Below are 55553 nucleotides of genomic sequence, written 5' to 3'. Positions count from 1 at the left end.
ATTTCAGTCTTATTGTAGGCAGGAATAATTTTTTTTTAAAGAACAGCACATTGCCCTTTATTAAGCCATAGTACAGACTCCTTAAATCCTTGTTGAAATCATTTGTATTATAATGATCTTGGTGATTTTTATTGAGTTCAACGTTTATTGAATTTCATTCACTATTACCATTCTATTTAAAATCTCTCTATGCTCTGCATGATATCTAGGAACTATCTGTTCAGTCCCAATTGGATTACTTGGAAGTGGAAAGCAAAGTGCTCAATTAATGTCATGTGGCCTAAGGAACAGGCTATTCTATGGGAAAAGCAAGTAGTTGTGCAACACAAGCAATGTTGCTTTTTACCTTTATAAGTACTTTGTAACCAACTTTCTCCATTTTCTGTGAGGGATGATCTAAAGGAAATGGGCTTCTTTTAAAGCCTGGTGCATTTTGGTTGGACATGGGAAAATAACATTTCTTTACCAAAAGACATTTAGCTATAAGTAATTCTCTTTACTATTGAAGAAGGGGGGGGGGCGGTATTCGGGGAACTCTAAACTGAATGCCCATCTGCCCGGAGCTGCTTTTCAGAGCTCTTTGGGAATTACCTAAATCTTCCCAAATCAATACCCCCTATATTAAACTCTAGTTCCTTGCAAGAATGTTATAATTAATTGCAATTAAACCATGGAAGACTATTGTCACAACTGAGTACAAATAAACTTCGGCAGAATTTACTCCAAATTAAGTCAGTGAAAAGAATAAGCATGTGACTTCCTTACTCTATTCTTCAACTGAAACAACTTTTAAGAATATTTTTTCTTATGGCAGTTCAGAAATCTCTGTTCTGCTCTGGTGAGAAGTTGTACCGCTTACACCTTTTGTGAATGTTGTAAAGAAAAAAAAACTAAGCAATGGTTATAAAACACTAACACATTTTAAAGTAGTCTATAGATATTAAGTAACAACCAAATTAATTGTAGAGATTTCAAGAAAGAAAAAAAGTATTCAAAGAGTTGAGTATGGAAGTGAAAGTTTGGCGTAAAGTTGGTTTTGCTATAAAAACAAACTTTTGCATTTACCCATTCTTTAAGTATATAGCACATTTATCTTATAATCAGCATCAGATAATTGAATAATTGCTTGAAAAATATATGAACCAGGGAAAATTAAGTATTTTTCTTAAGAGTTATTATTCATGATATATGAAAATATTTCTATTTTTTGGCTGATAAACAACAGTATTTGCTCAGAAATGTGAAGCCATGTCATGAAAATAAATAAAGTAAAAAAAATCATTCTAACAACAAAAATAATATAACAAATACTCCAAATTGCATTAGCTAACACTAATGAATTTTTCTTATTGTATTTTATACCTTCTTCTCAAAAAGCAGAGGTGTGAAATGCTCTCACAATGCATGATTTATGATTTTCTTCTCTCCCTCTATCAAACTACGTCTATGTCTTGTGCCGCCTGTCACTGGTGATGCTTTCAGAGATGCCTGGCCCTCTGGCATAGCAGACACAACAGTCCTCTGGAGTTTTTTTGTATTACCTGATGCCCTGATACCTTTGGCAGCCCACACCTAGTCAGCAAGATCTCATTTCCTCCAGGAATCCTTGCTGTGAGTGATTGACTTCCAACAGCTCCAGGACTTGCGTCAATTTAAATTTACCTCTTCCCCGGGGGAGCCCACTTACTGTTGTATCTGCTCAGCTTGCTTGTTACTAGTGCCTAATTGGGGCATTTGGGCCAGAGGTAGGGATGGTGCCACAGGCTCCTGTTTGGGAGCTCTGGCCAGTTTCCCAGGCAGCTGCGAGCTCATCATTCTCTCACACCTGCCCTGTTCCTCCTGCCTTATGGAAAAATCTCCAGGGTACACCTATAGTCAAGCCAGTGAAGTTTTTAGAGCCCTTTAGCAACCTCCGTGGCTGATTTGTTTCATGGTCGAATTCTCATGAATGATCTCAGAAGGTAATGCAACAGATGCAGAATGCCAGAGGCTCGGAGCAGAAACCCAATTCAGTGACTTTCTCTCCCTGGATCTGCTCATCAGTTAGGGTTAGACGAGGAGTGGTTTCGCTATCAGAGCAACAGGGCATGATGGAATCCAAACAAGGAGACATAGCTAGTCTACTGTTTATAACTTTAATTGACTATGAGGTGCAGGGCTCAGCTGCATCACAGAGCAAAAACTGGAGAATAGTAACTACTGAAGGCATCCTCTGAGTCCTGCTTCATGGTTCAGGCTGTTTTCCTTTTTATACCTATTGGCTTTTTATTTCTCTAGACATGTTTTACCTCTTGCCCAAATCTTACCCTTACACAGGAAAGTCTTAGTGTTTTCAGTTTTTTTAGGATTTAAAGAAGCTTACATTTAATAAGTAAAAGAAATGATCAGAAACTTGGACAAGCAGAGTAGTTAAGTAGCAGGTGTTACAAGGGAAACATAACCATCTCTACCTTGAGAAAAGTATACCATTCTGCTTGTTCATTGATTAAATGAGGGCTTTTGTTTCTTTTTAGTTTTGCAAAGGCTGTGGAACTTAGGTGCTTCTCCCTAGGTACTAAGTTTCCTGTTGGGGTGAAGGCATTCCGATAATGTCGTTAGCCAGTAGTTATTGGCCATTAAGAAAATTCAGTGTAACTAATGCCTTGGAAACGAACTATTTTAAAAGATCACATCTCAAATGTAAGTGAAAAATCATTTTCTACTTAAAGATACAATATATAAATAGGAATATGATTTTGCATTTCTCAAGATCTCAAACACATATAAATAGGAACTAAAGAAAACAGTGACTCCGGTGGGAAATTATGGGAATTGAAGTAGGTTGCTTCATTGAAAGTTGGCTGTGATAACTCAGCTCCAGCCGACTTGGTCCTAGGATTGCTAATACTTTTTTGTTGCCAAATAAAGACAAAAATTGAGATTTTCTTTCAATTTTGAAATATGAACATAGAATTTATTATTTAAAAATATTTTGGTGGCTTATCAGATGGGTCAGTCATTATTCATAAACTATATGTTTATGAGTTTTATCTTAAAACCAGATGGGGAAAAGTTGAGTTCAATTATAAAATTATTATTTATTACTAACTTTTTATAGAGAAATATTATAGTGAGTTACTTCAAGTAACACCTTCAATATGCCCTCATTTGTTTTTATGATATTAAAAAATAAAAATTGCTGTAAAAAGCCCTTTTAGGGGAGCTTAGCTCTAGAGCATAATTTTCTTTTTGCCCTTATTAGAGAAAGGGCATTTTATGTCTACTAAACCTTCTCAAATTGCAATTAATTTTTTTCTACTCAGCTTCTTTTGCAACATTCTTCCCATACCATCCCTAGCAAACCTGCCCTGAATGGAGATGAATCTTTCCTTACTCTAGGCAGCTTGGCTCCAAGAAGAGAAAACTGTGGGTAGCTATGCACCATCAGTGTTCATGGACTATAACTCTATCAGAAAAGACTTCCCAATCAATTACTCTGTCTCTCCCCTCCTTCACAATACATTTCTTATTCCTTCTATGAGATCATTATTAACAGACTTTTCACTGGACTAAATCATGGAATTTTAAGCAATTATAATTTTTGGCCTTCTAAGCCATTTCAAATACACTTGAATGCAACTATTTTTGAATTTAGAAATACACTTGGTTTTGGTATATATGCAGGGAAGATAGGAACTGTCAATTCCATTTTAGCTTTTCTTGACACATCTCACATGATGATCAATATTTATCCTAATAAAGTTTAAAATATTTTTAATATGTTTTTATTGATTTTACAGAGAGGAAGGGACAGGGGGAGAGAGATAGAAACATCAATGATGAGAGAGAATCATTGATTTGCTCCTGCATGTCCCCTCCTGGGGATTGAGCTCACAACGCAGGCATGTGCCCTGACTGGGAATCGAACCATGACCCTTTGGTTCATGGGTTGACACTCAACCACTGAGCTATACTGACTGGGCTATCATAATACATTTTTTCATGCCATTTGGGGATGGTTTTCTTTTGTACCCTTATCTACAAATGCACATGCTGTTTACTTACTTCTTATGAACTTCCTTATCTCTACAACAGGAGACTATGACTGCATCGCTAGTAGTTAGTCTGCATATAACCTTTTCTTCCAAAGCATTCTTATTAAAGGAGGTGGGAATATCACCTGTGTAAACATCTTATAGACTAAGAAGAGAAAACACACTTGCAGGGAAAATTCAGCCAAATACTGACTTTTGTGTTTCTACAGTTCTAGTCATTTCCTTTACCTTGACTTCATCAGCATTCTTAGTTTATCTTCTCTTGGCCAAGCTTACAGTATCTATGAGTTGATAGTGTTTATTTTTCAAGACAATTTGAGTTAAATCTTCAGTAATATGTCTTGAGGCAATATATTAAAAGTTTTAGCAGTCACTAAATATACTAGTATTACATCTATTGTATTTTCTTTGTGTGATAATTAAAACTCTTGGCAACAAAATCAACTTCGTGGGAATCATGTCACCTCTTTCTCCATATTGTTTCCTTTTTGCTTGGTTATCTTTGAGGTATTCACAAATAGATCTCCCTATGTCTTTCTGATAGTATAAACTTCCATGATTTACATCACAGTAATGTTTGTGATTATATCCTGGACTCTCAGACGTTTCAGAAAACTCTGTTCCCTTAACCTGCACAGCTCAAATTGACCTCAGCGCATTTCTATATTTAGTGCCACATCATTTTTGAGTTGGAAAACTCATACTGGAAACAATTTTGACTATCAGAACTTGAGCTTAGATACCTCTATACTCATAAATAATAGCACATGATGTATATAAATCTGTGTGAATATACTGTAGCACAGACTAAAATATAACATAGGTGATATAAGAATTTCAACTACAAACTTCACCCGATATGTCTCACTAGAATACATCATTGTAAGAGCTGTCCCTTTGCTCCCTTTCATGGAGGTGACTCCTTTTGAAAACCCTACACACAATCAGCAAGTGACTGTTTGGTCTCTCTGGAGTCCATCTCACCAGCACACGGAGACTTGTCCCCTTTGTTCAACATGGTTTACAATTTCACACATCTTCAACCATTGCTAATCACCACAAAGCTGAAAGGGATAGAAGTACAGTCACATCTGCAGAGCCACAGAAGTTCATTTCAGTGTCTTTCTGTATTCACTCCTGTTTCTCGTCCTGTGTTACCATGTTTCAGCACTGAAATGCCAGATTTTAAATATTTCTCTCTCACATTTTTATTCTTTTCTCGAAGCAAGGAACATGTGAATTTAACTGCTTGAATGCCTAATTTGAAGTGACTTGAAGCGGTAGATATTGACTTGTAAAATGCCTAAAGCCAGAATAGTTTAAAACTTCTTTTTATTATACAACTCGAGTTTCACTTATACCTGAGAGTCTTTCTTAGTGTTTCAAAAAGGTTCTATTCCCCCACCAAATCTTCATTTATTATTTCTGTTTGGTATGTCATCTTCTTAACTTTTAGTGCAAAGAGAATGAGAGCCAAGAACCCAGAGGGTGAACTCCCTTTGTACAGGAGTTTAAGTATCACACCTTCCCACCCTTGCAGTGGGCATGCCTATTCTGGCCAGTGACCTGCTTCCAGGTGTGATTGGCAGGCAAGCCACTTCCCACATCACCCAGACTTTACTGGGCATGTGTCTAAATTGCAGCTTCCCTTTGCTCTGTTTTAGTTATTAATTAATAACCAGGTTATTACAGTGCTACCAACAGGATCTATATTTTTTCTCTGCATATCATTCATGCCTTGTACAAAACCTGACATATTTGGTGCAGGACAAGAACTGTTCAGTGAATGTGACTCAATAAAGTGAATCAATGAAAGAATGAAGCTAGAAGCAAATGCAAAGCCCTTTCCTCATCGTTCTGCCCTTGGACACAGTTATACTCAGTTATCTCCAAAGAGTGGGGTGGTTTCTCTTCATAAAGATTGTTAGTCCTCGCATTTGTCTGTTAACAACAGGCACCAAACCTCAGCCTTACAGGAAGGGTGATGTCCCTCATGCCTAACCCTCACTTTAGGTTTATTTCCTTGCTTGGGCTTGTGTTTCACAGGCCAGTTACAGTGTTTGGAAATTGAGATAACCTAGGCAATACCTGCTTTTGCTAAAAGATATATTACAGTAAAAATGAAAAATACCATTAGATAACATTTTTAAGGCAGGCTTGAACTCGCCATAGTTACAGTGTTTGGAAATTGAGATAACCTAGGCAATAAACCTACTTTTGCTAAAAGATATATCATAGTAAAAATGGAAAATGCCATTAGATAACATTTTTTAAGACAGGCTTGAACTCGCCACTTAATCATTTTGGGGGACCATATGTATGCCCCAAATAACTGATATCACTTTGCTAATAGGTGTATGTCTCTGTCCATCTCTTTTATTATTTTAGTCTCTAATTTCCTTCTGCAGTATCCACAAGTGATGTTACCTGAACATATGGAGTCCCACACTAGAATCAGTGTTTTCAGTTTCTACCATTGTTAATAGCTGATAGAGGTATGTTCATGGAGAACTTCAGTAACAGTGGCCCCATGTTAGCAATGAACCACATGTAAATAATCGAGTGAAGAACTCCCTCACTGGTCTCATGCTCCTGAGGACTTGATGACCTTTCAAGGTTACATCCAGTTCTGCAATTTGATTTCATAAATATTTTCAAATTATGTAGCTGGTAAGCAAAAATCCATAGGAATCTATTTTTATATCACATAGAGCACCTGCGAGGCTCAGTCATGGCTGTCTGTGATGTCCAGCTGTGAGAGCTCTGAGTTTGAAGAGGTGGACAGAATATGCTGCATAGCAAAGTTTTTCATGGGAGGCTCCCGAGTTCTATTTATATGGCACAGTAGGTTGATACAGTGCTGACACAGGCCCGAAGAAGATGAGATTGTCAATCCTTAAGAAATCAGAAACCAGGGCAGTGCACTAAAGCACTGCAAATGGAAACAGGAAGAGTGGGCCTAAGGAGAATTTAGCCTAAAGGCACAAATCACTCTGCCTTTATCCTCTGATTAGACAGAGAATAACAGTGAATTATAACGAGGCTGCTCCAGAATCTTCATTAGTAATAAGAGTTTTCAGAGTTTTAATACTTTATAAACACAAGTAGAGACCTGGGATTTCAAATATACATGATGGGTCAAAAGTAGGTTTACAGTTCATATGGAAAATAATAAAATGGTAAATAATAATGCAAGAATAAACTGTTTCATGTACTCAAAACTGTAGACCTACTTTTGCCCCACCCACTCGGTATGATTTTACTACTGTCTCTTAACATTTTATTAGAGTCAGAGTTTAAATCTTTTACATTAGAAACATCATGATGACCTATGTAAACAAAATAACATTTACAGCTATTTATGAAAGAACAGTGACAGATATTGGATCTTTTAGGGACTAGCCCACAAAAGAGAAGCCTTTCTTGGTAATTTTCTCTGCCTGTCACTATTTTAGAGCCAAATATCATCAACTAACGCATGAAAAACAGGAGGAGAGCAGGAACTCAAACACTATAGAAAGTCTCTGTATATTAATAATTATTGGTAATGGACTGCATACTTATTTCTAAGCTGTTAACCCATTACTTCTGGCTATCATTTTACTTTCCAAATATTTTGTTTTGGAATATTCTCTGGAGGAAATATTACCTTTCTGTTAGGATTTTCAGTTAACACTTACTAGCTATGTGTATGACACATTCTGAGGATGTGTAACTCAAAATGAAATACATCGAGATTCACTTTTTTAAAAAAATCCTTACCTGAGGATATATTTTACTGATTTTAGAGAGAGAGAACAGAAGAGAGAAAGAGAGAAATATCGTTGTGAGAGAGAAGTGATCTGTTGCCTCCTGTATGTGTCCTGCCTGGGATCCAACCTGCAACCCACGTATGTGCCTTGACCGGGAATGGAACCCACAACCTTTTGGTGCATGGGGCATGCTCTAACCAACTGAGCCACCTGACCAGGGTCAGATTCATTTCAGAAACACTTCTGATGATGTCAGTGAGAGTTAATAGGCTTTGGAAAATGGGTGAGTGTTTTTTATAAAGCTAAACATGATTATATAGTTCACAAAGTTGGACAACTATTATCTTGCACTTTGAATTACAATTAGTTCCTTTCATTAAAAAGAATGCTATGAAAAAGGCCCCTTTTCAGTTTGACATAGGGGCTCATGGCAGTTTCTTTTGGGACTTGCAATCCCAGAAATACTATATAATGAGATGTCATCTGCACTTGCCAAGTCACATTATATGATTTAGCTACAGCTATGGGGAAAGGATATGAGTGCCTCCTTTTTCCTAGTGAAGAATTTAACGAAAGTTTCTGTAAACCTGGCCAATCGGGCACACTGTACTCTGGTAATGGAATTTGAGTTACTCAGTGTTCCACATAAAGACAGCATTCAAAATCTTCTTGTCAGGAAACTTTCACGTGGCTGGGAAGAAGGTTCCTTAATGTTGAATGGAAAGGAAATTTTTTCTGACACATTTTGGAAACCAAGTTACAGATGACTGCAACCATAATCTCACTAAAAGAGTTTGCCAGAAGCAGTCTATACTTGACTTAGTTACTCCATGCTTTTCTAGGGATATGGGGAGTTTGACTAAACCTAAACCACTTTGAAATTCTATGCATCATTTCTTCTTTTAGACTTGTTAGATTCTTATGAAAATAATATTTCACTGAGGGAATATAATTCTTCTGCATGTAGAACTTATTAAAAAAAGGGCAAAGGAATTTTCCAATGAAATAAAAACAAAATAGAGTGGATGAAAAGCAGAAGAGTTAGAACTAGAGAACTCCAGGAGTACCTCAAAGCCTCTGTTATGTGTCCTAACACCTACAGGGGAGAATATTCTAACAGGGACTGGTGAGGAGTAAGGACATTTGATTGGACCTTAGTACCAAAGAGGTAAGACATTCTCTGTTCTGGAAGAAAGAGTTAATGGCTAGAGCCCAAGGAAGACATGTCTCTTTTTGGATAAACTCCGCTTTTCATGAAGTCTTCCACGTGGCAATTCAGAATTTAGGTAATCATAAAAATATGTCTAAGTGGTTGATGAATTGATAATTGATTAAAGGCTTACTATTTGAAGAGCTTAAAAACAAACAAACCCAGAAGTATAATTTAAACATATAATTTAATTTAAATTGTGGATAATTCCTTATACAATATTCCCAGGTACAAAAAATGTCTATCAGTAGGATTAGTGCCTAATGTATATACATCTTAATAATTTAAAGTTTCAGATTTTGATTATTGAAACATTACTTTTGAGTAATGAAGAAGTTATTAGTACTTTAAAGCAAATATTTCCAGATCTTTCCTTATTAGGAACATATTTTCTGGCCCTTTTATAATGGGGATGAACATGTGAGTAGTTCTGGCCAATGATTTGTAAGCAAGAGTGATGTGTGTTACTTCTGAGCCAGAATATTTGAAAGGCTGATATAGTTTTCTTTTTATGTTGATCCAGAGTATTCTTTCCTTCTAATATCATATACTTCATATGCTTGGCTCTAGGATATGAATAATGCACAGCAGAATCATGACCACTGAAGATGGACATGATACAGAAATTGGAAATAAACTATCATTTTGAGCCACTGAGATTTTGGAGCTTTTTGATCAATTATTATCTAGCCTATACTTAAATGGGTAAAATAACAGTTTTTAAATTAAAAAAACACACACACACCTTTATAGATGAAGGCACTGTGGTCTAAAATTTGTAAACTATTTAAGAATTTCTATTTTAGGAGAAACCTCAGCCCATCTGGTAGCCTGGTGACTTAATTTTAGTTCTCTTGGATCTTTTATGATAATTTAATTCTTCTTGAGAAAGTTAATTCCAGAATGTTGTTTAGTTCCTAGTCTGAAAGCATCTTTTAGCAGAGATGCTTTCAGAATAGGTTTTAAAATATATATCAAGTAACATTGACAGGGCTTGGTAATAGATTGGATGTAGAGGATGAAGTAGAGGGATGTGTCAAGCGTGTCTCCCAGGATTTGTATTGTGTGCCTGGATTGATAGCAATGTCTTTCACCGAGATATGGGACACTCGCAGAGAACTAGTATTTTGATTGAAGCCTGTAAGTTCACTCTTGGACATGTTTATTTTGAGTCACCTCTGAGATTTCAAAGAGCAGATGTTACAGTGCAAATTAGGTAAGAAAGTCTAGATCTCAAAGGAGAGGTCTGTACTTAGATACACATTTGTGAATGATCTGTATATGGAATAATTTAAGTCATGCATAAAATGTTGGATGGAGAAAGTATGGCATGAGAAAAGGGGATGCTTTAAGGAAGAAATGCTTACAACGTAGATATTGAAGGAGTGATAGAAAAGAGATATAGAAGTAAAAGTCAGGTAAGTATTGCATAATGAAATTCAAGGGAAGAAAGTCTTTTAAGAATTGCTCCATATTGTTGATGGTGTTGACAGTTTAAGTACAATGATACTTTGAGATTTAACAAAACTGAGATCACTGTTGATTTCACTAAGAGCTATTTCATGGAGCATGGAATTAGGACATCATTTTTTTTAATTAGGGTCCTATTTTAAGTAGTTCCTCACCACCCCCCCCCCCCATAACTCTTCATTTCTAGGTACTTTATTGGTTTGTAGCTTTTCTGGCTTTCTAGAAAAAAATTATGTACAAAATGCATTTAATAAGATATGGACATTGCTAAATTAAACTAGCAAAAGCATTGTAGTAGTAAGATAGCATATAGTAAATGGAACACATATATTAATTCATAAGAACTCTGGGATCCTACCTTCATGAACACTTCTCTAAAATCTATATGAACACCCATTTCATTTCATTTAAAGCACTCATTTACAGAATAACATGATCTCTATTTTGCTCATAAATCAAATAATTCTGAAAATAGCAGTTATTTGCATGTTAATTTTCATTCAGTAAATTTATCTGATATTGAAAGATTAAAATACATCCAGTTTTACTAATCAAAAGCTACTTTGAATGAACTGATTACCTAAATAGTGTGTATATATATTAAAACTTAAGTCAAGTGTACAAGGGGTCTAAGAGAATAAATAATGAAGGCAACTCCTTCAATGGGAGCTATACTACATATAGCTCCATTTATGAAGAGAACAGGCAGGAGATCTACCCTAGCTTCATCTATTTGAACAAGAATTTCCCTAGGAACTCACACAGGGCAGTTATACATGTCTAACCCTCCAAATAAGACATCTATAATTAAATCCCACATATGTTATTTCTTCAAACAACTATAACAATAGCTTCTAAAATATAAGACTAAATAGGTATTGTGCTTTGACACTGCCTTCTCTTATTTTGAATTAACACAAATGCCATGCATGAAGTCATTTCATAAAATACTTTTAATCAGTGTCTATGATACTGCATTTAATTTCTTTTATTAATAAATGGAAATAATAACAAATCTTGTCATTGATTAGTATATAAATTAATGTGATTTAAGTTCCATTTTACTAACATAAAAGCTCAAATGAAGAGTAGAACATATTAAATTGAAAAACACTCTGGGTTCACCTTTCATTTATTTCTTAGTGTCTATTTAAAAAAAATTTTATTTGCCAAATATTTACAACAGTGAAGTGATCTAATTCATAGACCCATTTGTTAAATATTTTGATTTGTGCAAGTATCTCTTTCAAATATTGATTTGCTTGTTGCTAATTATCATCATTGAAAAAAAAATTGTGCTTCAAATCCAAATCTAATTTTGCCAAAACAGAATCTATTTTGATTTATGTGGTAGCACATTTTTATTTTAAAATGAGAGAGAAATTTTATCTTAATAGCAACTGGGCATTAACATTCACAACTTAAAATAAATGTACTGGAAAACAATACAGTCAGCCCATATTATCATCACATCAATACAATAATCAGAGGATGTTTAATGGTAGCAATCTAACCAAAGGTTAGAAAACTAATAAATATTTAGGCTAGAGTCGAGGGCTAATTAACATCACATAAACAGAGGTTCAGATATCCAAGCCTCCACATTTATTGTGGGCCTTTTAAAACTTGCAATCCAGTGAGCAGAGTCTTTAAAGAATGAATCAAGATAGATAAATACATAGATTCTAGGTTTGCTGAAAATATTTAAACAAATGGGAATACAGTATATACAAGATTTTCACCTTAAAATATATTTGGAGCTTTTCCTGTATTTTTAAAAATATCTTTTTAGTATTCCATTCTGTAAATATATTTTGCAAGTCATCTGATGATGAATAATTTGCTTGTTTCCAATGTTTTGCTATAAAATATTTGTTACAAAATGCCACAATACACATGCTGTGTGTGTGTGTGTGTGTGTGTGTGTTTTAGAGGCCCAATGCATGAAATTTGTGCAAGGGGCTTGGCCCCTGCCACTGCCATGGCTGCCTCAGCACCCCATCGCTGCAGTGGCTTCAGGCCTCTGCCTCAGCCCCTGCCACTGCCCTCACCCCCAATCCACATGCTCACAGCCCCGCCCACCTGCGCTGGTCTTTGGTCATTACAGCGTTAGGGCCACAGGCCTTTTATAATACAGGGATGTGTGTGTGTGTGTGTGTGTGTGTGTGTGTGTGTGTGTGTGTGTATCTTTATTAATTCAAATATAAAAATACTTTTTAAATTGAAGCTGAGAATAGAATATATACATTTAAAATTTTTCACATTGGCATTTTTGTCTCTATTGAAGTTGTATTAAGTTATATTTCCATCAATAATAAGGTTTCCATTGTCCTACATAATTTTCAACACAACCTTATAAAAACATAGTTATAACTCTGATGAGTGCCATTATATACCTCTACATATGTTAAATATATGTAGTTTTAAGTGAAACTATTCAATATTGTTTATCAATTTTTAGTGGGGTTTTTTGGAGTTATTATTTTCATGGAGCTTTTTGTATATTAAGGAAATTAGCCTTCATCTCTGATATGAGTAAAGTTACTTTTTTCTCAGTTTGTTGTATTTTTAAACAATTCACAAAAGAAGATAGGCCAAGTATTAGAAAGGGATGATGGTTGTGATTATAAATGAGAAAATTGCTGTGGTGACACAGCTCCGGTATCTTCATTGCAGTGATGAGTATAAAAATCTACACAAGTGATAAAATGTCCTAATTATACATTAAAGTACAAATAGGCATGCATGAAAACATTGTAAATCTGAGTAAGGTCAGTAGTCACGTTTATTGTGGTGTTCAAATCAATGTCCTGGTTTTGATAATACACTGTAATTCTGTTGAGAGAAGCTGAGTGATGGGTACATGAGACCTCTCTGGACTATTTCTATAACTTCCTTTGAGTTTATAATTATTTCAAAAATTAAAAATTTATAAAGCTAAGCAAATCTCAAACTATATAAACTAAACTTAATCCTACCTAGATACTTTATAATCAAACTGCTGATAACCAGAGGTAAAAAAAAAATATCAAAAGTTAATGAAAAAAAATGTTTTGAGTGCCTATACCAGATGCTGTATTAGGTGTCTTTACATGTGTCTTCTTACCCTCACAATGAGTGTTATTTCAGGTATCATGATCTCCATTTTTAAGATGAGAGTATTGACTCACAAAGTATAAAAAGCTGGTAAGTAGTAGTGAGGAATTTAAATCCAGTTCTACTATATAGAAGTCCATTTGTTCATTGAAGTCTTTTTGTTTACACACCCAAGCACTTTTAATGCACTTTATTAAGGACATATTATTCATATTGACTACAAGTATATCCCTTATGTTTCAATATAAACTCATAGGAATAATATGTGTCACTTCTTTCTAGGTTATATCATTTCAGCTATTAGAATGAAAGAAATTATCATGTGGCAACTAATTTGCCTCAATAAGGCACATAATGTTACACACAACAGCAAATGGCTCAGGCGAATTGAGGGGGAAAAAACAACACAATAATGTATTGAAGAGTTAGTATGAAGGCTTAGTGTCTTAAGGTCACACTTAAAACAGCCCGATCTTTAAAAAGAGAGGCAAGTCGAGCAGTGGAAAAACCTTAATTTGAGTTGCAGACAAAGGATAACTCACCACCATGACAACCCATAATCTGTTTTGTTTTTTTTTCTGTTTTAATGTTCCAATGTATCAGTACGGATTGATTATGAATAGATGTTTCCCCAGGGTAACTATGTCAGATGATTAAAGGAAGGTAGAGAAGTAATAACTTCATTTAGCTAGTCTGATTTTTCCACATATTTGGCCAGAAAACAGATCCTCTTTCCAAAGGAAGAAATAAAATATACTCAGATGAAACCAACAGCAACTGTAATTCATCTTTTAGCTTTGATGAAGTTGCGGACACACAGGTGCATGTACTCTTATACATGCATTTTCATGGGGAAGGATGGAGCACAAAATGAACAGTTTCAAGATAATCTATGGATATATACAAGTGTCCAAAATGTCATAGTGCAGTTTTAAGCTTTAATAATTTCAGAAGCATACAAGCTATAAATTATAAAGATCATCATTTAAAAGTGGGATTATTTAATGTCCCTTCTCCAGGAGAGTTTTTTGAATTGTAATTCTTTTAATTTTCATTTTTGTATCTGAGCCTTTGAAGGTGGCAGAGGAACAAAAAGTACAATTTACCTTTGATGATGTACAAAGTTAAAAAAGTATAAATGCTTGCAAGTAATTAAACATGCAAATTGCTTTTTTCAAAAGTTAGTAGCTTTTACCTTCTAAAGTTATTAAGCTTAAATGCTCACTATGACATGTTTGGACACCTGTATGTATACATATTAAAGTATCTTGAAAGTATTCATTTTGTGCTCCATCCTTTCCCATGGATATGTATGAATAAGAAGTGTATATGCACCTGTGTGTCCACAAGTTCATGTGAGGTAACATGTGGAGTATAGTTGCTTTTGGTTTTATCTATACAGTACCTTTTTCTTTCTCAATAATAAGTATATCTGTCTTCCAGCCAAATGATTATGCAGGTTGATACATTAGAAGGAGATGTTGGAAAAGGTATATCTTCATTTAAAGAAAAGGATATAGAAAAATATGTAAAATTGTTAACAAAGATCACTTTCATGGAAATGTGAGGGGTGAGTCCAAGGAAGGGGTATTGCAATCTGTACTATAAAAATTCTGTATTGTTTACACTCTTATCCTATATAATAAAGAGGTAATATGTTGACCGTCACGCCCTCGCACAAGAGGGCCACCTCCATGTGGTCACAAGGTGGCCAACACAAGATGGCTGGCAGGGGAGGGCAGTTGGGGCTATCAGGCCAGCAGGGGAGGGCAGTTGTGGAGATCAGGCCAGCAGGGGAGGGCAGTTGGGGTGACCAGGCTGATGGGGGAGGGCAATTTTGAGGGCACCAGGCCTGCCGAGGAGGGCAATTGGGGGTGACCAGGCCAGCAGGGGAGGGCAGTTGGGGGTGACCAGGCTGGCAGGGGAGGGCAGTTTTTGGGGGACCAGGCCAGCAGGGGAGCATTTAGGTGTTGATCAGGCTGGCAGGGGAGTGGTTAGGGGCAATCAGGCAGGCAGGTGAGCAGTTGGGAGCCAGCAGTCCCGGATTGTGAGATGGATGTCCGACTGCCAGTTTAGGTGTGGGATCAGGCCTAAACCGGCAGTCGGACATCCCCCGAGGGGTCCCAGATTGGAGAGGGTGCAGGCTGGGCTGAGGGACAACCCCTCCCCCCAGTGCACAAATTTCATACACCAGGCCTCTAGTGTAAACAATATCAAAGCATGTATTTGTGGGTGGTATATGCAGGTATATAAGTTGGATAGAGGGAAAGGCAGTATCTGGGATGGTGTGGTCTGCCTTCTTGTCCCTCAGGAAAGTGGTGGATGGCATTAAAAGGGGCTGTCTGCTGAGATAGGTGGTAGGGGTGTAGAGATGGTGGTGGTAGATATGAGTATAAAGGTTGGATACTATGTCTGCTTGAAGAGAATGAAGCCTCCTCAGTGGAGTCTAACCTGCTTCACTTTCTGTCTTTTAGAGGCAGAAAAACAGTCTGTTTAGTTGTACAAGGTTATCTTCATGGCAAAATGTTTTCCATCTGGCAGCTACAGGTTGCCTCCTTGGTTCTCTTGTTCATCCTCTTTAAGATCTTTGTGCTTTAGACGAGCCATGGCATTATGGAAAGCATGGCAGCTGAAGCCCTCCCTGACCCCACACTCCACATGCTCCTGAAGGACTTCTAAGCTGGGGAAGACCCGGCAGCAGGCCATGCACCTGAACCCACTGTCTAGGGCCACCAGCCACTCAGGCGTCTTAGCACTGGGATACCTGTCCAGAACTGGAGGCTGTGCTGGACTGTCAGCCTCCTCCCTTTTCTCCTGGGCTCTGCTCTCTAAGTTGTGCTCATGGTCAATTAGGGGTTTGTTCTCAGACACGTGAGTGATGGGGACATTTTCACGGATCTTTTCAATATAGGTCATTTCTTCCATTTTGATCTTTTTTGAGGGAGGCTCCAATCTTTCCTGTGTATGGCATAAGACAGCCACACCCCTTTTTAATTGTACACGTGTATAGTAAATTGTCCTGAGCCTCAGATCTGTCCCTTGCACTAAGGATGTACAAGGCTCGTTATTATTAACCGAATGGGAAGGGATGTGGGTATGTGAAGTGTCAAAGGAATTCTCCTTTTGCTTCAAGTTCTGGGATACATGTATCTCCAGGATTCCTGGAAAAAATATTTCAAACATAAGAAAAGTAGAATATGTGTGTAAGGGCTGTAGGAATTAAGATAGACATGACCTACATGAGCCTGTGAAATAAAAGTACATCTATATATGATATTTCAGAATTCTGTGTGTAGTATGCTTTATCTGATGTATTTACATTGTGTAACAAGGTGGGAATGAGGATATATCATATGCACATTCTTATGGAGTGGTATGTATATTCTGGGACATATCTGGGAATGTTTTTGATTGTGGTAAAAGGGGATGTTGAATGAGGTTGTGTATGTTTGTTATGTGGTATGAGAGCATGTAAACAAGTGCAGGAGTAATACCTGTTCTTACTATGACATTTTGAGCGCGGGGGTATTAGAGGATGTGTGCATGGGTTCTCAGAATATTCCGCTCTATGAAGGTCTGAAGGCTGGTGGCTGAAGTGCCATATGGATTAGAGAGAAAACAGATGGAAGTTCATTTCCTTCAGGGCATGTGGGGTTATCTCTGTGAAGAGATGTGAATTGTTTTTATGAAATTAATGTGTAAATGGGTGAGTCTGGAAAATATTGTGTGAAGGAATGAAGGCAAGAGTGTATCTAGGTAACGCTGCTAGAGAATGGGAAAAAAGATGAGGGGGAAGGCCTGTGTGTATGAGAGAACAGGGGAAAAGAAGGAGAAATGGAACCTTACCTGATATAGAGGACAGATGTGTGAGAGTGTGAGGACCTGAGTTTGTGCTCATCTGAGGGGAAGGTTCTGAGTAAACTCCCATGCACATGTCAGCACTGTCCTCTACCTCAGCCACAGCTGTCCCAGGGCTGCTATGTTGGAAATTTGTGCTGAGCCACCTTGCCCTGTCCTTGAAGGCACACTCCCTGCTTGTCCCTCTGCAGAAGCCTTAGTATTAGTCTTTCTGCCCTGAAGCCCTTTTCTGTTTTTTAGGAGAAAGTAAACTAAGTAGCAAGTAGGCTGAGCAGCTGAGCTTCATCACTTGACCAAGCTCAGATCCCATCTTTGCATATTCCTTACCATCCTCATCAGGGCTGGACTGCTTGGATGAAGAACATAGAAAGCTGGAATATTCGGATGTAAAGGAGTTTACTCCTGCTGCCTGACTACAGGCTGAGGACTCCACAGGTGACTGACGCTGAGGCACATCCTCTTGGGTGTTGTAGGGTCCTGGATAATGGAATAAAAAAGAATATTGAGATGAGGCATTTTCTGGGGTCTGTGCCAATTCAAAACCTACATGTAGAGTGGACCATTATATGTCCGGTATCATTACCACACATGACAATTATTCTCATAGAAATTAAAGTGACTTTCCCATTTAAAATTCCATTTACTCCAAACTATAAGTAAACACTTACTAAATTGTGTGTTTGGTGGATGTTAGTGGAATTGAGTATGTTGCATGTGGTATTTCTGGAGATCTATACAGATTATCAAAAATTGAACCATGACTGAAAGATAGTATGCAGGAACTGAAAAATTGTACAGTAAGGGGATATGTGATGTGAGTTCTTGAAGCATTCAGCACCTATATCTATATATATTGCTATCTATACTGATGTAGATATACAGATAAATATGGAAAATGATAAATTTTTATTTTTTAAGATATTATTCATTATTAGAGGCCTGGTACATGAAATTCATGCACTGGAGGGATGTCCCTCAGCCCAGCCTGCACCCTCTCCAATCTGGGACCCCTCGGGGGATGTCCGACTGCCGGTTTAGGCCTGATCCCCCACCTAAACTGGCAGTCGGACATCCCTCTCACAATCCGGGACTGCTGGCTCCCAACTGCTCACCTGCCTGCCTGCCTGCCTGCTTGCCTGATGGTCCCTAACTGCTTCTGTCTGCCAGCCTGATCACCCCCTAACCTCTCCCCTGCTGGCCTGATTGATGCCTAACTGCTCCCCTGCTGGCCTGATCACCCCCAACTGCCCTCCCCTGCCGGCCTGGTCGCCCCCAACTGCCCTCCCCTGCCAGACTGATTACCCCAGTGGAAGCTGCGCAGAGCAGCAGCCAGGACCCACCCCCTGGTGGGGCTGAGGGAACTCCGGGGAAGCCATGGGGAGCAGCAGCAGGGACCTGCCCCCCGGCAGGGCTGAGGGTACCCCGGCTGTGCGTACCGCCATCTTGTGACGGTTTTATGGTGTGAGGGTTAATTTGCATATTACCTCTTTATTATATAGGATTATTATGTCACTGTCACTATTTCAGAGTTAACCAAGCTCACTGCTTATTATTTAACTTTTTAAGAGTATCATCATGCCTCATGAATGTGTATGGTATATGTACTATTCACATCTGTAGCAGTATGGTATGGTACCTAGTGTTCAAGTTTATAATCTGTTGGTTAAAACTGCATTAAGGTTAAATGCATGATTTATTTGGTGTTTGCAAATCTGAATATGTGGCTGAGGATTGGTATGCGTGCTTTGTGTCTTTGTGTTAGTTTATCACCTATTTATGTGTGTAGATTGCATTTCCAATAAGTATGGACTTGCATTTCCTATAAATGTGGACTTGTGTATGTTATAAATGCTATGTGCTTCAGAGTGGAATGTTGTTACTGAAAATATTATCTTTGAGACTATTGAAATTAGTGCATTTGCAAAATGTGAGGGAATAATTAAATAACAAGAAGATGTGAAAATCAGGGAGTAGAAGAGAAAGCATCTCTGGGCTTTGAAAAAAAATGGCAGAGTACTGAGAAGAGTGTGTAAGATTAGGTGGACAGTAACACATGATTGCATTAAAAAGGAAAAGTGCGAAAGATTGAGTTCTGAAGGGGTTAAGATAGAATATGGTAACTAAGGCCCAGGAGTCTAACTCTTAATCATTCGCCAAACAGAAATTTGTCCATATTGAAAAATACATGTAACAGATTGTCCAGAACATCACCTTTTCAAGTAGTCCCACACTATATTCAACCCAAGTGCTCAGAAAATTATAATTGATGAAGAAATAATATTCATGCAATGATAAACAAATGCCAAGAATGAACAAAACTAAAGTCACATACAACATGGATGAATTACACAAATACAGTGGTGAGTGAAAGGCACTAGATATATGTATTGTACTCTTCTAATTCCATAAGGTTTAAAATCAGGTATACTAATATAGGGTCTTAGGAGTCAAAGAAAGTATAACTCTTGGTATGATATGGACAAAAATAGAGCATGGCAAATTTAGATGTATGTGGAAGATTATAAGGAAATGAATGATGGGGAGAGTGAGTGCAGAGTCTGAGGAGGGATGAATGTGAATGTGAAAATATTGGCTATGAAAATAGATGGGCATGATGGGTTCTTCAACTGGATATCTCTGTCCTCCATCTCAAGTTTAGTTCTTGAGGATCCTTCCTCATTTAGCCTGTTTTAAGTTGTTAGTGCTTTTACACCTCCCAGGCAATATAACATGCCCATGTCTGGTTCATCCCATATTCTTCCATGCTTCTTTGATAAAACTCTCATCCCCTTAGTCCCTGTCCCACTATTTCCTGAAATAGCACAGTTCTTGGGCTTGCTCTAGTCTTTTTAAGTGGTTTTTTTTTGGAATTGGAATTTATTATTTCCACTGCTGATCACATTAAAGAAGATACAGAATAATTTGATTTCATTTTTGTACTGGTCAGCCTTGTTGTTCACAAATGGGCAGAATTACTGAGATCATCTCGGTTTTTTCCTTACCCAACTTCCCTTTGCATCCTACTGAATAGGCCATCCTTACAGCACCAGTTAGCATGTCTTTAGAAGAGATGCAGGATAAGTTATCGGAGGAAGAAAACCCTCCCATGTTTTCTGGCCTTGAGTTAGGGCCACAGACTTATTTCTGTGCTGCAAAGCATCTTCTCATTAATTCAACTTTGCCAAAAATGTAAAAATAATGGAGACGTGTCCCGTGTTTGTTATCTGTGTATTTATCTCTCATGTAAGTGCAAATAAGAGTCTACTATGTAACATGTTCAGTGAACACAACCTCCATCTTCATGGATAGTGTAACATGGTTCCAATGAAACATTTAAATGTGCAGTAATAATTGTTGTGTTAATAAACATCATGGGTGACTGGGTTTGCAAAAGAAAGGTTCTTTGTGAATAGAACAGAGACTGCTGTCTCCTTTCTACCTGGACATACAACTATATTATATGTATCAGCTTCCCTTGCAGGTAGTTCTGACCATGAGATTATATTTCTTCAATGGAAATGACATGTGCCACTTCCAGGCATCACCATACACACTTCAGAACTGGCCCTCCATGTTCTTCAGTTTCCCAGATGACTTGGACATAGTCTTGTCAAGGATTCCAAGAGAGAAAACATTTTTATGTAAGTGATATGTTTGTAGGAAAGAAAATTGCAGACATAAGAAAACTAAAATAAGTGTGAGAAGTCTGGAGATGTTAAGATGGCCATACACTATGTGAGCATGTGGAGTGAAAGTCTATCTACATGTATGTGATATTTCAGAATTCTGTGGGTGGAATGCATTATTTGAAGTGCTTACATAGTATAACTATATGGAAATGAGGATGTAGCTTTGTATACAAGTTCTTGGGGAATCTGATGTATGTTCTGGGATATGCCTGGTGAGGATTATTGATGTTGGTAAAAGGGGATGAATGAATGAATGTACACATGTTTGCTTTGTGGTGTCACAGCCCATGTGAACAAGTGCCGGTGTGGTACCTGTTCTTACCATGAGCCACTGAGACTGAGAGTTAGAGGAGGTGTGTATGAGCTCTCACAATGTTCAACTCTGTGAAGGTCTGAAGGCCTGTGGCTTAAGTGGCAAATGGATTAGAAAGACAACAGATGAAAATTTATTTCCTTCAGGGCATATAAGTTTTCTAGAGTTTGACCTAACGATGTGTGAAGGGACGTGAATTATTTATGGAATTAATGTGTAAGTGGGTGAGTCTGAAAATAATGGTGTGAACTAATGAATGGCAGGGTATACCTAGGTAATGCTACTAGAGAATGGGAATGATAGATGGAGGAAAAAGTGTGTGTATTTGAGAGAATAAGTGAAAAGAAGGAGAAACGGAGCCGTACCTGGCATGAATGAGTACATATGTGGATCGGAGTTTGTACTCATCTGAGGCCTGGGAGTAAACCCCCATGCACACCTCAGCACCATCCACTGCCTTAGCCACAGCTGCCCTAATGTTTCTCAGATGGAAATTGTGCTGAGGGACCGTAGCCTGTCCATGAAGGCACACTCCTGACTTGGTCCTTTGCAGAAACCTTAGTCTGTCCAAAAGCCATTTTCTATTTTCGAACTAAGTGGAGACTGGGTTGAGTAGATCAGCTGCATCTATTGACCAGGCTCAGGTTACAACATTGCATATTCCTTACCATTCACATCAGAATGGGGAAGCTTGGATGGGGAGGACACGCAGGTAAAATATTCAGAGGGGGAGGGATCTCCTCCTGCTTCCTGAACACAGGCTGGGGCCTCCACTGGTGACTCATGCTGAGGGGCATCCCCTTGGGTGTTACAGGGTCCTGGGCAATGGAATAAAAAAGAGCATTGAGATGAGGCATTGTCTGAGGTCTGTGAAAATCTAAAACAACATTTTGTTGGACATGTCAGGCATCATTACCACCATTGACACTTGTTCACCTAGCAATTTAGTTGATTTTTCCACTTAAAATTCCATTTACTCCCATAAGTGAGCACTTATAGAAATGGTGTGTTTGGTGGGTGTCAGCGGAATTGGGTATCTTGCTTGTGATATTTCTGGAGATCTATACAGATTATTAAAAACTTAGAATCATGCCAGAAAGACCGAATGTACGAACTAAAAGTGGAATATCAACTTCATTTCCTTATGACAAAATTGTACAATTAGGAGCTATGTGGTGCAAGTTTTATTAAGCATTCTGCACATATATTTATATCTAAATTGATTTGTATATATATATATATCATTATTATACATGGAAAATATTCTTTTTATTTTTGAAGAAATTAGCTATGCATTTTTATTATGTCACTGTCCCAGTTTTAATCTTAAACAAGTTCACTGCAGATTATTTTACTGTTTAAGATTACCATCATGTCTCATGAATGTGTGTGGTATATGTATTATTTACAATTTTAGCAGCATGGAACATTAAATGTAATGTGCTTGGTATTTAAGTTTATAATGTGTTGATTAAAACTAAATTAGTTTAATATGTGATTGAACTGGTGTTTGTGCCTTTGCATATAGGATGAGGTTTGTGTGACTGAGGATGGTATGGGTTACTTTGTGTCTGTATTTCTGTGTGTATATTGGATTTCCTACAATTGTGGATTTGTGACTATTTTATATACTATGTGATTTAGATATGTTTTGTTATTAATGAGAATATTCTCTATGAAGCTAGTACAATTAGTGTATTTGTAAAATGTGACTGATTAATTAATTAGTGTGAGGATGTATAAACCAAAATATATAAGAAAAACAATACCTGGGCCTTGAATATAATGGCAGAGAAGAGTGTGTAAGGTAGGTGTGCAGTAACACGTGATTATATTAGAAAGTAAAGTATGAAAAATTGAGTTCTGAGGGGGTTAAGATGGAATATGACAATTAAGGCTTAGCAGTCTAACTCTAAACATTCACCAAATACAATTGTGTCCATATTGAATAATACATGTACAATAGGATGTCCAGGACATCATCTATTCAAGTACCCTAGACTGAAAGCAACTCAAATGCTCAGAAAAGTATAATCAATGAAGAAAATATATTAATGCAATGATATACATATTCCAAGAATGAGCAAACTAAAGTCACATACAACATGGATAAATTACACACATATGATGAGTGACAGGAACCAGACTCAAAATATATATGCATATATATGCATATACTCCCTTCTACTTCCATACAATTTAAAAACAAGGATACTAATTTGGGTTGTAGGTAAGACAAATGATCGATTTTTGTATGGTAAAGACAAAATAGAGCATGGGGAATTTAGTTCTATGTGAATGATAATAAGGAAATGAATGATGAGGATAGTGAGTGCAGAAGGGTCTACTGAGGAATGAACTTGAATGTGAAAATATTGGGGAGGAAATATAAGACTGTGTTGGGGTCTTGTTCTTAGAAGAAATGTAGGATACCTCGTCTGAGGAAGAAGAACCCTCCCATTCATTCTGGCCTTGAGTTAGGGTCACTGCCTAGTGTCTATGCTTCAAGAATCTTGTCATAAACTCAACTTTGCTGAAAAATAGTAGAGACATGGTCATGTTTTTTATCTATGTATTTATCTGTCAAATAAGCAATAACAGTCTCCTATGAAAGATGCTCAGTGAATATGGCTTACATCTTCATAGATAATGTAATATAGTTCCAGTGAAATTTTTAAATACACAGTCATATTTATTATGTCAATAACTATCATGGGTGGCTGGATTTGCACTAAGTGAATAGAATAGAGACTGCTGCCTCTTTTCTGTCTGGACATACAACTATATTATATTTATCAGCTTCCCTGGAAGGTAGTTCTGACCATGAGACTACATTGCTGCAATGGAAAATGAATAGAAATGACAGGAGCCACTTCCAGGCATCGCCATACAAACCTCCTCTGTGCCCCTCCCTTTGCCGTCTTTTCTTTATAGGCCGGGGTACAAGCATCTCAAGAGATCCAAGACTGTTGACATTCCCATGTAATTGGTAGGTTCCTAGAAAATGAATTTTCAAACATGAGGAAACAAGACTATGTGTGTCAAGGCTGTTAAGATGGGCATGCCCTACATGAGCATGTGGCCTGAAAGTACATCTATGTGAGAGATTTCAGAATTCTCTGTGTGGTATACTTTATTTGAGGTCTTTCCATGGTACAACTATATGGGAATGAGGATGGAGCTTTGTATTCATGTTCTAGAGGAGTTGTATGTATGTTCTGGGTCCTATCGGGTGAGTGTCTGGGATATTGCTAAAATGATGGCGGATAAGTATGTGCATGTAGGTTATGTGGTGTGACAGCACATGTGAACAGTGTAGGAGAAATACCTGTTCTTACTATGAGACAGTGAGACTAGGAGTGTTGCGGGAGGTGTGTATGAGCTATCAGAATGTTCGGCTCCATGAAGATCTGAAGGCGTGGTGGCTTAAGTGTCATATGGATGAGAAAGACAACAGATAAAAATTTATTTCCTTTAGAGCATATGAGTTTTCTAGAATTTAACTTGAAGATGATATCCGGGTGAAGGGAAGTGAGTTATTTATGGAATGAATGTGTAAGTGGGTGAGTCTGAAAACAATTATGTGAAGGAATAAAGGCTACCTAGGTAATGCTACTAGAGAATGGGAATAATAGATGGGGAATGAAGGCCTGTGTATTTGAGAGAAAAAGTGGAAAGAAGGAGAAATGGGGCCATTTGTGGTAAGAAGGAGTACAAATGTGTGAGTGTGTGAGGACAGGTGTTTGTGCTATTCTGGGGGGAAGGCTATGTGTGAACTCCCCCACACACATCGGCACTGTCCATTAGCTCACCCACAATTGGCCAGTGCTTCTATGTTGGAATTTTGTGCTGAGGGACATTGGCCTGTCCTTGGTGGCACACTCTTGACTAGTGTCTCTTCAGAAGCCTTATTACTAATCTATCTGCCCCAAAGCCCTCTCCTGTTTTTGAAGGGAATGTGCGCAAAATAGAGACTGTGCTGAGCAGCTCAGCTGCACCTCTTGTCCAAACTCAGATCCCACCTTTGTATGTTCCTTACCATCCTCATCAGGACGGGGACGCTTGGCTTGAGAGGAGACACAGGTGAAATATTCAGAAGAAGAAGATGACTTTGCTCCTGCTGCCTGACTGCAGGCTGGGGCCTCCACAGTTGCCTGGGGTTGAGGAGCAGTCTCTTGAGGATTGCTGGCTCCTGGGCAATGGAATAAAAAAGAACATTGAGATGAGGCATTTTCAGGGGTCTGTGTCAATTCCAAAACCACATGTTGAGTTGACATTACATGCCAGTCATCATTACCACCCATGACACTTGTCCTCATAGAAATTAAGTTGTTTATTCCCATTTAAAATTCCATTTTACTCCAAATTATACATAAAAACTTATTAAAATGGTATATTTGTAGGATGTCAGTGGGATTGGGTATGTTACTTGTGATATTTCTTGAGATCTACACAGATTATAAGAAACTTAGAATCATGCTGAAAGACTGTATGCAGGATATTAACTCGATTTCCTCATGAAATATTGTATAATTATGGACTATGTGGTGCAAGTTTTCATAAAATGAAAGCATTCTGCATGTGTGTTTATATTAATATATTAATAAGCATTCTGCATGTGTGTTTATATTAATATATTAATTTCTAAGTTGATTTATATACATATAGTAGCATGCATATATTAGAGGCCCAGTGCACAGATTCATGCACTGGTGAGGTCCCTCAGCCTGGCCTGCACCCTCTCACAATCTGGGACCCCTTGGGCGATGTTAGGATTGGCAGTTTTGGCCTGGTCCCTGTAGACCAGGCCGAGGGATGCCCTGGTGCAAGAATTGCCCCTAACCGGTTTGGCTCAGTGGATAGAGCATTGGTCTGCGGACTAAAGGGTCCCAGGTTCGATTCCGGTCAAGGGCATGTACCTTGGTTGCAGGCATATCTCCAGTGGGGGGTGTGCAGGAGGCAGCTGATCGACGTTTCTCTCTCATCGAAGTTTCTAACTCTCTATCCCCCTCCCTTACTCTCTGTAAAAAATCAATAAAATATATTTAAAAAGAATTGGAGCAGGGGGCCAGTTTCTGCCTGATCCCTGCAGGCCAGGCCAAGGGACCCCATCAGTGCATGAATCCGTGCACTGGGCCTCTAGTATGCATATAAGATCTTTGGTTAATCTCTTCTCTCCTTCCCCCTCTCCTCTTCTCTCTGAGGTTCATCAGTCTGTTCCATGTTTCCATGCCTGTGCCTTGAGTGTCTGCCCCCTGGTGGTCAGTGCATGTCATAGCTACCGGCAGAATGGTCAAAAGTTCAAATAGTTCGCTTAGGCTTTTATATATATAGAATGTATGTGTTATACATGGAAAAATATTTTTTTATTTTTGAATAAATTACCTATTTTATTATGACACTTTCCCTATTTCAATCTTAACCAAGGCTACTGCTCATTTTTTTACTGTTTAAGATTATCATTATGTCTCTTGCATGTGTGTAGCATATGTATTATTTGCATTTATAGCAGTACAGTTAGTTTTATGTATTGTGTTTGGTGTTCAAGTTTATAATGTGTTGTTAAAATGAATTAATGTTTCAGTTGTGATTGAAGTTGTTTTGCACATGAATATGGGGTGAGTTTTGTGTGTTTATTGGGTTTTATGTTTTTTTGTGTGTCTGTGTGTTCAGCACATATTTATGTATGTAGATTGCATTTCCTTTATTGTGGATTTGTGGGAGTGTTGTATATACCATGTGGTTTAGATATGCTGTGTTATTACAGAGAATATTCTCTATGAGTCTAGTGCAGCCGTGGGCAAACTACGGCCCACGGGCCGGATCCGGCCCTTTTGAAATAAATAAAAAAAAAAAAAAAAAAGACCGTACCCTTTTATGTAATGATGTTTACTTTGAATTTATATTAGTTCACACAAACACTCCATTCATGCTTTTGTTCTGGCCCTCCGGTCCAGTTTAAGAACCCATTGTGGCCCTCGAGTCAAAAAGTTTGCCCACCCCTGGTCTAGTGCAATAAGTGTATTTGTAAAATGTGAGTGATGAATTAAATAGCGTGAAGATATATAAATCAATGTGTATATGAAAAACAATACCTAGGCCTTGGAAATAATGGCAGAGAGTGTAGAGAAGAGCTTTAAGTTAGGTGTGCAGTAACATATGATTGAATTAGAAAGTAAAAGTATGAAAGATTTAGTTCTGGGGGTGGGGGGGTTAAGGTAAAAAATGGCAACTAATTTTTGCTCATCATTTTATAATGGTCTTTATTATCCATAAATGAGTGAGATCATGTGGTATTTTTCTTTCACTGACTGGCTTATTTTCACTTAGCATAATGCTGTCCAGTTCCATCCATGCTGTTGCAAATGGTAAAAATTCCTTCTTTTTTACAGCAGCATAGTATTCCATTGTGTATATGTACCACAGTTTTCTAATCCATTCATCTGTTGATGGGCACTTAGGTTGTTTCCAAATCTTAGCTATGGTAAATTGTGCTGCTATGAACATAGGGATGCATATATCCTTTCAGAGGCAGAGCAGCATTAAACAGAATGTCAAACTAAAGCAGGAAGGCTGGGGATGGTTGCTGGGGGGGCGCGGTAAGAGATCAACCAAAGGACTTGTATGCATGCATATAAGCATAACCAATGGACACAAGACACTGGGGGGGGGTAGGGGAGGCTGGGAGAAGGTCAAGGGGGAAAAAAAGGAGACAAATGTACTACTCTTTGTAATATTTTAAGCAATTAAAAATAAATAAACAAGTTATTTTTAATAAAGTTCTACAAACATAAAAAATTGGCAACTAAGCCCTAGCAGTCTAACTCTCAAGCATTCACCAAACAGAAATGTGTCCATATTGAACAAAACATGTAATTGAATGTCCAGAACATTATATATTTAAGTATCCTAGACTGAAAGCAATCAAATGCTCAGAAAAGTATAATCCAATGAAGAAAAGTTATTCATGCAATGATATACATATACCAAAGATGAGCAAACTAAAGCCACATACAGCATGGATACATTATGCAAGTATGATGAGGAGGGAAAGGATCCAGACTCAAATGTATATGTATATATTGTTCCCTTCTGTTTCTATACAATTTAAAAACAGGGGTACTAATTTGGGTCTTAGGTGTAAGACAAATTATAGATTTTTGTATTGTAGGGAAAAAATAGAGCATGGAGAATTTAGTTCTATGTGGAAGATAATAAGGTAATGAATGGTGCAGATAGTGAGTGGAGAATGGTCTGATGAGGGGTGAAAATATTGTGTATGGAAATATATGAATGTGTTTTGGTCTTGTCTTCAGAAGAGATGCAGTATACATCCTCCCATTCATTCTGGCCTTGAGTTAGGGCCACTGCCTCATGTCTATGCTGCAAAGCATCTTGTCATAAATTCAACTTTTCTGAAAAATAGTAGAGACATAGTCTTGTGTTTTATCTGTGTATTTACCTGTCAAGTAAACAAACAATAAGTGTCTCCTATGAAAGATTTTCAGTGAAGTTGGCCTCCAACTTCATGGATAGTGTAATATGGTTCCAGTGAATGTTTTTCTTTTTTAAAATTATTATTTTTAATTTTCCTCCTTTTTATTGTTTTTTTAATTTTTCTTTTTTTCTTTATTGATTAAGGTATTACATATGTGTGCTTATCCCCCCCCCGCCCCGCCCCACTCATGCCTCACTCCTCTGGTTTCTGTGTCCATATGCATGCATACAAGTCCTTTGGTTGATCTCTACCCCTTACCCCCACCCTCCCCTACATTCCCTCTGAGGTTTGATGGGCTGATCGATACTTCTCTGTCTCTGAATCTGTTTTTGTTCATAAGTTTATGTTGTTCCTTATATTCCACAAATGAGTGAGAAAGTTTTAAATACACAGTAATATTTATTGTGTCAATAAATATCATGGGTGGCTGGGTTTGCACAAAGTGGTTCTTTTGAATGGAACAGAGACTGCTGTCTCTTTTCTACCTGGACACATTTGTATTATATTTATCAGCTTCCCTTGAAGGTAGTTCTGACAATGAGATTACATTGCTACAATGTTAAATGAATGGAAATGACAGGGGCCACTTCCAGGCATCACCATATAAACCCCCTGTGTGCCCCCACCTCCTTTTCCTTTTCTAAATTGACCTGGGTGCAGGCATCTCAAGAGTTCCAAGATTGTTGACATTCCCATGTAATTGGTTGGTTCCTAGAAAATATATTTTCAACCATAAGGAAACACGACTATGTGTGTGAAGGCTGTTAATATGTTCATGCCCTACATGTGCATGTTTCCTGAAAGTACATCTATAAGAGATATTTCAGAATTCTGCATGCTTTATTTGAGGTGTTTACATGGTATAACTATCTGGGAATTAAGATGTAGCTTTGCATGCATGTTTTCATGGAGTTGTATGTATGTTCTGGGTGGGTGTCTGGGATATTACTAAAAGGATGGTGAATAAGTATGTGCATATTGATTATGTGGTGTGACAGCACATTTAAACAGTGGCAGAGTGGTACCTGTTCTTACTATGAGACAGTGAGACTTAGAGTGTTAGAGGAGGAGTGTATGAGCTCTCAAAATGCTCACCTCTATGAAGGTCTGAAGGCCTGGTGGCTTAAGTGGCACATGGATCAGAAAGATAACATATAAAAACTTATTTCCTTCAGGGCATATGAGTTTTCTAGAATTTGACCTGAAGACCTTATCTGTGTAAAAATACATCAATTATGTTTGGAATTAATGTGTAAGTGGGTGAGTTTGAAAACAATTATGTGAAGGAATGAAGTCTAGGTTTTACCTAGGTAATGCTACTAGAGAATGGGAATAATAGATGGGGAATGAAGGCCTGTGTATTTGAGAGAAAAAGTGGAAAGAAGGAGAAATGGGGCCATTTGTGGTAAGAAGGAGTACAAATGTGTGAGTGTGTGAGGACAGGTGTTTGTGCTATTCTGGGGGGAAGGCTATGTGTGAACTCCCCCACACACATCGGTACTGTCCATTAGCTCACCCACAATTGTCCCAGTGCCTCTATGTTTGAATTTTGTGCTGAGGGACATTGGCCTGTCCTTGGTGGCACACTCTTGACTAGTGTCTCTTCAGAAGCCTTATTACTAATCTATCTGCCCCAAAGCCCTCTCCTGTTTTTGAAGGGAATGTGCGCAAAATAGAGACTGTGCTGAGCAGCTCAGCTGCACCTCTTGTCCAAACTCAGATCCCACCTTTGTATGTTCCTTACCATCCTCATCAGGACGGGGACGCTTGGCTTGAGAGGAGACACAGGTGAAATATTCAGAAGAAGAAGATGACTTTGCTCCTGCTGCCTGACTGCAGGCTGGGGCCTCCACAGTTGCCTGGGGTTGAGGAGCAGTCTCTTGAGGATTGCTGGCTCCTGGGCCATGGAATAAAAAAGAACATTGAGATGAGGCATTTTCAGGGGTCTGTGTCAATTCCAAAACCACATGTTGAGCGGGCATTACATGCCAGTCATCATTATCACCCATGACACTTGTTCACCTAGAAATTAAGTTGTTTCTCCCATTTAAAATTCCATTTATTCCAATCTATCAGTGAACACTTATGAAAATGCTTTGTGTGTTGGCTTTCTGTGGGATTTGGTATCTGGTTTGTGATATTACTAGACATGTATACAGATTATCAAAACTTGAACTATGCCTAAAAAACAGTATGCAAGAACTAAATTTTGAATATCAACTCTATTTCCTTATGGAAAAATTGCACAATTTGGGGGTATGTGGTGCAAGTTTTATGAAACATTATGTATGTATACAGGGTGTATGCCCAAAAATGTATACATTTTTAATAGCTAATATTTCAATGTTTAAAATGTATTACAAGAAATGCCATAAATATAGTAATTATTTAAAGCATGCATATACAATTTCTGGGAACATCTTTTTATCTGTTTTTATGGATATCTATATTGATTTAGATATCTAGAGAGGTGTAAAATGTTATTTTTATTTTTAAAGAAGCTCACTATTCATAATTATGTCACTGTTTCATTTTTATACAAGTTCACTTCATTATCAACTGTTTAAGGTTAAGATCATGTCTCATGAATGTGTGTGGTATATAAATTATTCACATTTTTAGTAAAATGGTATGGTGAGTGCTATGTCCTGGATATTTAAGTTCTTAAGGTGTTGGTTAAATCTGGGTTAAAGTTTAACTAAGTTGTGTTTGATTTGGTATTTGTTAATCTGAATATGGGATGAGTTTGGTGTGACTGAGGATGGTATGTGTGCTTTGTGTCTGTATGTAGTTCAGCACATTTTTTTGTGTGTAGATTCATTTCCTATAATTATGGATTTTTGTGTTTTTCATACATTGTGCAGTTTAGATATGGAATGTTGTTACTGAAAATATTCTCTTTGAGGCTATTGGAATTTTGAGTGTAAAATGCACAGGAATATTTAAAGAACATAATTTTGTGAAAATTAAGGTGCTTAAGAGAAGCAGTGCATGGGCTTTGAAAAAGATAGCACTGTGTGAAGAGGCAGAGTAAATGAGAGTACAGAGAAGAGTGTGTACGATGAAGTGTGCAGTACCCGTGATTGTAAAAGTGTGCAAGTTCTGAAGGGATCAAGATAGAAGATGGCAACTAAGACTTAGCAGTCTAACTCGTAAGCATTCACCAAACAGAAATGTGTCCACATTGAAAAACACATGTAATAGTATGTCCAGAACATCACCTTTTCACATATCCTAGAGTGAAAGTAACCCAAATGGAAAAGTATAATCAGTGAGGAAATAATATTCATGCAATAGTATACATATGCCAAGATGAGCAAACTGAAGTCACATGCAGCATGGATAAATTACACAAATAAAGTGATGAGTAAAGGGACCTATACACAAAGTATGCATTGTGTCCTTCTATTTCCATACAATTTAAAACAGGGATACTAACCTAGGGTCTTAGAAGTCAGAGAAATTATAACTTTTTGCATGGCATGGACAAAAATCGAGCTTGCATAATTTAGATGCATGTGGAAGATGTTAAGGGAATGAATAATGAGGAGAGTGAGTGCAGAGGGTCTGGTGAGGGATGAATGTGAATGGGAAACACTGGCTGTGTAAATACATGGATGTGATGGTGTCGTTGCCTGGGTATCTCTTCACTCTACCTCAAGTTCAGTTCTTGAGGATCCTACCACATTGGACCTTTGATAAGTTAGAGCTTCACAGGTTCCTGGTAATATGACATGGCCTTGGCCAGCTATAGGAACATATTCTTCCATGTTTCTCTGATAAAACTCTCATTCCCTTAGCCCTCTCCCTTTATTTCCTCAAATAGAACACCATTCTCACTGATCTCCTTAGCTTGCTACAGTCGTTGTAAGTGTTTTCCCTTGGAATTTATTAATTCCGCTGCTGATCACATTAGAGACAACACAGAGACACTGAAGTGTATTTTTGTGCTGGGCAATCTTGTGTGGACTAAAGGGCAGAACCATTCGGCTCAACTCTGTGTTCTGTCTACATCCCAACATCTATTTTTCCTGGCTTATGTATGTACTATATGTGTGTATATGTGAATAGGTGTGTTTGTATATTTTACTCTCAGACTCCCTGGGCCCTCAAAAAGACCAGCATGTGCACATCCCTCTCAGTCTCTCAATCTCCTCCCCCTCCTCTCTCTGTCTTTCCCCCCTTCTCCTCTTCTCTCTTCCTTCCTTTTTCTCCCTCCCATCCTCATCACAACCAGAAATTCTCTATCTTTAGAAAAGAGTACTTGGTAACATTATGCCCAATCTATTAAACACTTACTGCTTGACTTCTCCTCAGTTCTGTTCAAATGTCTCCTTTCCAGATGTTTCTGTTTTTCTTTATGCTTCATGGTTCAACTCTGTTTTTAAAGAGTCACTCAAATCAGATACCTTTCTCCCCAAACTCTATTCTCAGAGTGTCAGTAGATGATGACAATCAAATTAACAAGTAAAATCAATATAAACAAATTACTATCAATAACAAGTCACTTGAGAGACCTCTCCTCTCACCAGATCACTATTCTGACCAGTGCTTAGGACACCAGCAGGGCAGTTATGATGCACGTCATCACCATGGTTTCAGTGGTGTTCTATGACCTGTGCATGACATCAGTGCACCTAGGTACCCAGCTAGTATTCACAGGACTGCAGGGCTGCCACACCCACTGGCCAGAGTGATCCCTTTACAGTAGTCAAATGGAAACTCATAAGGAACTTGAATTTCTTTAATCCTTTACTTGATATCAAAGCTACTAGAGGATGGGTGACTTGAATTAAACAAAGGCAATTATTTTATCTGTCTAGGATAACCACATTACTAAATCTCTCCAATGGGAAGTCTAAGCAGTACCTGAGAAAACAAGGCTTAGGGCCATGCAAGTCTCACAGAAAATATTATTATTATTTATATCCTATTGGCAGTACTATTTAACTAATGTACAAACATAAGTTATATGTGAGGTATATATTGGTGTATATGCGTGGATTTGAAAACATCTCATAATCCACACAATTCTAACATTTATGGAATATGTCCCACTATTGGGAATAGTCTCATATATTTCTACACCAAGCCATCGTTTCTTTTGCTACTCTTTTCCTTATTGTTTCCCCAGAGGCTTGGGAAAAGAGGAAGCCCCTGGACTTGTCATGAATCCTGTTCTTGTTAAGACCAATCATCCCATTTTCCAGGCTTTTGTATTAGGCCCCTGTCTATAACTTTCAGAAACAGCTGGGCTCTGTACATTTCAACTATTAAAATGGAAGAAATTATCATGTTGAAGCTAATTTGAGTCAATTAAGGGACATAATGTCACAAACAACAGTAAATGGCTTAGGCTAATTGAGGAAAAAAACACAAGAATTTATTGAAGGGTTAGTGCAAAGACTTAGTGACTTAAAGTCACAGTTAAAACAGCCCATCTTTCAAAAGAGAGGAATTGAAGCGAGTCTAGCAAGGGACAAACCTTACTTTGAGTTGCAGACAAAGGGTAACTCACCACCACCACCGCCCACAATCTCTGTCTCTTCTATTTTACTTTCCTAGTTATTAGTACAGAATGGTCAAATGGATAGATATTTACCCCTAGGTCAATTATGAGAGGCAGGTAGAGAAGTAATGACTTCACATGGCTAGTCTGACTGACATGCTCACACATCTTACCTGAAAACAGGACCTCTTTGCAAAGGAAGAAGTAAAAAATACTCAGATGAAACCAATAGCAACTATAATCCATCTCTTAACTTTGATGAACTTGTGGACTCACAGGTCCATATACCTTTCTTATACATGCATTTCCATGGGGAAGGAAATGAATAGTTTCAAGATCATCTGATATGTATATATACAGGAGTCTAAAATGTCATAATGCAATTGTAAACTTTAATAATTTCAGGAGGCTAAAATCCACAAATTATAAGGATTATCATTTAAACATAGAATTATTTAATGTCCCTTCTCCTGTATAGTTTTGTGAATTGTAATACTTTTTAATTTTTTCATTTTTTGTTTCTGAGCCTCTCAAGATGGCAAAGTGAAAAAAAATTAAAGTTTACCTTTGAAAATTTACAAAGTTAGCAAGTGTAAATGACATGCAAGTTATTAAATAAACAAATTGTGTTTTTCAAAAGTTGGTAGCTTTTACCCTTCTAAAGTTATTAAGTTTAAATATTCACTATGACATTTTTAGACACCTGTATATATACATATTAGATTATCTTGAAAGTACTCATTTTGTGCTCCATCCTTCCCCATGGATATGTATGAATAAGAAGTGTATATGCACCTGTGTGTCCACAAGTTCATAGACGGTAAGAGGTAGATTATAGTTGCTTTTGGTTTCATCTATTCAGTACCTTTCTCTCTGTCAATAATAAATGTGTCTGTCTTCTAGCCAAATAATTATGCAGTTGAGTATAATAGGGGGTGATATGGAAAAGGTGTATCTTCATTTAAAGAAAGGGGTATCGTAAAATATATAAAATTTTTAACAAAGACCACTCATGGAAATGGGGGGAAGGCAGTGTCTGGGATGGTGTGGCTGCCTTCTTGTCCCTCAGGAAAGTGGTGGATGGTGTTAAAAGGGCCTGTCTGCTGAGATAGGTGGTAGGGGTGTAGAGATGGTGGTGGTAGATATGAGTATAAAGGTTGGATACTATGTCTGCTTGAAGGAAATGAGCCTCCTCAGTGGAGTCTAACCTGCCTCACTTCCTCTCTTTTAGGGGCTGAAAAACTGTCTGTTTAGTTGTACAAGGTTGTCCTCATGCCAAAATGATTTTCCTTCTGGCGTCTAAATGTTGCCTTCTTTATTTTCTCCTTCTCCCTCTTCTTACGCTCTTTGTACTTTAGATGAGCCATGGCATTATGGAAAGCATGGCAGCTGAAGCCCTCCCTGACCCCACACTCCACATGCTCCTGAAGGACTTCTAAGCTGGGGAAGACCCAGCAGTAGGCCATGCACCTGAACCCACTGTCCAGGGCCACCAGCCACTCAGGCGTCTCTCTCTCTGTGTTCATTCCAGCAGTTGACACACCAAGTTATATCAACACTGAAAATTGACAAATTTTGCTTAGTGAAGGTATTTGGGAATTCAAAGGTGAAAATGTATTATGTGCAGGAAGATTAAATGATGTTGAGGAATGTATTTACAGCCACATAACATTTTACAGCATAATAGTATGATATTTCCCATTAATGCTTTGTCTTTGAGAACTTCATAGGACTTCAGTTCTCACTGCTGTGTATACTATTCCCAGATCTATTTCTCTAAGTTCAACAATTCCTCTGTGTCTAAAACCCAAGGTACATACAACGTTGAAGCAAATGTAGTGTCTATCATGAGAAACAGGAGTAAATGTGGTTTCAAGGAATCTCTTTGGTGCCAGGACCAGTCACTAACAGTGTGCTATAGGGATAGATAGCAGATTGATATTATCTTGAACAGTAAAAGCTATTTCAATATAAAGTGAATTGTTTGGGGAGATATTGGAGCTATTCTTTTCTATTACAAGTTAGTCAAGTGCTGAAGATAATGAAGATGATGGAGAGGAAATGAAATGTGTATTTTGCCTAAATGACCATTCAGACATCTAATCACTTCAGAGGTCGCCACTTTCTTTGTCATCATATATGGCCAGACAAAGCCACATCTTGAATGCTTGCTACAAAAGGACTTCCTCTCTGAAGTGATCATTTTCTTATTTTTAAAAACTAATATTGCATATTAAACTTCAAGGCCTGTGCTAGCTAGATTTAGGCAGTTCTTTATAGAAGTGTAGCTATACTTTACTGGAAACTCACCTTTTTGATGTTCTATTACTAAATTTTTTTCCTTGTTTTAGGCCTTCCAAAACTGACTTTGTGGGGAGACTTGGCAAAAACCACACACTTTCCATAAAAAAACACAAATAAGATCTTTTTTTGGTTTCTGAAGAATTGAGAGTTAATTTCAAGCTTTGTAGGACTGGTCACCGTTCTTTTTCCTTAATCCTCACCCAAGGATATTTTTCCATTGCTATTAGGTAGAGTAGGAGGGAGGGAGAGAGGGGGATAGAGAGAGAGAGAAACGTCAATGTGAGCAAGACACATCGATTGGTTGCCTCCCACACATGCTCTGACCGGGGCTGGGGAATGAACCTGCCACCCAGGTAAGTGACCTGTAATCGAACCTGAGACCCATTTGGTGCATGGGCCAATGCTCTAACCACTGAGAACGCTGGCCAGGGCTGGTCACCATTCCTAAGTTGACTTACAATAACAAGTGTATTTATACATGGTTTTAAAATATTAATCTTATATGTTGGTCTAACATAAAACACAAAGTATGTTGACTAGAAAATACTCAGAAAAATCTTTGTAAAATTTGAGAGATGACTGCTGTTTTATAAGTCTCTACTAAAATGATAAAGATGCTTATTAAATAAAATCGAATAAAATTAAATAAAATTTTCTGAACACTGGTAATTTGGCCAGGCAGAACTGCAGGTTTTGATTCAGAAATCCCATAGCCGAGAATCATAAGTCAAAATGGGGTTATTTACTGTCAAGGGAACACACCATATGGCCTAAATTAGCCTAAGAGCATATTCGTATACAAGCACTTCTGTGCTTTCACGTCCAGTTCATCTCCCTAAATGGAAAAGATGCCTTGATAAAGAAAATGCCCTGGCCCAGAGATAGTGGCTTGGATGTGGCGGGCAGAAGTGCGGTAATCTGGTTACTTTCTCTACAAACCATGTAATAATGTGCATAGGCCACTGTGAAGTGAAATGATTAGCCACCTACTACACCAAGATGTATTGGCATAACACATCAGCAAATTAGAGGCTGACCTTCCATCCTTGCTGTGAGATGTCATTTCCATTTTGTTGTACTTCCTCAAGCTAGTCCTCCTCATTTCTCTTCTTTGAACTCTCTCCCTCCGCTTAATGGAGCCCATTAACATTTCTGGCTCTGTTCACCCCCACCTCTAAATGAAAGAAATGTGCTTTCAGTTCCAAAGGTGCTTGCTGCTACATGAATAAGGGCAGCAGGCACTTGCCTCAGCAAAACAACAGCAAGTGAAACACAGTGAGATGCACATATTTAGAGATGACTCTGCAGTAATTGTAAAGTGGAGCTGCTGTCTCTCTGGTGGAGACTGGGCTCTGGGTGACTGTGCCATAGAGGTCACGTCAAGACAGCTGACTGGCTTTCTATATATGGCCCAGAGAGCAGCTGTTAAGTTTTGAGACTAGAGCAATTTGAAACAAGTCTTGGACCTGTTAAAGTCTAATAATTGAAATGAAAAATGACAGGACTGGGAGCCTAAAATGCCCTAATCCTGACGTGAGGGAAATGTTTTCCGAAGAAATGATTTTATGTCAAGTTGTAGTTATTAAAACAAAAATATTTACTTATTTTTTTTGCTCTGAGTAACAAGTAGAACAAAAAAATCAATGCAATAAAGTTTATAATTTTGATTATGCGACTCTCATTGAGCAGTGCTTTAGCAGGAAAGCAGATGGGCTCTGATTAGGCTTATAAATATAGAAATGTATTGATCAACCAGACAAAACTCCTTGAAGTGTTCCCTGCATGAGCTCAATGCACCTTTAAAAAGAGGGAAAGAAGCTATAGCCTGTCTTTCCAGGCTCCAACTAAGTTTGTGGAGCTAACATCTCAATAAATTACAGAGTTGTATTGACTTCTTTATGGACTAGGCACAAACAAAAGGGATTATATTGAGCAGCATTTAGGGAAATGTTTTGAGCCTGGTTTTGATTCCAATATATAGATGCAAATGTCGTCAATGTCAAAGCATCCAAAGTAGCAAAGGGAAGTATGGACAAGTTATATGAAGGAGCTGGGTGGGGATTTCTGCAAAGCCTGATTATTTGGGCTGCTACCAATTCTGGTCCATTAACCTCAACTCCCTTTCCTTTTGTTTACACAATGAATGAGATATGTTTTCACTTCCTCAGATCACCCCCCCCCCACCTTTCATGACTCTAAATTATCTCTAAGCACACCTACTAAACCCAAACAAGAACGTGTTCCTGCTGAACATCATCCTATCACTCTAGCTTCGACTAGGAATTTTGAAATCTTGATAGAAACTCCCGAACAGGCCCCCGGAAGCTTTCCCTTCTCAGATGTATACCTTTAGCTTAATTCCCTCTTTTCTCGGGATAAATAAGGAACTGTATCTTTCCTCTTAGTAGCTAGCTATACTTGTCATAAAAAAATTTTATGTACATGAAATTCAGAAAATATAAAAGAAAGTTAAGCTCTTCCACAGAAAGCAGCTCTCATGGACGCTAAGGACTTTTGTTGGAATATTAATTATGTAAACAGTCTCAATTATTGCTTCATGGCCTGTAAATTCTAGAAGCACTTTCAAGACCAAAGTAGGCTACATCCACTGTCATTTATGTGCCATAATTCTATTTCCAAGTCACTCAAAGATTTTTAAGACTAAGGCTCATCCTATCCATCTTAGAGCAGGCACTTTTCCTGGCCATTAAAAATGTAACTCAGCCCAAAATAAATCAGGCTAGATCTGAGGGGATTTAAAGTAGAGAAATCTCTATTTTAAAATATGAGTATTAAATTCTTATCAACAACTCCGGTATCATGTTTCTAGAGTCACATAATACGTTTTATACAATTTACTATTTTATATCCATATCTATGTCTTAGAGAAGATTTAGAAAAACTACTATGAAAAATAGGGGAAATCACACTCTATAAATAGAATAATCAAACTGAAAGAAACACTGGAGATTTGTTAAAATACAGTGTATCATTATATAGATTTATGTTTATATTGTATGTATGTGTGTATGATTTGTTTACTTATTGTTACATATATATGTAAGGGCTTTGCAGATATTTTAACCATCTCAAGAATTATTTAAGTTTGATATTTTTAACAATACTTCCATTTTATGAATGAGAAAACTGACACCTACAGAAGTCATATAAGCCTCAGCTGCTAAGTGTCAGAAGAGGGAGTCAAATCCTGCTATACATCTACTTCTTAAACACTATTACACTGAATTTCTATTTAGTGATGGAAAACAAAGTAATAAACAAAAAGTCAAGACCAAGCAAGCTGTTCTACTTAATGGCAAAACAAGAACTGAGACTAGAATCCCTGGACTCAGAATCATTGATACATTTTTACTACAAGAAATAAATACTGAATATATTTCTATAAATATGGTGTATTATACCACTTATGACTATCATATTTATAACTCTTACATAATATTATATAAAACAATTACACCATATTTAATATTTATTTCAATGATTAACTGCAATGTTGTGCATTGTTGCTGAAAAGGGCTCTCAAAAATAAATTATCTCCCATATGTTTTACCCAAAATTTTATGAAAAGTCTTTGAGAGAATTACTCAATATAAATAACTCATTCACAAGTTAGGGTGGTTTATTTTAATTGAACATTTTAATTACTCTCCTTTTACAATCAAGCTGGGTTTAACTGCATGGAAAGCATAGGAATGTGTTGTATTGGTTCCCATTAATTATTGAATTAATTAATTTTGGTTGGTGTAGTGGAGGGATTTAGAAAAATTTGATGTTAGCATCCCAGGTGATTAGTAAAGAACATACCTTGATGAGCTGCAGTTGCAGAATATAGTCAGGATGATACCCCAAGTTCAGGAGACAGGGTAAATGCAGGGTCAGAAACTAAGGAAATCTGGCAAAAGGGATATAAAAGGCGCCACAGATACTTCAGGTACATGTCCATTTTGCCATGGGAACTGGCACTGGTTCCATGTGGTGCTATAGGAGGCATAAAGGGAGAATGTTCCAAATAAATAACAAGCCATTAGGACTGTGGGTGGTGGAGAATGAACAGTGCCAACCTTGCCTTTACTCACATCTTTTCTTTTCCTGAGACACCCTTCTGTCTCCCTACATCCACCTTTCAAATCCCACTTCTCACAGTAGACTTCTATTGCTTGTCTTTGCCAGAAAATCAGGTGGGCAGCCTGGCACTGAACTTTATAAAGGTTGTTAATCTGTGATTCCAAAATTCAAATGCCTTCAAGGACCAGGCAGGTGATCTAAAGGTAAAGCAGGCAGTATTACCCTCTGCAAACTGAAGAAGGCAGCATCTCCAGAGTGCACTTTAACCTCCTCTGGATGTACATATTAATTTAAATATGTTAAATCCAGCTTTTCTACTTTATATTGGGTCCAAGGCTTTGGCTCTAATCTCAGCATCACTATAGGTGTTGATACATAGGGCAATCATAATGCCACTCACAGATGCCTTCTGTAGAGTTTGTTTTCATCACTGTCATTGATATTTCAGGTTAATTTACCTTTGTAGATTTTCCTTACTTATTTTGAACCCATCAATATCTTTCTAAGCATGTTTTATTCATCTTATAGTAGTATTGTAGTAGGATGTCTTTTAGAGTAGCTAGTCTACCTCCTTCATTGTCAGAAACTGAAGTTCAAGTGCATAGTGTTGACTTCATGGCTCCTTCATATTTATTGACTGAATAATGCCTTTAATAGCAAAAAAGAAAACATAATCAGCAGGATAGAATTACAGCTTGTGTGTGTATATGTAGGGAAGTGTGTTTGTATACATGTGTTTGACTTAGACAAATTACTGTAGAAGCTACTTTGGAGAATTGAAATCAGTGAACTTCTTTGTCTGGGGACTATACACTATTTAAAATGGAGCACGACATTTTTTATCTTCTGGATATACTGTTATGGAAATGTTAATAAGAGTCAGATGAAATTTTCCATTAATGAGATGTCTCTGATGGCATGAAAAATAAGTCTTGTTTTATTGATGGCACAGTGAACTAGCAACTATTAAGTAAATGAATACTTCTACTCTTAGGTATCCAAATAAAAATGAGAAGGCAAGTTCTTGTTGGAAATATCCTCATAGCATTGCATTCTTCTAATTAGGTTAACATTTTATTTCCTTTTCACTTGGAAAACTTAAAATGTAGTGAGGTAAATGCCAGTTTTTAGACCAAGAAAGGTTTAATAGTGTCTGAGAAAAATTTCACCTTCTCTGCTCATTGTTTTATGCCAAGGAAATAACAGAAATCACCCAATTAACCTTAAAATCCTGGGGGTCATTCAGTGCATATTGTACATATCACCTTTTTATAGACTATTCCACACTCGTCTTTATCATCTTGACAAGTACTGTGAAGTTTATGCATGCCTCAGAATGGCTGAACGGGTCTTAGGGTGTCCCTTGAGGTGGTAGCAGATAAACCCTACCGTTCAGGAGGGAATACTGGATGCCGCTGAGGCACAACTGGGATGGGAAAAGACCACTCTTAGCAGATCTAAAAACATAGTTTCCATTGAACAGACAGAAGAATTAGATTGTGGTAGGGAGGTTTTTACTCTCCAACACACACACACACACACACACACACACACACACACACACACACCTAGCAACATTTATTATAATGTATTGTTATAGTAATTAGTTTTGTGAATATACAATTAAGGCACTTATATTTGAAATTAAATGTTAGAGTTACTGACTTTCAAAGGATTAAATGTTGAATCAGATTCTCAGGATTTTACGGTTTTTTCCTCCTCTCTGTTCCATTCTGTAGTTCTACTCTCAGAAAATATAACTCCCCAAGTCATGTAGCTCTTGTTTTGTGATTGAGTATGGGATTCATTCCTGTTTGACCTTGTACTTTGTGATCTCAGTTATATAGTGTCGTATAAAAATCCCCTCCAAATTAGCATCTTTTAAAAAACTGCATTGGAGTAGTGCCCTGATTGACTGATTGATTGTTCAAATGGAGTGTTCTAGGCACAGTCCTGTCTTATGATGATTATTTTAAATGTTAATTCTTAGAAGTAGAATAATCATAAGTGAGTGTCTAGTTTATAAAACATGATGTTAAAAATTCATACACTGAATTCACCTAGGCTACTGTGTATTTACTTCATTAAGGTACAATGTAAGGGGGTAGGCGGAGAAGAAGGTCCTAATATATGATGACATGAGATGATTTGACTTTGGGTGGTGGGCACATGGTGAAATATACAGATCTTATAACGTAGAAACTCACACCTGAAACCTGTATGATCATGTTGACTAATGTCACCCCAATAAATTTAATTTTAAAAAAGGTGTATTGTAGAACACTGGAACTGCCTTTTCCTTTAATCATAAAAATAGATGTTTTATAGTGACCTTTCCATATAAATTCCTGTATATGCCTAAGATTTTATGGTAAATACTAGAGGCCCAATGCATAAAATTCATGCAAGAGTAGGCCTTCCCTCCCCCAGCTGCTGGCACCTGGGACCCGGGCTTCCCTCTGACCCCGACAGGCACCCAGGACCCGGGCTGCTTCCTTCTGGCCTTGGCTTTATCCAGAAGGAAGTCCGGTCTAATTAGCATATTATACTTTTATTATTATAGATAAATACTATAATTACTCTTATGCTTAATTAAAGAATAACAAAATAATCTAATGTTATATTTGTGATATGTAGTTTAGGAAATACAATTCAGAATATAGATCAAGCAGCTGGGAGAGAAGATCCATGATTTATTTGATAAATACTTTGAGAAAGTCACAAAAAATTGTCATAAATGCATAGATTGCGATATGTTGTAGATAATCTAATTGCTTATGCAATTGTAAATTATAAAAAATGCAGTGTCTTTAGTTTGCTTATATAACAACCTGAGCCTAAAATTCACAATTATATATCCAAATATATGCACACTGTAGATGCTAATTATTCAATTAATCTTTTCAAATACGACAAAAAAAAGAGCTTTAGGATGGGCACTGACTGTATGAGTTTTTTAAAGATGACTAGTTGTTGAAAATCTGGCAGCTAAGCTGGGTTTTGCTTATTTTCCTCTGGAAATAAGAATCATAGGTCAGAACACATGGGAAAAATGTTGAAATCAAACGTATTTGAAAAGAGACTGTCTCTCAGAGAGTCACCAAGCCTGGTGGGGTAAGAGAGAATAAGTGAAATAATTTGAAGAAGAATTTAAAAATGTCTGTGAGACACAACTTTATTGGGGAAGACCAGTTTCAGAAAGCATAATATAACTATGGGAAGATGATAAAAACAAAAAAACAAACAAACAAAAAACAAAACAAAAACAAACCAATGCTTATGGACCAAATAGACAGGGAACAATGAGAAATGAAAGTCATTTCTGTTAAGACACTGGATAGTTTATGAGACTAAGGACATGGAAAGCCACCTAGGACAGAAGCTGATGGTCTTGTTAATCCCCCACATAGACAGAAATACGAAAAGACAGACTGGTTTAGTCCTTAGAATGGGAAACAATCTTATTAAGGCATATTAATTGCATGTGCCTTATGACTCAGCAATTGTGTTCTCAAAATTATATTCCATAGAAAATTTCATATATTTGTGTGTAGGTGTTAATTAGAACAATGTTTAGGGTGGTCAGAAGTTGGAAGCAATTTTGGTATCATCACTGAGAAAGTGCATGCAAGTAAACTTATACCATGGTGAATCTTTCAGCTATTCAAAACAGTGAGTTGGGTATACAGTAATCCTCCCATATCCACATATTTTCTTTCTGTGGTTTCAATTACCTGCAGTCAACCATGGTCCAAAAATATTACAAAAAATTCCAGAAATAAGAAATTCATAAGATTTAAATTGTGTGCCATTCTGAATAGCATGATGAAATCTGCTCCGTCCTGTCATGGACATGAATCACCCCGTTGTCTAGAGTATCTGTGCTGTTACAATACCTGCCCTTTAGTTACTGACTTAGTAGCCATCTCTTATGGGACCTACTGTCATAGTATCACAGTGCTTGGGTTCAAGTAACCCATATTTCACTTAATAATGTCGCATTCACCTCACTTCATCTCATCACGTAGGCATTGTATCATCTCACATTATAACAAGAGCCAAAGGGATAATACAGTACAACAAGACATTTTAAGAAAGAAAGACAGATCACATTCACGTAATATTTATTACGGTCTATAACTTTATAATTATTGAATTATTATAATTATTGAATTTTATTAGTTATTAATCTCTTACTGTGTTCAATTTATAAATTAAACTTTACTATAAATATGTATGTGTAGAAAAAGGTAGTATGTATAGTGTTTGATACTGTCTGAGGTTTCAGGCATCCACTGGGGTCTTAGAACACATCCCCCTTGAATAAGTGGGACTACTCTACACAAAATAACATAGGCAGATCTTTCCTTTTTTTAAAGTCAAGTTTATTGAGGAATAACTCACATATATTAAATTTTACCTTTTTAAGTGTACAGTTTGACATTTTTTTCTTCCTTTATTTTATTATTTTCCCCATCACCATTTATCCCCCATATACCCTCTTCCACCCCTAACCACACTGTTGTCTCCCTCTCTCTCTCTCTCTTTCTTTTTGCTCAATCCCTTTACCTCCTCTAACCTTTACAGTCTGGTAAATCAACAAGATATTCAAAATATCCATTATCTCAAAACTTTCCTTGGGTCCCCTTTGCAGTTAATCCCCTTTCCCACACTCATTCCCAGGAAACTGATTTATTTTTTATACTTGTATTTTACCTTTTCTAGAATATTATAGAAATGGAATTATTCTGTATATAATCCTTTTTGGTTGGATTTTTTTCTATTAATGTTATGCTTATGAGATTCACCTGGCAAGAATATATCAAGAGCACTTTGTATTGCTGAGTAGTACTCTATTATTGGACTATAACCAAAAAGTGTTTACTCTTTCACCAATTAATGGATATGTAGGTTGTTTCCAGATCTGGGCTATTTGAAATAGCTTCTATGAACATTTGCATACAGATATTTGTGTGAACGTATGCTTTTATTTATCTTGAGTAAATACTAGTACCTGGGAGTTAAATAGTTGGGTTATATGTAAAGTGTACATTTCACTTAGAAGAAATTGCTAACCTGGTTTCCAAGTGCTCACATTATTTGACATTCCCAACAACAATGTAAGAGTTCTAGTTGCTCTATATTTACATAATCATTTGCTAATGTCAAGCTCTTCAGTTTTAGCCATTTTAATAAATGTTTATAGGTATGTTGCTATGGATTTAAATTACATTTTCTTGATGTAAATGCATTCGAACAACTCCATGTGCTTTATGAGCCTTTGTTTATTGTCTGAGTGGAAGTGTCACAACCAATTTTTTTTGCCCCTTTTTCATTAGGTTGTTTGTACTCTTAGGTTATGTGTTCTTTTTATATTGTAGTTATAAATCCTGCATTATATATGTGTTTTGAAAATATTTTCTCCCAATCTGATAATTGTATTTTCATTTCCAACAATATCTTTGAGAACAAACATTTTTAATTTCAATGTAGTCCAATTTATTTAATTTTTCTTTTATGGTTTGTGCTTTTGGTATCATATCTAAGACATACTTTGTTGTTATATATTTTTCTTTTTTTCTTCTATAATTTTATATATTTAATACTGAAATTTATCTTTATTATTATTTTTGAATTATTTTTGTACATGGCATCAGGTAAGGCTCAAGGTAATTTTTTGGTATATAAATGCCCATTTTTAATACCTTTTTTGAAATATTTTTTGTTTATTGAATTAAGTTGGCACCATATATTCATAGATGTGTAGGTGTATTTCTGTTTTGTTCCCTTGACAGATCTATTTATCTAGCCAGCTAGCCATTATCTACCTACCTAATTTCAAACCTTATATATTAAACATTTTAAATTTATTGAATACTCTAGCTTTATAGTAAGTATTGACATCAGGTAGTATGCATTCTCTAACCTCGTAATTTTTCAAAATCATTTTTGCTATCTTATGTGCTGTCTTTTTCAAAATAAAGTTTAGACAGCTTTTCCATTAATACAATAATACCCCTAGAATTTTGGTTGAAATTTTATTGAATTTGTAGATCAGTAAATATTAAGAGAGCTACCTTAATAATATTGATTATTCTGATGATGGATATGGGGGTAAACTTTTTTATTTACTTGATTTCTATAAACAATATTTTGTAATCTTCATTGTACAGGTCTTGCACGTATTTTATTAATTTGACTCCTAGATATTTTGGATTTGGGTGGAATAAAAATTGCAAATACATTGTTTTTAAAATTTAAAGTTAAATATTTTTCTGCCAGTATATAGAAATGTAACTGATTTTTATCTTAACTTGTATCCTATGTCATTGATAAAATAACTTTTTAGTCTAACTGGATATTTTCTAGATTTCTGGGGATTTTCTATACAGAGGATATATTGTTTTCTTTATTTGTATTTTAACATTTGTACTTTTTCTTTCTAATTTGTATTATCTGAATTTATTTTTATTTTCTAATATTTTTTTTAATAATAGGGAAGGTTACTCTACTTTGGCAATTCAGGCAATCTTAAATATATGTATAACTTAAAATTTAAATAAAATAGATATCCTTTTAAATATGTGCAATTTATTTTATGTCAAATATATCTTTATAAATATGTTTATATATGAAATTAATTATGTCATTTTAATATGTAATAATAGCTTTTTTGACTTCTGTCACTGTAGATTAGTTTCCATTTTCTAGAGTTTTATATAAGTGAATTCATAGCATATACTATTTATTTTCTTTCAGTCATTATAATGATTTGAGATTCATCCTTGCTGTTACATGTATAAAGATATCCTTCCTTTTTCACTGTTAATTAATATTCCTTTGTATGGACATACCACTCTATTCATTCATTTACCAGTGATAAACATTTTGATTGTTTCTAGTTTTGGGCTATTACAAATAAACCTTCTATAAACAACATGTACAAGTCTTTGAATTATCATCTATTTCTTTTTATTTTAGGTAACTCCAGGAAGTGGAATGGCTTGATCACACGGTCGGTGAGTGCTTAACTTTTTAAGAAATCACCAAACTGTTTTTGCAAAGTAGTTGTGCAATTTAACATGCCCCACCAGCCATGTATGAGAGATTTAGTTGCTTCACATATGCACTGGTATTTGATATTGTCTGTCTTTTTTATTGTTGCCATCCTTTTGGATATGTAGTGATTTTGCTGTGTTTTTGATTTGCATTTCTTAATGGTTGGATATTTTTTTATGTGCTTATTTGCCATCTATTTAGCCTTTACAAGAAAACGTCTTCATATCTTTTGCCAATTTTCTGTTGGGTTTTGAGAGTTCATTTTTTATTGAGATATAATTGATATTTAACATTATGTTAATTGCAGGTATAAAGCATAATAATTTGATATATGTATATATTGTAAGATTATCATATTTTCTATCTATGACCAAACATAATTATAATATTTTTCTTGTGGTGAGAATTTTTAATATCTACTCTCTTAGTAACTGTCAAATATACTATACAGTATTATGAACAATAGTCATCATGCTGTACATTACATCTCCATGACATTTATTTTATAACTGGAAGTTTGTATCTTCGATCAAATCCACTCCTCTCCCAAATTTTGAATTTTCTAGAACCTTCAATACAAGTTTAACAAATGTAGATGTCCTTCTCCCATTTAGTAGAACTACTTAGTGTTGGTTTTTCATAAATGATCTTTATTAGTTTAGGAAACTCTCAGTTTGCTGAGAGTTCTTATCACGAGTAAATGTATTTTTAATTTCTCCAAATGTTTTTCTGTATCTATTCTAATGCTCATGTGATTTTGCACTTTGTGGAGTCTGTATTGTTTGCAAATCACATTGTGTGATTTTCAAGTGTTGAAAAGTACTTGCGTTCCTGGATGAAACCACTAATGTATTATTGTTTTATATATTGTTGAACTTGATTTGATAGTACTTTGTTAAAGATGTGAGGTTACATTCATAAGGTATATTGGTCTGTAGTTGTTTTTTTTTTTTTCTTATAATGTATTTATATTTTAGTATCAGGATAAGGTGGTCTCAAAATATGGTGGAGAGCATGACTTAATCTTTATTTTATAAAAGAGTTTGTATGTTATTGGTATTATTTATTCCTCAAATGTTTGGTAGAATTTACCATAAAAGCATCTGAGCTTGGAGTTTTATTTTTGGTAACTATATATTTAGTTTCTTTGATAATATGCTATTCAGGTTATAAATTTCTTCTTGAGTGAGTTTTGGTCATTTATATATTTCAAAAAATTGCCCATTTCATCTTGTTTACAAATGTGTTGTCATAAAGTTGCTTATATTATTTCCTTATTATTTGCTTAATGCCTGTGGGAGATGTAGTGCTATACTTTCTTTCCTTCCTAATATTTGTAAGCTATATTTTTCTTGATTGGTCTGCTTAGAGTATTATCCAATTCCTTAATCTTAAGAAATTTAAAAATAGTTTTATTTTATTTACTTTTTTCTTTGGTTTTATATTTTCTGTTGATAATTTTTCTCTGACCTTTATTATTTTCTTTCCTCTGCTTGCTTTCATATTAATTTGCTCTTACTCTGTCTAATTTATTTTTTTAGAAGCCAGTATCATTATTATGAGATCTTCAGTATTTTATAAAATAAGTATGTACTGCTAGCAATTTGATTCTAAACATTGCTTTAGCTGTGTTCCAAACATTTTGATGTTTTGTTTTTATTTCTCTTTTGATCAAAATATTGTCTAATTTGCCTTGTGGTTTCTATGAACCATAACTACATAGAAATGGTTGTTTATCTTGTGATTGAGGATTTTCCATATATATAGCTACATTTTGTTATGGTCAAGTAATCTATATATATAAACAAGTAATATGCAAAGTAGCTGGGCATCACGACCAGCTGGAGGAGGTTGCATCATGACCGCTCAGGAGGAGCTGTGCGTGCAGATGGGCAGGAGGGGACTGCGTGCCGCCCCCAGCAGACAAACACACCCCGGGGGTGGGAGCCTGCTCCAAGCGGCTGCAGGGTGCGGTTCAGAACACGCCCCTGGTGGGTGGCAGCAGTGGCTGGAGCGAAGCAGCCCAGGACCTGGGTGCCAGAGGGAAACTGATGCTGGCAGCCAGGGGAAGGAGGGCCTATTCTTGCACGAATCTTCGTGCATCGGGCCTCTAGTATATATATAATGATTTCAAAATTTTTTTAAGTTTGTTGAGGTTTGATTGGTGAGATTATCATCTCTCTTGCTGAATGTTTTGTGTCCACTTAAAAATATTGTGCATCCTGACATTGTTGAGTTGAATGTTCTTTAAATATCAATTATTTGATTTTACTTTCATAAATTTCCTTGTTTTGAAGTAAACATTTTCTGCAATTTTCTTTTCATGGTGTATCATATTTCCATTGTTTTACTTTAAAATAGCATATAATTGGGTATGAATTTATTATCAAAATTGATAATCACAACCTTTTATTACGGTGTGTAGACAAATTATATTTAAAGCAATTACTAATATGTTAGGAGTGATATGTCATATTGATATGATAGCAAATGTGATACATTTATATCTTTATTTATTTTGTTTTCAATTTATCACATCTGTTCTTTTTTTCTGTTTGTTTGTTGCTTTCTTGGGATTGAAAGATATTTTTAATAATTGTTCTAGGGTTTCCAATACATGTCTTTAGATTATCATAATATACCTGCAAATATTATACTACTTCACATGTAGTATAAGAACCTAGACTATACTTTCATTTCCTTCTATCCTTCTTTGTGCTATTGCTGTCATATATTTTACTTTTGCACATATTATAACCCCAAATATATAGTGTGACTTGGTTTACACTTTGTCTTAGAGATTTAAAATAAGGAATTATGGTTTATATTTTCTTATATTTTTACTATACCCGTCACTCTTCATTTTTTGTGTTATAAATATTTCTGTTATCACATTCTGATTGAATAGCTTTGTTTGACTTTCAGAATTTTGTTGTACCTCTATATATAATTCTTCGTGTTATCCTATTTTATATTCTCTGATCTTCTCAGATCTGTACTTTGTTATTTGTTTATTAATTGTGCAAAGCTCTCACCAGTTTTCAAGTGCTTCTAGAACCCTATCATTTATCTTCTAATGTTGGGATTCTAATTACACATGTGTTAGATCATTTGTTAATGGTCTTAAATACTCTGGACTTTTTTCTTTTTCCACTCTTTTTTATATCTATATATTTCAGTTTAGAGAATTTCTGTTAAAACATACTCTAATTCATTGATTACTTTCTCTAATGAAGTTAGTCTGAAAATAAGCCAATTAAAGAAAATTTTCAACTTTAATATAATCTTTTAAAATCTCTGTCATTTCCTTTTGTTTTCTTTACAGTGTCTATATTTCAGCCCAAATTTCCATCTGTTCATCCATGATGCTCTTATTAACACTAAATGCATTAATACATTTCTTATAGTTATTTAAGTGTTCATGTCAAATATTTTCAACATACGGACCATCTCTGAATCTGGTTTGTTAGCTGCTTTATATTTTCTGGTAGGTTCTTTTTTTTTTTATAGTTATTTGTGTCTCTTGCAATTATTATTACTTTTCATAAGATTTTGGATATTATGTGCAAAAAACAAACAAACAAAAAATGCAGAGACTGAGATAAATAATATTCACTCTTAGAGATCAGTATGCCTCTGCTCCTGTCAGGTTATGTGGGGGGTTGAGACAATCATTAGTTCCTGTAACCCTGCACTCTCGGTGTTGTTACCAGGGAGATAACAAGGAGCTCTTGAGTCTTCTCTTCTTTAGGAAAAGATTTCAATCAAGAGACAGAGTGTAGAAGAGCAAGCTAGAATTCATTGACCGCAGCAAAAACATACTTAGGACAGTGAAACAAGGACCATTGCTCCCCTGGTTGCAAGTCTCACGGGGTCCCTTAGAGGTTAGGAGATGAGTGTGAGGGGAGGTGGAGGGAAGGAGGCTGGGAAGGGAATGGCACAGGGGTGCTCCCTGGAGGGAGAGCACCCAGGGACCTTCATTTTCAGGGGTTTTAAAGGCTGGGTGTTTAGAGTCTTAGGGGAGAATCAATAGAATATTCATCAGCTTTATGCTGATGCACCAAAATGAGATTTATTCTCATAATTTGTCCTTGGATGTGGTTGGCAAATGGCACTAATTGGATTTCTGTTATCTGTCTCCCTGAGTAGGATGATTTAAGCTATTTACCCTCTGGTTGGGGAGAAGCGCAAACCATTTACTCTTCTGTCCTTGGTTTAGGGAAGATAGTATTTACTAGGTGGCTGCAAACTGCTGTTTTACTATCTGTCTTAGTTTCCCTATTCCGCCTGTCCTGGAATTTTCCTAGCTTCTTACTATTCTATAACATAGGTGAAACCAAAATGTGGGGTTTGAGTCTAAGTGTGTTGTCTTGTGAAATTGAAGAATGAAGTTGAGAATAAAAAACGGTTAATGGAGGCAAAGTGTATTGAGAGAAGCCAATCCTGGGAAAGGTGCAGCTGGGGTTCCAGGAGCAGGCCAGTGTCGAGAGCTTCCTTCCCATTTTACAGCCTGGTGTTCAAGTCCATGTGTAGAGTCCCACATGGTCATAAGCCACGTGGGTGCAGGCGATGTGCTGCCCTGCCACAGGAACCTCAGGAACTTATTTGCTGGGGAGAGAGAGCAAGAAAGGAAGCTCACATTTTTAATTTAGGGGGTGCTGGCTCTGATTGGTCTTTTCAAAGAATTTGCCTATGTAACATCCTTGGGATTGGTTATACACTTTGCTGCCTTGTGATTCGTTATCTGCAAGCTGCCTGTCTTAGTAACATTTATATATATTTAAAGTTTGCATTTCTAGTGTGTGTCCTTTTTTCCACACCCAGCTGGATTCCCCAGTTCTATTTCCCTTCAAGTGGTCCCACCCCATCTACCTAGCTTGCTTCTGTCTCCTCGTAGGGACTCCAGTGGGGATTCATTCTCAGCATTTTTATCCCTCCCCATATCTGCAAGCTGCCTGTCTTAGTAACATTTATATATATTTAAAGTTTGCATTTCTAGTGTGTGTCCTTTTTTCCACACCCAGCTGGATTCCCCAGTTCTATTTCCCTTCAAGTGGTCCCACCCCATCTACCTAGCTTCCTTCTGTCTCCTCATAGGGACTCCAGTGGGGATCCATTCTCAGCATTTTTATCCCTCCCCACACAGCAGCCCAAACTGCCTTTTATAAATGGTGAGTATTGCCCAGGGGATCTGGAACACAAATTTCTCCTTCCTCTTCCATTGGCAGTAGCACTCTGCTTTGTATTTGGGCAGGATGCTTGAAACAGGAGACTTTCTATCCTTCCACCACCAGTAGCCAACCTTTGCCTCGGGCAGGAAGAGGGGGAGGTTGCTCTCTTCTTCCCTAAGAGACAGCTGTTGTTTTATCCCTTCTCTAGTAACAACTCACTTGCGGTGATTAGAGAGCAGGCAGGTTTCTGGCCTATACCTGGGAGGAAGACAGGTTCTGCTTTGTGTGAGAGTAGAGTCCTAGTCACTGTGGGTTTCACGCCTCTTTCACAGCAGCCGCTGATATAACCTCCAGGCTTTCATTACTAAGGAAGGCTTTTTCAGGTGTCCTTTAAAAACCTTCTTGTTCTGTGCGATTTCTTTGCTTATTGTTGGGGTGGGAGCAATGTTTTCTTTTGGTTTTCTACAATCTAAGCACAGGCAAAACTCTGAATGGGTCTTTAAGCATAATCCTTAGTGAAAAAATTAGGGACTAAAATGAGAAATATAACATCATGCAATTTACCAAAATTAAAACTTTTGCCCATTATACAATTCACATTTTGTAAAATAATGTTTAAATAAATAGAAACACATTGAAAACATGAAAGTTGTTGCCTGAGGTTGAACAGAGGAAAAGTGAAATATAAGGCTATAAATGAATGAATTAAAGAATGAATGAAGAGAGGAAACTTTTTTAAAATAAGGTTATGTTTAATGAACAGAGGAGTTAGACAAACTCAGTCTTCGGTATCTGAGATCCAGAGGTATAAATAAACATCACACACAAAACAAATCAGAGAATATAGCATTATCTATTCTATTTGTATTATAATAATGTGCTACTTACTGTACATGCATATCATCTTCATACAAATCAGAATATGCTATCCAAAATGTATTACTTATTCTTTCATTTTAATATTATTAAATGTATTGTGAAATATAAACTTTGGCTCATTGCATTACATAATATTTAATAGATTATTTTGGTAACTATATGTAGCCCATTGGAAGATGAAGTACAATGTCTGATAGACATAACAGAACACAAACATTACTATATTTGGGGGAAAACACTAAAACAAAATACTGAAAGCATACATCATGGGGCAAATATTGTATTTACTGATTAATGATAATTCGTTTTCTAGAAATAATTTGAATTCTGTTTACCCATTTGAGGTGAGGGCAGTAGACCAAGTGATTTATCTAGGCTATTAACTATTTGGGATACCTTGTATCCACTTATTTAACATTGTTGACCCTCAGTATTTTTCATCAGACTCATGAGGCAATTATATTTTAAGGTTACTTCCGAATCTTATAATAAGGAAGACCCAGAAAGCCATTGGCTGATTGCACTGGAAGCAGTTTAGATAAGATACTAAATAAACAGTTCAGATAAGATACTAGGAGAGTAAGACCTAAGTCAGGACACTTTGATAAGGGAAAAAGAGAGAGAGCTTTGTAAACCAAACCCATAGAATATTAAAAGAAGAAGGATCAACTTTCACTGATGGTCTCTATAGATAAAGCCTTCAGTAGAATTGAATAAAATCTTTACTCTCTTTGCTTAGACATGTACCTCAATGAGTCTTGTTGGCTCTATAGAAGTAGACACTGAAACTTCTGACAAAAAAACCACTTATGAGTATTCTCAAGTAGAATTTCAATTTCACTCTAAATTAGCTTGGCTTTTCCTCCGCCCCAAATGCAGAGACGGAATTAAAAATATGTATATAGGGGGCTTATTTGGAAAATGATGGGAGATCAGTTTAAGGAGCATAATTGAGGTACCAGTAAGAGTAACGGAAACAGGAAGAATCCACATAGAGGTCTGTTATTAGATTGCTCACTGGGTGCAACCATTGGAGTTCAATCCCATGGAGACCTGAGGAATAAAAAGAGTATTCCTCAGATTGTCTACAAAGGATCTCCAAGGAAGAGTACCTGTTACCTCCTTTTGAGAACTTGCTTGGGTGAGTTAGCAAGTAATGTCTCATATTTCTGAGCTGGGCATGCCTCACTGTCTCTCACCATTGCCCCATATCAGAGCATTGCAATACCCTGAAAAGAAGCAGAGGTCACATGGAGCATGTTTGAGCAAGGCATTGTGAACATAACCTAAGTGAACTCCTGCAGGAAGCTATTCACAGAATCAGGTGGTCCCGAGAGGATGCAGCCAGAGTACAAGAGGGTCTGATACACCCTCTTGACTCCTGAAACTTCAGCAGGGAAAGCAGGTGTTTGAAATCTCTCTATGTGGGATTTGAGAGACAGGCAGTCCTCTCCTGTGATCCGTAGGGGAATTTACTTTTTATTTTCTCCTGGCTAGCTTCAAGTCTGTAGTGTGGTCTCCGAATCATTGTCTGGGTCTCTGTATAATCTTTCAATATACTCAAGGATCCTTACAGAGCTGTTGGGATATAACATTTTTCTAATATACTATATTTCTATTTCATG

General features: G+C 36.7%; 1 protein-coding gene and 1 long non-coding RNA gene across 2 annotated transcripts; one reads left to right on the top strand and one right to left on the bottom strand.

The window, feature by feature from the left end:
• Window positions 1-16103: 16103 nt before the first annotated feature.
• LOC102244756 (protein FAM170A-like) lies at window positions 16104-20528 on the bottom strand. The gene is made up of 3 exons (XM_014541753.1): window positions 20423-20528; window positions 17748-17897; window positions 16104-16723 (listed from the first exon to the last, which is right to left on the bottom strand). Exons 1-3 carry the CDS (start codon window positions 20526-20528, stop codon window positions 16104-16106), a joined length of 876 nt encoding a protein of 291 aa, XP_014397239.1.
• Window positions 20529-23698: 3170 nt separating this feature from the next.
• On the top strand, window positions 23699-43014 carry LOC106726523. The gene is made up of 3 exons (XR_001362595.1): window positions 23699-23709; window positions 39929-39933; window positions 42940-43014. It is a non-coding gene; the product is annotated as an uncharacterized LOC106726523 (long non-coding RNA).
• Window positions 43015-55553: the final 12539 nt, after the last annotated feature.

Source organism: Myotis brandtii, unplaced genomic scaffold, assembly GCF_000412655.1.
Source record: "Myotis brandtii unplaced genomic scaffold, ASM41265v1 scaffold1071, whole genome shotgun sequence".
NCBI lineage: Eukaryota > Metazoa > Chordata > Mammalia > Chiroptera > Vespertilionidae > Myotis > Myotis brandtii.
This window is presented reverse-complemented; position numbering and strand designations above follow the sequence as displayed.

Excerpts from the sequence above, each read along its gene's own strand:
- LOC102244756 (XM_014541753.1), bottom strand. The coding sequence starts at position 20,528 with ATGGGAGGGTTTTCTTCCTCCGATAACTTATCCTGCATCTCTTCTAAA. Across the intron at positions 17,898-20,422 it reads AGGATGCAAAGGGAAGTTGG|GACCCTACAACACCCAAGAG; the intron begins GTAAGGAAAAAA and ends TCCATTATCCAG. Across the intron at positions 16,724-17,747 it reads GTCCAGCCCTGATGAGGATG|GAATCCTGGAGATACATGTA; the intron begins GTAAGGAATATG and ends TATTTTTTCCAG.